At 41.6% G+C, this 72,089-nt stretch overlaps 3 protein-coding genes across 8 annotated transcripts in view; 1 reads left to right on the top strand and 2 right to left on the bottom strand.

Moving 5' to 3' along the window:
* cc2d1b (coiled-coil and C2 domain containing 1B) overlaps positions 1-14,531 on the top strand; it is a 35,502-nt gene extending 20,971 nt beyond the window's left edge. The window contains exons 20-26 of the mRNA XM_085804317.1: positions 224-282; positions 1,102-1,153; positions 1,291-1,390; positions 11,048-11,138; positions 11,976-12,098; positions 12,737-12,780; positions 14,249-14,531. Of these exons, the coding sequence (XP_085660443.1) occupies positions 224-282; positions 1,102-1,153; positions 1,291-1,390; positions 11,048-11,138; positions 11,976-12,098; positions 12,737-12,748 (437 nt within the window). The 3' untranslated portion in view covers positions 12,749-12,780; positions 14,249-14,531. The remainder of the gene's footprint in view (positions 1-223; positions 283-1,101; positions 1,154-1,290; positions 1,391-11,047; positions 11,139-11,975; positions 12,099-12,736; positions 12,781-14,248) is intronic.
* Positions 14,532-23,050: 8,519 nt separating this feature from the next.
* zfyve9a (zinc finger, FYVE domain containing 9a) lies at positions 23,051-67,709 on the bottom strand. Of its 6 annotated transcripts, none has more exons than XM_085805767.1 (20): positions 67,461-67,709; positions 56,952-57,057; positions 54,016-54,123; positions 51,422-52,272; positions 50,771-51,373; positions 48,169-48,268; positions 47,128-47,307; positions 46,221-46,387; positions 44,182-44,293; positions 41,651-41,773; positions 40,584-40,739; positions 38,795-39,019; positions 34,512-34,594; positions 34,175-34,279; positions 32,374-32,524; positions 31,605-31,685; positions 30,246-30,408; positions 26,769-26,874; positions 25,582-25,758; positions 23,051-23,479 (listed from the first exon to the last, which is right to left on the bottom strand). In XM_085805767.1, the coding sequence occupies exons 3-20, from the start codon at positions 54,083-54,085 to the stop codon at positions 23,318-23,320; spliced, it is 3,615 nt and encodes a 1,204-aa protein (XP_085661893.1). In that variant the 5' UTR covers positions 54,086-54,123; positions 56,952-57,057; positions 67,461-67,709; the 3' UTR covers positions 23,051-23,317. The 6 variants fall into 6 exon arrangements, with proteins under 6 accessions (XP_085661893.1, XP_085661892.1, XP_085661889.1 ...); XM_085805766.1 differs by having other exon boundaries at positions 23,236-23,479; positions 50,771-51,388; XM_085805763.1 differs by having other exon boundaries at positions 23,237-23,479; positions 44,161-44,293; positions 50,771-51,388.
* Positions 67,710-70,692: 2,983 nt separating this feature from the next.
* The window catches only part of LOC146970244 (transcription factor BTF3 homolog 4-like), a 5,896-nt gene continuing 4,499 nt past the window's right edge, over positions 70,693-72,089 (bottom strand). Inside the window, exons 5-6 of the mRNA XM_085805761.1 lie at positions 72,036-72,089; positions 70,693-71,191 (exon numbers count right to left, since the gene is read on the bottom strand). The exon at positions 72,036-72,089 is cut by the window's right edge and continues 6 nt beyond it. Of these exons, the coding sequence (XP_085661887.1) occupies positions 71,145-71,191; positions 72,036-72,089 (101 nt within the window). The 3' untranslated portion in view covers positions 70,693-71,144. The remainder of the gene's footprint in view (positions 71,192-72,035) is intronic.

Here is a 72,089-nt window from a genome sequence, read left to right as displayed (position 1 = left end):
TTCTTTAAGGGGGCCCAGAATTCCTAGCAACGGCCCTGTATATAACTAATTTATTTTTAGCTTTAAAAGTAGATATTTTCAGCTTTAGCTTCCAGTAGCACTCTTAAAAAAAAGACGTAATTAAAGTCTTGTTTATTTTTAGCTGAAAACTTTGACGTTCGGGTGAAGAAGCACACACAGTCGGTCGTATGTTTTGTGATAAATGTTTTTCTTCTTCCCTCAGGAATCCAAGCAAACGATCTGGATGCTTATGTCAAGTTTGACTTCCCCTACCCCAGTAACGTACGACCCTGCTGTGTTTTTTTTGTTTTTTTTTTAACTTAGTTTTTATTTAAGTTTCATACAAAATCATGTACAGAATCATAATCATCATATCTGCTGTTTCATACACAAGGTAACAGTTATGGTACAACAAAGGAGACGGAGACTACAGTGACAAAGAAAAATATAAAATAAAATAGAATAGAATAAAACAAGATGGAATAAAAGAAATAAAATTATATCAGTTTACCCATAGCAGGGCTCCACCTTTTAGTGAATATATGTTTTTGGAGCCTCAGGGAATATGTTATTTGTTCCATTTGATATATTTCCTTTATTTTTTCAGTCCACATATTGTGTGTTGGAGGGTCAGGCTTCAACCACCTTACTGTAATACATTTAATTGCTGTTGCTAGTAGTATCTGTAAGAGATATTTGTTGGCTCTTCCTTCCATAGCTCTTGGTAATAGACCTAGTAGGGCCACCATTGGGTCCATTGTAATATTTCCACCAAATATTTTATGAAGTGTTTCAAACACTTCCTTCCAGAATGCTTCCAGTTTTGGGCATAGCCAGAGTATGTGGGTCTGATTACCAATGTGTGGCCCACAGTTTCTCCAGCATTTATTTGAGTGTGTTGTGCTAAATTTAGCTGTAATTTCAGGTGTCTGAAAGAATCTCATGACTAACTTCCATTTAAATTCTCTAACCCTGCTGTTTTAAAAAAAAAAAAGAGAAAAATTCCACATATTTTCTGCTTCTACTGTACCACAGGCTGCTGACGTGATGCACACCCATGATGTTTCTGTGTTTTGTTTTGTTTTGTCTTGTCTCCACCAGGAGCAGCCGCAGAAACACAAAACATCTGTCATCAAGAACACTAACTCCCCAGGTGTGTGGAAGGAAACTGTGTGTGGTTTTTGGATTTATTCTGCCCAAAATACTTAGTATGTGTGTGCTGAGTAAACGTTCGCTCTTCATCTCTTCATCTCTTCATCTCTTCGTCTGTCGTCTCTCCGTCTGCACCAGAATACAACCAGAGCTTCACGCTGTCGATCAACCGTAACCACCGCGGCTTCAGGAGGGTGGTGGCGTCGAAAGGCCTCAAGCTGGAGCTGCTGCACAAAGGGTGAGAGTCGAAAAACATCCCAGCTCAGGTTCACACAGTGTAAATATGAGGTGTGGTTGTTTTTATTTGTGTGTAAAGTCAAGTTTGTGTTTGTGTGTGTGCGTGGGTTTTCTCCTGGTTTTCTCCATCCACACTATTAATAGTTGATCTGATCATATTGGCAATAAGAAAAACCAAACCTACCATCAATATACCTGCAATCCTGTTGGTGGCTCATGTCTATATATGGGTCAGTGACAGATAAAACATTGTGGATAGATAGATAAATTAAATAAATGAAAATAAATAAATAAATAATTTATTTAAAAGCACTGGATTTGTTAAAATGTACATTTTCTATTCACATTGGTTTTATGTAATTTCAAATGACATTTGAACTTTTTTTTTTTAACAATGGTAAGACTGAGGCTCCTGAAAATGTCAAATGGTGAAACCATAAAATAATAATGAATATTAAATATCTCATCCACCTACAGTTGATTTAAGTGTACTTATAAAAAAGTCAACTTTCTTCTTAAAACATTAAATTGAAATACTGTAAGTGAATTACATTTATTCCACATTTGAGTCCAGATTTATTTCCCCTGTGATCGAAACGTTGTGCGAAATAAGAATTATTTTGTGGCAACTAGTAAGTGTGCGGGCATAGTACCTTTTCCTTTTTCTGGCATTTTTAGTACGGCCCTGCACCTTGGAACAACGTTACTGTATGTGCATATAAAACCTTCTTTTTTCTCAATAAGAAAAACACTCACACACACCAGTGTAATCAACAATCTGCTGCGTCTTTTAAGGAGGTTTAAACACACATGAGCACAGAAAGGAACCGGTTGTTACACAAAGTGAAGAGTAGAAAAAGTAAAACAAAACTTTTTTCGGAAACATTAACTGAATGTTTGTCTCATTTCCTTTCCAAACTGTGAATCTCTCACACTCTGTAACTTCACTTCTTGCCGAAATGCCGACTGTGCTGTTACTACGGCCCCAACGATTAATTGGCTGATTTAATCCAGTATCAGCGTGTGTGTGTGTGTGTGTGTGTTTTAAGCCACACACACACAAAAAAAAAGTGTTCACATCGATAGGAACCGATGTGAACACTTTTTTTTTGTGTGTGTGGCTTAAAACTGCAGGCGAACTGGTCTGGGTTTAATTTAGAAACAATGTCGTTGCATTGTTTGATCTACTAGAGGAAAAAATAATGTTTGTGTTCTTGTTGTTCTGTTTGTGCAAGTTTGCATTTTATTCATCACATGATTTTTGCCCTTTTCGTTGTTATTTTTATTTCTATTTCTTTTATTTACATTTTCCAAGAGTTTACCGCAGTGCTGCATTTCAAATTATAAGAGTGGTTTGTAGTTGTAGCCTCCAATACAGCTTTGTCACAAGGTTGTAAGACGAGTGTGTTGATCTAAACATGAGGAATATCAGCTGATTAATTGGTTATCAGGTTGTTTTTTCAGTATCAGTGTCGTCTGTCACTGTTGTTGGCTTCTTCTCAGCAGGATGTGAAGTGTTTATACGAGAAAAAAACAGAAGCAAAGTAGATCGACCCTGAAACACGTCAGACTCGGTGTTACCGTAAATCACGCAGTATGTGTGCAGGAGAAAACACCGACCCAGATAAACCTGGTGTCCTCATGTAGGAAGGAGTTCCTGCATCAAGCTGCTTTAGACGAACAAATCTGACCAAATGATTTTATTTCTGCAGATAAAATATGAAGAGCTGTCAGGTTTCTGTTTGAAAACGTCCAGTTTTTTTGCACTTTTGCACTTTTATGGGCCGTTCAGTACATACTGTGGTGGCAAAAAATGTTGTTCCTTCACCAAAGTATTTAAAAAAGGATAACTGGACACGTCAGCTGTCTTTCTTGAGTTTTAATAAAAAGCATTCATGAATGGAGTCACACACACAACCGAACAGGAGTACAGTCAGTGAGTGAGTGAGCTGAAGAGGCTCACCCGGGCGCTATCTTTATAGTTTATAGTATCTTTATAGAACAGCAGACAAAATATATGGCACTGGTAGCTGTGCCTGGCTTCACCGCCAGGACACAACTCTCCTTGTAAATTAACACAGAGCACCGGTCTGACCTTTAACCTGCTCTGTGTGGATTCAGTGAATCGTCTCATACAGGTATCAGAAAAGGATTAGCTGAGTACCACTTTCCACAAGGTGAAAGGAAGTTCACTTAGTTAACATGGGTATACAACCCTTGTACAGCATACAATGGGTTACACCAAAATTTCCCATTACATTCCACCCTTTTTAGCATTTTTATGCTAAACCATAATAATAGGAAATTTTGTAATTATCTACCCCATGTTCTCTGTTTCCCTGCCCCGCACCAGCCAAACACTAGCGCACCCAGTCTCCAACTTGGGAGTTTAAAGACCCCGGGCAGAGAAACACAGTTCACAGGAACAGAGGAGCCAAAATCCCCCCCCTCACTTGACAAGAGGAGGGTAAAAGACTCATCCGTCTAGCTGCACTCAACCTAAGAAAGGGGAAAAAAACCTCCGATATAATGAGGAAAAAATCCCATATTCTACTACATAACTAAACTACTTCAAATAATATGTGGAAAGATAAATCAACGTAACAAACAGTATGATTAGAAAAAATACAAAGTTATCAAAAGATATAAAACTGAAGTGTTTTGGAAACCACCCCTGTAGTATTAACGTAGTCATATCAAAACAGGAAAAAGCAAAAACAGTATCATGAAAAATCTAAATCACCACTTCAAAGGAATCATATCCATTGACAAAATCTCACTGTAAAAGATAAGCAAAAACATCAAAAATCACACATCTAGCAATGCATGAGAATCAAAACATGGTGTTCTATGATTAATCTAACTTAAACATTTAAGAAATCAGCTTTATTGCTTAACATCACTCAATGCAGAAGAAAGATATAAATGAATAAACTGCAAATATAAAAAAACTTAAAGGAGCTCATCCTGATCCCCATACGGGGGAACCCACTCCTCTTCAATCTCTTCCATCTGCACAAACCGTTCAGTAGCAGACGAGATCATTGACGTCACCAATGATCTGACTAGTGGCACAACACAACACAGGACAACACTCAGACCTACAAGGACAGCGAGGACCGGGGCAAACAGATGCAACAGTGTAGTTTGCCACCCGGTAGATGGAGCCCAAGACCACCAACCATTACCTGCGTTCTCTTCTGTGTCTCGGCTCTTCTGCAAATGCAACAAGTCATTTAGGTGTGCAACAACATGGGTCATATTATCAGATATGTCAGGAATATAAGTACAGCAATCAGTACCCACAACATGACAGACCCCCCCCCTGGTTTGCTAACACCATGTCCATGGCCACCCTGTTCTGCAGAGCCACATTGCTGAGGCCCTGCACGGCCGGTGTGAGTGTCCCAAAACCTGTGACTACTGTGCCAGTGAGATCTTCCAAGTCCAGAGCAATGTCATCGATCTTAAATGTGTTGTTCGTTGCACCATAGCCAGGCAGGAGAGCACCAAAGATGAAAGCAATCATCACCCCTAAAGTTTCAGAAACATTTAGAGGATAGGATTGCAGTGGCAATGAATTACCCATTTCATGTGGCAAGGCAGCGCAGACGTAGCAACTCTCGTTGGTCAGCTTCCTCGCTGCAGCTGTCATCACTGCCTTGTATCCAACGTTGTCCTCCTACTGATGTTGTGTTAGCTGTGGTAACAGCAGATCTCCTCACCAGCCGGTGAGGTGTGTGGTGTAGGTCTAGATTCGTGATCTGGGTGAGGTGAATCTGTCATGCTGTTGTTGCTCGTCCCGCGGTTGTAGATCACTTTCAGTAACAGCACCGACAGCCCCGCTGTGATGGAGATGACCAGCAGGAAGCTGATCGCCACCCTTAGGCCGCACCCGAGCTGCTTACAGGGATGTCATGGACGTTCACCAGAATGTAGTCGCCTGACCTGAGGTCACACAGCTTTGTCTCTGCTGGCTCCTGCAGGGCAACCTTCACCTATTGGTAAAATGTACTTACAAAAAACAAACAACCAACAAGGAAAAGGAAACAACAACTAGAATGCACCATACCATATCATTCATCCTCACACTGGCCAGTGATTTCATACATACTTCAATCATTCAATCATTCCCCCTTTTGACACGTGGTTCAACCCATGTGTCAACTTCACACACTGTGGAGAAAACATAAACAAGGGAAACAGCAGAGACTGCTGTTCCCTGGTTTCCCACACGGCCCTCTCTTCCCAGAGAGGCTCATATCAACAAGTTGGCTATCTCAGTGGTAGCCACAACTGTGGGGATGGAACGGGGGGTGTTAGAGAAAAACAACGGACATATAATCCGTGAGACAAAAGTAGCCTTGAAGCTGCGAGTGCAGCTGCATCTGTCCTGGGAACACCTAGAGAGAAAATGTCAATGTTGTCAATGTGAACTTTCGCACAGAAATTTGTTATGTCGGTACCAGCAGTTCAACCAAAAAATAATAAAAAACACCAATTAATGCTGATCATTTAGGTTTGTCCAATGTTCTGAAAATTAACAATCTACAAAAAATACTGAGTGGAGTATCCTTTAACTCTGGCCTGTGGGAGCAAACAGACATTATGATGGCCACATAGTCATGTGGCTTTCCATCTTCAACTGTTGGCAGGAGAGAAACAGGGTTAAAACAGTACTTGTCAGAAATCATAATCCCACCCTTCTCGTCAACAGTTATGGTCCAAGTCATGAGCAGTCAGGTAGTCCAAGTGTCGGAGGTTTTTCTACTACTATTTTAAAGTCACTGAAAAACTTTCGTCAGCCTCCACAGTCGTCAGTGTCACATCTAACACAGGTTACAGGGTTTGAGCTTTTAGGCCTTTCCCATGAGCAATTGCTGCTAATGGTGCCTAAATTACTGCACAATGAACAACCCATTTTCTGCTTGCTTGCCATGGCCAAAGAAAATCATAATACCTGTTTCTTTAAAAGGTTTGGAGATTCTCCAAATTGAAATTTTCTTCTTGAATGAGAGGGATTTTTCCTCTGCTGAGATCATGTGACCCAAAATGTGACCTCTGTGGCATCAAACTGCAGTTTGGACAGGCTGGCCTAGTGCCCCTGTACAGCCAGGTGGGTGAAAAGAGCCAGAGCAGCTTTAATGCATCTCTCTCTGGTCTCACATGCAATCCAAATACCATCAACATTCTGCAACCAAAACGCTCCCCTCTGGCCGCCCCAGAGTCTCCAGTCTGTCCCTCTGAGCAAAGTTATGAATCGTTGAAGATTCACACTGACCCTCACGCAAAACGAGCGAACGCATACAGCGTCCCACCAAAACAACAAGGCAAAACCAAAATTGACTGTCAAACTACATGAAAGCGTCTGAAAGATCAACAACTGAAAAACCATTTACTATTTGTTGGAATTCAAAACAAAATAGTGTACGGATTCTGTACCATCGGCGCCCTGGCCTGCACAGCAACATTTACAGCCTGCAGGCCCTGCGCAAATCTCCACTCCACAGGCTCGCCCTCAGGTCGAATCTTATGCACCAGAAAAAATAGGGGTTCTCACTGGAGAACCAGCACATGGCACAATCACACCAGCTTTCAACAAAGCATCATACACAGGCCTACTGCCTTCAACTGCTTCATGTCTGAGAGGATACTGGTTACAACAGGGACAAAAACAGTGTGATTTAATTGTTATAACAACAGGCTCATAATTGTTTTTAATCAGAAACGTCATGCTTACTTTTAGCCCAGAGATGACTGAGAATATCTTTTAATTCCGAGATCTCTTCAACAGATTTAAACAGTTTCTTGTCTATGTGAAAATTGGGATGTCAAAAAAAAAATATGATCTCATCCTCAACTTCAACATCATTATTCAACAATGTGCAATTTGCCCTCAGGACTTCTTTAAAGTGCACCTGAGGATCAGCTGTAGCCGTCTAGTTTAAGGAAGCATTTAGCTTCTGTACCCAATTATCCAGGTTTGTACATGCAGGATTCACCAATGAGATGTGTGGTTCAGATTGTTGAGGCAATACATTTAACATGATCTCAAAATAACCTATTTGATGAAATAATGCTAGGCGGGGATTGTTTGAATTCAGTGTTACGGCGTGCAGCATGTGTCTGTGTATCAGTGTGTGTGTTAGTGTAGGTGCTCTCACGTGTTTCCAACGCGCTCCCAGCGGCCCAGTGTCTCCACCAGACCCGTCCCGGCCTCCACTTCCACCATATAGTAGTGAGTCCCAGTTCACCTCCCCCCTGGGCTTACGGCAATTCCGCACCCAGTGTCCTATCTTCCCACACCGAAAACAACGGTTCCCGTTTCCTTCGCCACGGCCTCTGTTTTGCCATCTGCGTCTGCCGTGGTCGCGGTTACGTTCTTTCTCTTTCTTCTGTTGCTGGGCTTGAACTGCTTGAATCGCAGCCAGCGATGCCATGATTTTACTTGCTTTTTTATCTGCTGCCCTTTTCTCAGCCCTCAACTTTTTCTCCTTGGTCATTTTAAAGTCCACTGTCCATGGCCTGTACACCAGTACTTGCCCATCTCCTGCGGCCACTTCAATCATGGGGGCTGTCATGTGTCGGGCCGAGTCTGTGTTGTTTTTGAAACCCAGGCCCGACCTCGTTGTGGAGCTGAGGTGGGGTTGGGGATGTGGTGGCACCTCACGCGATCTAGGTGCGGGTCTGGGGCGGTCCTGCCCCTGGCCGTGCCATGCTACCATGTCGCTATAGGGAGATCTTGGTCGCTGGTCGAGCCCCGTTGGAGGTGCTGGTGTGGAGTATGAGACAGCAGCTGCGCTGTGCTCATACTGTGGTGTGAAGCATGCAGCTCCAGCGCCCTGCTGCAGCAGCTCCTGGTTAGGGTGGGGCTCAGGGTACGGTGGGGGACTCAGACTCAGGTTTCTGAGTGCCTCTTGCAGAGAGGCATATACGTTGGCCAGTTCTGGTGATGATGCCAACGATGCAGATGCAGGCAGGGGCGATGTTTGGAGTTGTGGCAGCTGAGGTTGAGGGCTAGGGGCAGGCTGATCCTCGGGTGGAGGTGGAGGTGGAGGTGGGGGCTGCTGTGGCTGCTGGGGTTGCTGGGGCTGTCGAGATGCAGGTGGAGCAGAGTCCAGGTCCGGATCCAGCTTCAGACACTGGGGCACGGTCCTGTTGGAGCCCTGCCTACGCTCTGCTTCATGCATCCACATGTCAAAAGCTTTCCAGTCTATCTCAATTTCCTTTTCTTTTTTATTTCTACTATTTAGTTGCTCTTCCGCCATTATCTGTAATCTCATGTGTAGGAACTCCAGCTGTTTAACGCTGAGGCTTCCTGTTCTTGGAAATTTTAATTCTCTGACCCACAGATCTAATTGGGCTACGGCTTCCTTCCCATAGTTAGTCATCATGTACTTTACATTTGGGGCCTCATAATCTGGTCCCTCGGATGGATTACCTCCAGAGGGTTTACTATTCTCTGCTCCCATGATTATTCTCCCAGACGTTTTGCAATTTTTTATTTAATAGAAGTCAAATTTTGATTTTACTTTTTACTCACTATTACTCCTTTAATAGTAATAAGAAAAAGTGTCACTATTAATTATGATTTTGTTTTAAACAGACAAATTTAGGTTTACTTTTCTTTAATTACTAATTAATTTACCATGAAAATAGTAGGCTACTACTAAATTTGGATTTTTATTTTATTTTCATTTAACAGATTCCAACTTTAATTTACTCTTATTTTTTCCAGACAGTCAAAATTGTTAAGCCAAAATTACCCAAACAAACAAATAACCTTCTACGCCTAGTGGCCCCCAGCCACCAGAATAAGGACCTGAACCTTATTTAACTTTTTCTTCCTCTTAGAGTTTCCAGGCCTTCTAAGTGCCTTTCAGATTCGTGATCTGATTATTTTTAGATCCCACTCCCAGACACTTGGGAAGACAAGTGTCCGACACGTCTGTCGACTCTACTATCTAGTAGTAGGTAGGAGGATTTGTGCACCCTTTATGTCTATTTTCTTTTCTTATCTTTTCTCAAAACTCACCAGAAAGAAACAGCGAAGTGTCTTCTGTAGCCACCGAGTTCGTTAGACCCCAACAGTGAGAGGACTCCGTTTTCCCAGACGTCAGGCCCTCTTCTCTGCCTTCCTTTGGGGAGTTTGAGGTTTCCCAAGGGCTTGGCCCCTGGAGCGCGCGTTCTAACACCCTCGGTCCAGAGGTCCCGGAATCCGCTCACGGATGAGGTCCCTTCGTGGTCGCCAGATTGTGGTGGCAAAAAATGTTGTTCCTTCACCAAAGTATTTAAAAAAAGGATAACTGGACACGTCAGCTGTCTTTCTTGAGTTTTAATAAAAAGCATTCATGAATGGAGTCACACACACAACCGAACAGGAGTACAGTCAGTGAGTGAGTGAGCTGCAGAGGCTCACCCGGGCGCTATCTTTATAGTTCCCAAAACACATTGAACAGCAGACAAAATATATGGCACTGGTAGCTGTGCCTGGCTTCACCGCCAGGACACAACTCTCCTTGTAAATTAACACAGAGCACCGGTCTGACCTTTAACCTGCTCTGTGTGGATTCAGTGAATCGTCTCATACAGGTATCAGAAAAGGATTAGCTGAGTACCACTTTCCACAAGGTGAAAGGAAGTTCACTTAGTTAAAGGGATAGTTCAACATTTTGGCAAATTGGCCCATTGCCATAATCGCTATAGTCATAGCAGTAGGTTCATTACCTTTAATTGTAGGTGTAAGCTATTTTCAGTACGGCGGAGCGCAGCAGCAGGCTGCTCAGAGCTACGCTATGGAGGCTAACGGAATTTCTTGGTTTCCCTCATTAAACTCATCAAATTCAACATCCCAAAACTCCACAGCGCTTTTGTAGACAAGTTGTGACCTGCACAACCACCACGCTATGAGATAATGACGGAACGATACGAAACGGAGCTGTTTTAGAGGTAAATTCATACAAAACCGATGATGCGCGTTGCGTTCAGGGACAGTTTTTCAGCAAGCAGTCTCCGTATTTACCCTGTATTTACCTCGAAAACGGCTCCGTTTCGTATCGTTCCGTCATTATCTCATAGCGTGGTGGTTGTGCAGGTCACAACTTGTCTACAAAAGCGCTGTGGAGTTTTGGGATGTTGAATTTGATGAGTTTAATGAGGGAAACCAAGAAATTCCGTTAGCCTCCATAGCGTAGCTCTGAGCAGCCAGCTGCTGCGCTCCGCCGTACTGAAAATAGCTTACACCTACAATTAAAGGTAACGAACCTACTGCTATGACTATAGCGATTATGGCAATGGGCCAATTTGCCAAAATGTTGAACTATCCCTTTAACATGGGTATACAACCCTTGTACAGCATACAATGGGTTACACCAAAATTTCCCATTACAATACATATTTTAATTTCTGTGTATATAAAATATATTTTGGCAGCTTTATCTGTGTTTTATTCTTCAGTATCATTTAACGATGTTATTTATTGATGTTTTCTTTATCTTTTTTTGCCTCAACTTATTCCTTTAAAACTCTTTTAAAGCTTTTTAACTCTTTTAACTCAGTCTGACTCCTATTGTACCTAGCTTGTCTGTGTGCAATACAGTTCTTGAATCTTGAATTTTTGTGTCTCAAACAAACTGCTGTGTGTGTGTCTTCTCCGCAGAGGTTTCCTGCGGAGCGACAAGCCGATTGGGACGGCGCTCGTGAAGCTGGACAAACTGGAGACGCAGAGTGAAATCAGGGAAATCGCAGAGGTGAGCGGCACCCGGGTCGGAAAAAGGAAAAATAAAATGAATGAATGAATGAATGAATGAATTTATTTCGTTATATCAAGCTTATATAACTGAAAGGGTGTAGGTTGAAGCCAAAGCTTATATACCCCTACCCCTTTTACCTTAAAAAATTAAAATAAAATAAAATAAATATATATATATACGCATTAATACAATAGGATCAGATCACAGACATTTGAAATTAATCAGTACACTTAAATTTCTGATCACAACAAAATAAAGAATTGTACACAGCGCATAACCCAAAATAGTACAAAGTCATTGAACTTAATTTTCCATACTGTAACGAGAAATTATGTTGTTCTTATAAAGTTTTTTAAAGCTGACTAGAGTACAGCATAATTTAATATTTTCAGGACAATTATTCCAGATGTTAACCCCTCTAACAGAAAGACAGTGATTTTTTTTTTTACAGTAGTTCGAGTCTTTGGTTTCTCAAATAATAGTGGTCTTCTCAGGTTATAACTGGAATCCTTCATTTTAAACAGATTCTGGATATCTTGAGGAGTAAAGAAGTTTATTTTTTGCTTTGTACATGGTTTGTATTGTAATGTAATCAACTAAGTCCCTGAATTTCAAAATGTTCAGGCGACTAAATAGTGAGTTGGTTGGCTCACGGAAAGGTTTATTACTGATGATTCTTATAGCCTTTTTTTTGGCAATAAAAAAATAGAATTTGTATTTGTTCTGTATGTGTTTCCCCAAAAAACAACCCGAAAAGAACAACCTGAAGAGAAAGAAAGAAAGAGAGAGAGAGTAATGTTGACCTGTGATCTGACCTGTGTCGTCCTGCTGCAGGTGATGGACGGCCGTAAACACACGGGCGGTCGCATCGAGCTGAAGATTCGGCTGCGCGAGCCTCTGAGCGGCCAGGACACTCAGAAGAGCACGGAGCGCTGGCTGGTGATCGACCACTCGCAGGTTGGTAGGACACGTTTCATCTGAGGAGACGAAGCTGAAGCAGGGTTCTTACGGATACTTAAAAAGTCTTAAAAGGCATTGAATTCATTAATCTAAAAACAAGGCCTTAATTGGCATTAAAATGTCTTAAATCAATTTTTCAAAAGTCTTAAAAATGTTAACACATGGTAAGTGGTATTTTATAGTTGTAATTAGTCTCAAATCTCAAAATAATTGGTAACATTTCGACATAGAGAAGTTAGTGGCGGCCGTCAACGCTAAATTTCTCACCGCCACCAGCTCCCGAGTCAGTGTTTTGTTTTTTTTCCGGACTTTTTGTGCATTTATTTTGAAAGGACAGCTGGAAAGAGACACAATCCAATGTTCATGTAGCAGTCACTTTACCTGGGATCACATAGGAAAGTGGGTAAAATTGTCCCTAACCCTATGTAATTGATGTGGTGTTTTTTTTTTGTTTTTTTTTTCCTGCATTTGTGTTTATTATGAAGTCGGTCTTAAATTTCATTTCAAGTGGCTTTAAAAAAGTCTTAAAAAGTCTTAAATTTAACTTGGCTTAAGCTGTAGGAACCCTGTGAAGAAGGAAACATCCAACTCCTGATTGATGGTTTCTGTTTTGTTGTTTGTTCGTCTGCTCCAAGACTCTTCTGTAGGACGAGCTGAACCATCGACTGACGAGATACAGGTGATTCATGTTTCTGCTTGTTACACACACACAGAGAATATTATTTCAGTTTTTCCCAGTTTTTGCCACGACTGCATAATTATCAAATCCCAGTATGGACAAGTGTAGTGTCCAAATCACAGGAGCTGCAGGTTTTTTAAATTTATTTATTCATTTGATGAAGGTGAAATGTGTTGCAGCATTGTTTTGCATTGTCAGCACCATAAGTGTTGTGGAGCTACAGAGACGCCAATAACTCATACTCTCAAGACGTAAAGGTTTGTTTGGTAAAAGACAAACAAAAGTCACATCATCAATTTTATATTTTTTTTACAGAAGAGTATTAGGGGCCACTCGTGAAATAAAAATGAGAGTAGGAATACTTTTTTTTCATTATCCACTTTGAGAATAAAGTCGAAATACTATGTCGAGAGTGAAGTCAAAATTTCCTCTCAGGTCCATCCAGTGTGACTGACAGTCCCACGCTTCCTTGGAGTTTATTCTCAACATTGTATTTCCACAAAATTAATCCTTCTCTCATTTTCTTTTTCATGAGTGACTTAAATACTCTTCTGTAATTTTTTAAAGGGAAAATTACATGAATAGAAAAAAGACAATTCAAACTGAAATAACAAAGCTTTTTCAGCTGAGCATAGAGAGAAGCTGTTGTCCAGCTTTAACACCTCATGCTGAGCTAAAACTAACTGGCTGCAGCTTCATATTTCTCCTACAGACTAAGAGTGTTTTAGATTTTCATCATCCAACTCTCAGTGGGAAAACAAAATGTGCATATTTCCCACATTGTTAAACTTTAAAGGGATAGTTTAACATTTTGTCAAATTCTCCTATCACCATAACCCCTATAGTCATACTGTAGCAGTAAGTTCATTACCTTTAATTATCGGTGCATCTTGTTTTGAGATCAGCGGGGCAGAGACATGAGCTGCTCAGTGAACACAATGGAGGTGAATCGTACAGGTCCTCTGTCCCTCATCAAACTCATCAAATACACAATCCAACAACTCCAAAACGCTCTTGTGGACATGTGGTGACCTGCACATTCACCACGCTATGAGATAATCATGTAAAATTACGAGAGACAGAGTTGTTTTTTAGGTAAATGAAAAAAGAAAAAGTAGTTCTGAGTATTTGCTTCATCTGTTGTAATGTTATCTCATAGCGTGGTGAATGTGCAGGTCACAACTTGTCCACCAGAGCGTTGTGGAGTTGTTGTATTGTGTATTTGATGAGTTTGATGAGGGACATCGGGGACCTGTATGATTCACCTCCATTGTGTTCACTGAGCAGCTCTAAAAACAACTTGCACCGACAATTAAAGGTAACAACCCTACTGCTATGACTATAGGGATTATGGCAATGGGCCAATTTGCCAAAATGTTGAACTATCCCTTTAAATGTGTTTATGAAAATATGTAAATATGTATTCAGTGAGTTTCCAGCTGCTAATTGCTGACTCTTTGTCTTGCAGGTAAAAGGCACTAGATGAAAACACTCGGAGGAGAGAGAGATCGATCTATCTGGAGAGGAAGCTCTACGTTCAGATCGGGGCTCTGACGTGACGACCCACCCACTCACTCGGGGTCTTTGACTGTTTTTTTTAAAAGAACTTTTTGCACATTTTTGCGAGACACAACAGGAGCGGCCTTTTGACACGTCGACGGTCCACCAGGAGGAGACACACACACACACACAGAGCAGGTCAGAGCGTCTTCCTGGGCGGACGCGGAGCGGTTGTGTCCTGTGATACTGTTGAAGGGGCTCAGTGTCGAGCTAACCCGATCCTGCTGCCCCACCCCCACACCCCCACCCTCCCTTCCCCACCTGACTTTAGTTAATATAATATAAATATAAATATACAGTATATAGTATATATCAAAGAATGTGTACATATTGCTCATGTTATACAGCTCTGGTATCTAGAACTGCACCTATGCACTAATACCAAAGTAATCACTGTTGCTGTAAAAGTCCTGCATATTTGAAGTCGCCTTTAGCTGCCAAACCTGCGACCACGACGACCAACACAACGACGATGGCGATGGCACGGGAGGAGGAGGAGACGTCAGGGTTTTTTATTCTGTTCTTCTCCAGAACAATTCATCATCATCATCATCATCATCATCATCATCATCTGCTTCTCAGTGTGAAACATCAGGCAGATACAGTTACGTATGGCAAGATGGCGGATTTAACATTTAAAAGCTACGTTTGACTATATTTACTTGCCAGCCCATAGGGCCCCATTGTGAACCCGGAAATGTTGAGTACCCCAAAGTTTTATGTTAGAAATAGATAGTATAATCCATTTCTGACATTTTCAAAATTCAAAATGGCTGTCTAAACCGGAAGTGACCAGATTCTAAGCGCCAGTGGGCCGATTTTGATGGATTTCAAAATCTGGTCACTTCCGGTTTAGACAGCCATTTTGAATTTTGAAAATGTCAGAAATGGATTCAGCATCATCAATAACCCCTAAAACCACTCCAATATTGCCCAGATCAGCCAAGTCAATTTTGTTGAAATATTGCCCATATAGGCAATTATGCTGATGTATGCTAATTATGTCTGTTATGCTAATTGGCCAATATATATAAGTTAGCATCCGGCAGTTTCTGAATACTGGGGACCCATACTATCTATTTCTAACATAAAACTTTGGGGTACTCAACATTTCCGGGTACTCATTGTTGGCAAGTAGACTATATCTGGAATTAACATTGTAGATATCGACAACGTCTTTCTACATTTTGAATAGTTGGATTTTTTCATTCAAGATGTCTGTAATTCAGTTTTGCCTCGTCAAAAAGAACATTTCAGATATCCACAATTACTGTACGTTCTTCCTATAGGACAAATGACGTCACTTTTGCCATTCATGTGTATGGGGGTTTGTCATTGCAGATATCTACAGTACAATTCAGTTGCAGATATCCGGCGCTATGTGAATTACGGATATCTGAAACTGAATTACGGCTATTCCTAATTCCAGTTTGAGATATCTACAATTTGATTCGGACTAGTCATAATTCCAGTTCAAGATATCTTTAATTCACCTCAATTAAAGATATCTACATGCAAAACTGAATTACAGACATCTGCAACTAGGGATGTCACGATTATAGATTTTCTTTGTACGATTATTGTCAGAGAAATAATCACGGTATTACGATTATCACGATTATTACGCATTAGCCTAATTAATTTCACAACATATGAATGTGTAAAATCAAACACAGTCAAAATATAATTACATTACAAATCTTTACACTTCATATTTTAAGTATCTACTACTCATATGTAACCAATTATTAATCCTCCAGGGGAAGTGTTTTAAATATTCAAATCATTAATTGTCATCCATACCAAATGTTTAAGTTTATTTTAATTGTTTGTTTTTTTATCACAAATGAGACGCTAACATTTAAATTTCTACCATGTTACGTATAAACGGTAAATTGACCAGTATTTCTTCACATCTGCCTCTGTGTTTCCAAAATAATCTTTTTTGGAAAGTGACGGTATTTAAGAATCTTTACGATTAATTAATTGTGGCGTTTAATACCGCGATTAATTGTGAAAACAAGTAATTGTGACATCCGTATCTGCAACACATATCCAGTCCAGTGGGTTTTAAATGTTAAAATGACTTGACATAGGCAGACGCAGCGCAGCGCCCTCACACACACACACACACGTTACAGGAGTAAGCCAAGAAAAAAATGACGATGCTACACAAGGTACGATGATTATTATTATAGAGTTATTTTTTAAAGACCACACTCCCCCCTTCCTCCTTTTTTTTTGCTTTTGTTTTGTTTTTTGGCACCTTTCACTTTCACTAAATCCTTAAATCCTTCACTTATTTATCTTGAGGCTTTAGGTGAGTTCAGCCTCGACTTGTTTACACTGAGCAGCACAAAAAACTGAGCGGGAGAGGAAGCTGAAAGTTCATTTGATCCAAGAACAGATTAATTATTTCACTCATGTTTAATGGTTTTTAAGGAAAAGTTATTATTTTCGGGGGAATTCACTTTATTTGATGAGCAGTTAAAACTTTAACGTAGCTGAGCTGAGTCTGAGTGAATTTTCTGACATGTTAAACTTTCTTTTAAATGTGTGGAGCTATTTTTTTTTATTTTATTAAATAATAAACTATGCATCAGCTCTGAATCTTGGGAGGAAGCCCTCTTGTGTTTTAAAGGGTCAGTTCACTCTAATTTTACAAAAACACATTTAAAAAGTGGTTTATATCACGTTACACATTGGTTCGGAGGAAGAAAAAAGAGGTGAAAACTAAGACGAAGCTCCACAGTCTTCCACTTATTTAATTCATCATTTAAGATTTTAATCGAAAGGACCAAAGACACTGAACTGAACTCGACACTAATTGCACTTGAACAGTTTTGTTCCTCCTTGCTGAAAATAGTAAACTTATATTGTATTAATGGAATCACATGTCCAGAGCACTCGCTTCAACACAGCGCTGGATGAATATTTAAACAAAAGGAGCTGTTGTCTGAGAAGAACAAAAAAACAAAGTGCAAGATTTGATTTAAAAATGTTAGCAGCCACTGGAAAACAAAATGTTTTAGTGTCTTGAGCAGTAACAGGGGCGATTTAGTGGCTACAGGAGGCAGGAGAGGCCAAAAAGGGCAGTGTGAACTTTGGATTTAAATTAGCCCCCAAAACATGCCAAAATAATAAAATAATTGAAACTTTAAAACGAGAAAGACAAAATGCACTTGTTTTTTTTAAATAGTAATTAGAGTGAACTGACCCTTTAAAGTTTTAGCGGCAGCATTCGAAACAGATGCTGCACAAAGAAGCCATATATAAAACTAAAAACTAAAAAACTGAGCCAACGTCATTGATCCCATCTCCAACTGTTTTACCTCAACGCCGACTGCAACGTGTTTCAGTTGCCAAACGTTTCTGTGGTCACAACATTTGTTTCTCTTTTACTTCTTTGTTGACAGTTTTTATTCTGTGCTTTTCTTTTTTTTTTGAAAACCAACATCACGTTTACTTAGAAACATTGTCCTCCTAACTAATTAAAGGGATAGTAGCATTTTTTTTTAAAAGTGGTGTTGTATGATCTACAAATAGCCCCTAAGTATTAAAGTACTTAGGGGCTATTTGTAGATCATACAACCCCACTTTAAAAAAAAAATGCTACTATCCCTTTAAAAACACATTGTCACCACCACCAATCATTTCTATTTGTGTTGTAATGTCTGAATCCACCTACGTGTTTACAAAGATCGATGATGTCACGACGTAAAGATACAAAAAAATAATCTCTGAAACTTATTTTGTTTTAATTGTTGACTGAATTTCTCTTTTTTTGCTTCAAAATGTCCCATTAAAAAAAAAAAGAAAGAATATTTTCTAATATTTGCTGCTTTCTTTGGATGATAAAATGTTTTTGTTGCCAGAAATTAAAAAAAAAAACACTCATTTCAGTTTTCTATAAGTTTTTATTTTACATATACTACAGTTGTTGTTTTTTCATAAAGACCACTTTTCTTGACATTTGTAGTGTAAAGAAGAAAGAAAGAAAAAAAAAAGGATATACATAGAGGGTTTTTGGCTTTTCAAACATTTTTCACCAATGTTTGTTTAAAAAAAAAAAGAAAAGGAGAAAGAAAGAAAAAGAAACATTAATAACAAAAACCCAGTTCATGACAACCGAGACGTGGATGATTTTCTACGTTTCATCCACAAACTGTTAAAATGCAAAGTTGATTTTCTCTCTTCACTGTTTTCAGGCTCGTTTCTGTTTGCATGCAGTGTTATAGGTTTGTAACATCGCACAACTGAAGACAAAGAAAGAAAAACCCAAAACAAAACAAACAAAAAAAAAGAAAAGAAATGCTACTTTCAGTCAGACAAATTGCACCGTTTCTGTTTTTTCTTTTTCTTTTTTCTTTTTTGGATCAGGACATATTGCACACGTCAGATAGATAAAATGCCAAAAAAAACAAAACAACAATGAACGGAAAAAAGAGGGAGTCTGAAAAATAATCTCCGCTTCATTTATGCTAATTTTATATTTATATATAAAAAGAGAAGAGAGAGAGAGAACTGCTGAAGGTCACACAGTGAAGACACAGTGATCCAGCGACGCCTGGTACGATCACAGTTAATTAACCCGGTGACCTTTGACCTTTGTTTTTGTTTTTTTTAACTTTCAGCTCCACTTTAGCAGGACTTTGCTACAGTAAAGCTCCTAAAAAAATAAATTAACTGATAAAACAAAACCTACAGGTCTAAATCTAAATATAGTTTCAACGGGAAGCGTCGTCTCAAGTCGGCTCTTCTGCAGATTTTTCATGTGATTGTCTGATTGTGTGTGTGTGTGTGTTTTGTTTTTCTTTCTCCAATAAAAAAAAATGCTTCAACAAAACCTGTTAGTTAGTTAGTGTACAGTAGCCCCGTGTGGTTTCACATCATCCGCATGATTCATTCAAAGATACAGAACGAAGCGTCTCCACTCGACAACGGTGGAGTTTTTGGTGATTCATCCGGTCAGAAAACAGAAACAAATCAAAACAAAACCAAAAAAAACAAACACATTTTGCAGATTTTTAAGAGAAATGGGGAGGAATACATTCTTTTAATTAAGATTATTAATTATTTTTTAAATTATCTCCAGGTCCAAGTAGCTGAGCGAGAGCAGAGCAGAGAGAGGAGGGGGGAGGAAGAGGGGGGGCTGCAGGTCGACCTCTGACCTCCTGATCTGTTTCATAATAGATGCACTTAGGGTTGCAAAATTCCGGGAATTTTCAAAGTTGGAAACTTTCCATGGGAATTAACGGGAATATATGAGAATAAACGGGAATAAATCCGAAATTTACAAAATTGATTGGTGAGGGTGAGTAATATTTTACTCAACATTCATGTTTTTGTGGTTCAGTAAAAGAATTGATTGTTCATACAAGAATTTGATAAAGCTAAAACTTGATAAAGTTCTACTCACAAATAAATCTGTTGAAATGTCATGTTTTTTAATTGTATTATCTTGCATGGATGTCTGCTTATGACAAAACTAAATATTTACATTTATGTTTGGATATGATACAGTTTGCTTAAATTAATTACCCCCAATTTCCAGTTAATTCCCATAAATTCCCAATAATTCCCATACATTTCCATGATTCGCATAAATTCCCATAATTCCCATGGAAAGTTTCCAATTTGGAATATTTCCAAAATTCCCCAGCTTAACTTCCCATGGAAAGTTTCTGGAAATTTTCCCAGAAATTTACTGGAAATTTTCCACCCCTTTGCAACCCTAGATGCACTGAACAGTTGAGGCCTTTTTTCCATGATCTACAGGGTTTCTTACGCAGCTCTGCAGGGTCTGGAGCAGCGTGTTGGTGGTGATGGTTGATTCAGGGGTGGGTTTTTTTGTTTTCTTGATGATCAGTTGTAGAAAATGTGACATGATGAAATACATTCAGCTTCAAGTCGACCTCGCAGGAAACCCCGAATCTCTACACAAACACTCGACTTTATTATCGATTTGGAAAACGAAACAAAAAAAACAAAAAAATAACTTCCAGGACCCAGCGGCAGCAAAACAAAACCCCCCGACGCTCGTGCTCCTCTCCTCTAATGGCTTAGAATCCAGTGCACTGCTTCTGCAGTTTATATCTCATATATATTTATATTTATATATATATATATATATTTATTTATTTATATATATCTTTACATCTTCAACAGTTTTTCTCTTTGTATGATTAATAAAAAGACACCAAAATAACTTGAGGTTTTTCCAACCACTGCTGGACGAAACACTGCACGCTGATGATGATGTTGATGATTTTTTTTTTTTTAAGTTGATTGATTGATTGATGAGATTAAAAAGTTTTTCCCTCTTTTTTTTTTTTGTGTTTGTTTTTCTTTTTCTTTCTCACGCTCTATGTACAGATTGTTTGAGTTTATTTATCGATAAAGCATTGGAACCTTTTGATCGGCCGTGGAGCTCAAAGGAAAGGGAAGGGAAGAGGGGGAGTTGGGGCGTCTTTCTGAATGAACCGCGTGTCATTTCATTTCATTTCATTTCACGGCGGCGGCGGTTAATACTGAGTGTGAGTGGACGAGTGGCGGCTACAGATGCTCTTTAGTGTCACGGCTACAAAAAAATATGTACAAGTCAATGAAGTTTTAAAGCATCTGGTGACTGATGATGAGTAAAGCTCAAGAGGTGAAGAAGCCGAGATGTGTTTCTGTTTCTGTTTTTTTTTGTCCTTTTTCCCTTGATGGATGAATGAATGGATGAATGAACGGCGGCTGCAGGCACTGAGCACCACGGTGCAAAAACAAAACAAAGTAAAAATCATCACCACAGACAGAAAAACCTTCTTCTCGCTCCTCGTTTCAGGTGATTTGTCGTTTTTTTTTTTCTTTTTTCTTCCCCTCGTCGACGTGTCTTCAGGCTTTTCATTCAGAGTGTGTCTGTGCTACAGTGACCAGGAGCTACACCACAAATGTCCAAGTGTCCCCCCGACAACCTGCGGTTTCCATAGCAACCGATTCATTCATCCTCTTTATTTGATCACACAGATTAACGTGTTTTCCCTGCTGCCCCGTTCGTTCACTTTTAAGTTCTGAGTTGCATTCACGCAAAAAAAAAAAATCCTGGTTTTTCTTTTCATTTAGAGCCGATGACGATGAAAAAGAAAATTAATTATATAAAAAAATAACATTTTGACGAAGGATTCATCGTTTCAGGAGTCAGTTTCAGGCTGATGCGTCTTTGTCTTGACCTCTGACCTTTTGCTTTGCTGCTTCATGAGCTCTGGTAAAAAAACTGTGATGGGTTTTCAGTTAAAGCAGAAGTAAGCGATATTTTTGTGTTAATATAAGTCTTAAATAGTTATATCTTCCCACAGCAATCACTTACATAGAGTGTTTGGTCTGAAACACGGGTCTGTCAGTCACTCTGCTCTGCTCTGAGCCGAGGAGAAAACTTTCCTTGTATCCTACAAGTTTGCTAACTCCATCGGCTGACAAGACGTTATGGTGCGTTCAAGGCAACCCGTAACTCGTGTTTTTCCGACCCGTGAACTCGTACCAGATCGAACTGGTACGACTTCACAGGTCGGAAAAACACGAGTGGGTTGCCTGGAACGCTACAAAGTCGTAAGTTGTGACTTGAAGCTGTAATTTACGGTTTCAAAAGCCTGCCTGGAACGCAGCATTAGCCAAAACGACCGGATCGCTTACTTCTGCTTTAATGAAGAAAATAATAAATCTGATTATTATTCGACCAGTTGCAGCGTTTTAGACGAGGAGGCAGAGCTCCGGTTTCTACTACGACCCAGAGCTGAAAAAAAAAAAAGGATCTCACAGTTCTTCGCGGTCTGCGCTGCGGTCGGACTCGACTCTCTCGTCTGTGGCCGATGACTGAACATCCACAGGTTGATTAGTTTTCAGTGAATATTGAGCTGTTTGTTTGTTCGTCTGTGTGAAGCTGAGACGCGTCAGGCCGCTGCGCTCCTGCTGGTCGGTGTGAACGGCGTGTGGGGAGGTGGACGGAGCACCTGACTCTGTGTTTGTGTGGGGGGGAGATGGGAGGTTAAAGGGATAGTTCAACATTTTGGCAAATTGTCCCATTCCCATAATCCCTATAGTCATAGCAGTAGGTTTGTTACCTTTAATTGTCGGTGAAAGCTGTTTTTAGAACGGCGGAGCAGAGCCGTGAGCTGCTCAGAGCTACGCTACAGAGGCTAATGGGATTTCTTGGGTTCCCCTCATCAAACTCATCAAATACACAATCCAACAACTCCACAACGCTCTGGTGGACAAGTTGTGACCTGCACATTCACCACGCTATGAGATAATAACACAACGCTACAAGACAGAGTTGTTTTAGAGGGAAATTCATGCAAAACCGCTGATGCGCGTTCCTGTCGGGGGCAGTTTTTCATCAAGCAGTCTCTGTATTTCCCTCTAAAACAACTCTGTCTGGTAACGTTCTGTTATTATCTCATAGCGTGGTGAATGTGCAGGTCACAACTTGTCCACCAGAGCGTTGTGGAGTTGTTGGATTGTGTATTTGATGAGTTTGATGAGGGAAACCAAGAAATCCCATGAGCCTCCGTAGCGTAGCTCTGAGCAGCTCGCGGCTCTGCTCCGCCGTTCTAAAAACAGCTTGCACCGACAAATAAAGGTAACAAACCTACTGCTATAATGACTATAGGGATTATGGCAATGGGCCAATTTGCCAAAATGTTGAACTATCCCTTTAAAAAGATGCTGCTAAAGACGACAGGCGACTCCGCTCTGAGCGACCTCTGGGTGGTTGGGTGCATAGGTTCGACTGGAGGAAGCTGCTACTCCGCCTGGCGCCGACTGCACAGTTTTCTGGCTCGTGTTGAAGTGCAAACGGCCGAAGAGACGAGACGATGTCCGAAGGTTCAGAAGGAAACAAAACAAAACAAAACAAAACAAAAACAAGACGTCGGGGGGAGGTGAAGCTCCAGGTCGGTCGGTCGGTCGGTGGGGGGGGACGTGTCGTCGGCGTCTCCTAGGAGATGATCTCCAGGATGTAGAAGACCAGCTCCATGACGACGGGGCCCTCGCTCAGCTGACAGGCGCCGCTGTGGATGATGGGGATCAGAGCGCTGTCCAGGTCGCTCAGGTACTGAGGCAGCAGCGGCTGGCCGTTGCTGCCTGCCAGGTAGCCCACCTGCCACGACAAGAGAGAGACAGACGGACAGATGTCAGACAGATGTTTACAGGCTCAGACAGCAGCACATCTGGGCTGAAAGATATTTATCGTTTCACTGCAGAGAGAATTTCATCTGTTTTTTTTCTAAACTTTCCCCCTGGAACAGAGAGAGGAGGTGAACACGTCTCCACTGTGACTGTGTTCAGAGGCCGTGACAACACAATACAACTGTAGATTTGTGTTAACAGAAGTTTAAAAAAAAAAAAAAGTTTGACCTCATTAATATGCAAATTGATGTAGCAAGATGCACCGATAAGTCACTTTTTCCAGCTAAAATAAACTTTCCTGAACTCCAGCTGTTTGTTGTTGTTGATGATAGGGCTGGACGATTATTGCAAAAATCATAATCACGATTATTTTGGTCAATATTGAAATCACGATTATTTACACGATTATGCAGGGGGGGGGCCATGCTACATTATTACCTTAAATAAACAGTGCCAATGTGTGTTTAAGGTTTTTAAGTTTATAATTTTAAATATTTATTCAAAATTAATTTAAAACTTTTTTTTTAAAGTTTTATGATCCAGCAGCAGAAACTATACAGGGTGTTTAGCTTAACTTTTCTAACAGATTTGGAGTAATTGTCATGGTTTAACTTATTAAGAGGGAGGATGGAGGCTCTCTGCTTCCGTGCGTCGCTTATTGCGTCTCTGGGATGAAATCCAACCTGGGAAGATCAGAGCCTCCGCCCCGCTGCGCTGTCCCAGCTCTCGTCACAAACGCACCCCATAACTATTTTTTTTCTTTTTTTTTTGACGCGCCCCATAAATGATCTCTTGTTTATGACAGATTAAACTACACAAATACACGTCGTAACATCGTATAACGTTATCCGCCGCTCTACAGACTGCTTTGTAAACATATGCACATGTAGCCTACGGGCCGGGGAAGAGGAGGAGGAGGAGGAGGAGGAGGAAGAGGAGGAGGAGGGTTGTTGTTGTGCGGCCGCTTTGAGGAGACGAGCGAGTGTTTTAAATTATTATTTCCCGTTCATTCGTCCTGAGCGGTGGCCGCTGCTCTCTCTTCACTGGCGCTGATTTTTAAACGCCGCCGTCAACACATGAGTGGACTCGTCCACTGCATTAACTGAGAGAGGAGAGCAGTGCAGGCGCGGGGGCGGAAGTGCGCATGTGTGTTTTTCAGAATAAAACACCACTAGACAAAAAAATAATCGTTTTTCTTCGATTACAGTGTTTTTATGATCGTGAGAAGCCAAAAACGTAATCACGATCAAAATTCGATTAATCGTCCAGCCCTAGTTGATGATGTGAAACTGATCATTTGGGGTTTTGAACTACTGATTAGAAAAAAACAACTATTTGAAAGAGAAAGGCAAGGCAATTTTATTTGTATAGTCCGATTTTACAAACAGTTTGTCTCAAAGGGCTTTACATGACATCATAACAACATCCTCTGCCCTTAATAATTTACCTAAAGAGTTTTAGGTAAATTATTACCGAAAATCAATTAATCAAAGAGGTTAATAGATTTTTTTTTTTTAAAAAGAAAAGATTATTTGCTGTCTTAAAGGTCCAGTGTGTAATAATTGTCAAGGTTTATTGGCAAAATCTGAATATACTACCCTTGAATATATTTGTATCAGTATATTATCACTATAAAATAAAATTTGTTTGCTTTTCGTAGCCTTATAATTACCGTATTCTTTTATATCTACATATAGCAAGGGTCTTGCTTTAGAGAGTGTCGCTATCTCGCGCCGCCATGTTTGTACGGCAGCCCGAAGGGAAAATCCAGCGCACAAGTTTTTTTTGTCCTTGGAGGCCACCGTAGCCGCTGATGGGAGGGATGAGTGCTGCGATCTAGAATCTGAACGCTAGATGTCACGGTTTTCCCCCCATTTTTACACACTGGACCTTTAACTGATTGCTCCCGTGTTGTTATCAGTTCATTCAGAATGGACGACACGAAACAGGAAACCAATAAATGTTAAATCAGAAAAAAAGATCGAATACATTTTTTTTAAAAACTATATACGTAAATGAAGCCCCGCCCCCTGTGAGGTCATACAGTACGTCCACACGTCTGCGTCGTCGTACCTGGTCCGAGTCCAGCGTGACCCTCAGCCCCAGCTTGGCCATGCCGTCCTCCTTCAGCAGCTTCAGGTGTGGACACAGCGCCATGCAGAACGCCCGCGCCACGTTCTCCGTCAGCCGGCTGTGGTCGGCCGGGTCGCTCAGACTGTTGGGCTGGTCCTCGCTCTGCAGGAAGAAGACCTGGGGAAAACACACACACACACACAAACAGACTCCTTTATATATTTCCCTTAGTTTGCTAATATTCTTAGCCAGGTTTCATTATTCAATTCACATCCTAGGTCTTTCTGCCAGATATATTTCAAATTTTGACAGATGTTTTCCTGTAACCCATTAAAGATTTTGTAAAATACAGCTGCCTTGCGTGTTATATCAGGTAATTTAAGAAATTCCATCACTGGATTCTTGTCTTGAATGAATTGACCCTTAGTTATACTGTCTCTGATTTGTAAGAACTTCCAAAAAATATTTTTACTTTCCAAATTGTATTTTTTCTTAAGTTCTGAAAAAGAAATAAACACTCTATCAGAGTATAGGTCATTTACATTACATATTCCTTTCATAAGCCATTGCTTCAGGATCATATAAGTTTTTACCTCTTCCTACTCCCTTTCGAGCATGTTCAGACTGTTGATGAATGTGATTTATCGTTTTTTTTCCTATTACCTACTATTTGTTTTTTTCTGTGTTTGTTGTTGTTTGCTTTGTCTTCTGTCAGTTTCTTTTATACAACTTTACATGTTTGAAATAAAGGATTTAAGGCAGGGTTGAAGATCCTACTCTGGACTGGAGCTTTTTTTTTTTTTTTTTTTGTACAAAATTGTTTGAAATCCTGTTCATGCTCCGAGTGCAACCAATTAATAAAATGCTTTTTCACAACAATGAAAAAAGTCAGTCACCTGTGGGACGGACAATCCTGAAAAAACAGCATCCAATCAATAGGAACGCAATGTTTTGTTTTGTTTGTTTTTTTTTACATTAAAGCTAAACTGGACCATTTACACAGAACAGAACCATATCATCACGTTTGTTTACAGTGACTCAACACTCAAAGCTTCATACTGAACCGACTGACTTGAAGCTGTTATTCTTAGTTTTTTCCCCTTATAAGGTAGGAAACGCATCCCGTCAGATGATATCTTGATGTTTCTCTAACTGGTTCCCAGTAACGGGACCAGTCGGAGTCGTACCTCTGTCCAGCGGATGACTTTGCCGTTGGCTTTGAACTCGGAGCCGTGGAAGATCTTGACGCTGGTGATGGACTCCATCGACTTCCCATCGATCGGACTGATCACACTGGAGGAACAAAACACACAACAACGTCAGTGTTGGATTAAACTACATTTACAGAGTTTGGGGGAGAGAATTGGATAGGGAAATTTCAGATGAGATATGGGAGAATTGTATCAAGAATATTCATGGTAGCTCAATCAATGCAAGACATAATTTGATACAATTCAAGATAGTACATAGACTACACTATTCTCCCTCCAGATTGCAGAAAATATTTCCAGATGTGTCATCCCAATGTATTAAGTGTCAAAGTGAAGAAGGGACACTATCCCACTTATTTTTGTCATGTCATAAGCTACAATCACTTTGGGGCGGCTTGTTTGAGTTCTTCACTAAGGCCTTTAAACATCCATGTAACCCAGACCCATTCACCGTGTTATTTGGGGTGGCCAATCCAGATAATGTGAAAAGTAGAAGTAGAAGCTAAGGCTATTTCCCTTTTTAACATTGTTAGCCAGAAAGCTCATTTTACAGTCTTGGAAATCTGAAAGTGCGAGAACTGGGAAATGTATTATTACACTTGGAGAAAATCAGGTACATTATATCTGCCAAAGAGGAAATATTTTTAAAAGTCTGGCAACCTTTTCTCGATTTAATGTCTAATAACTGAATTACTGCTATTCTGCTGTTGTGCCATTTATTTTATTTTATTTTATACATACTATATGTCCTGTTTGTCTCATGTAAGAAGAAACTCTGTCAAAAAATCTGTACTGTTCTGTTTAGCACCACCATCTCTTGTTAATTTGTATCTATTTTTCTGTTAAAAAAAGCAATAAAAATAAATACACAAAAAAAAAAACTACATTTACAGAGTTGCAGCAGAAATGTAGAGCAGAGCACAAGGAGGAGGAGGAGGTGTGATACGGCCAATCGATGTGCCCTTCAGCAAGGCAGCGACCTGCCAGCTGCTGTGGCCGACATCACAGCCTCTGGCTCCGCTTTGTGTTGAGCCAACTGCTTTGATTTCTTTTTCTTTCTTTTTTTTTGTTTTGTTTTGTTTTGTTTCAGTCTTTGTCAGTGAGAAGACACACGCTTCAACATCACTGTTAGTTTCCTCTGTGTCTGAGCCAGATGTGGAATCAGAGTCGTTTCAGGTCGAATCCCTGTTCATCAAACTGACTGATTTCTTCATCAGTTACGATTAATAAAAACCTATTTTGTGCCGTCTCAGTGACCAAGTGAATGTTTTTGTGCTAAATCTGAATCTGACGAAGAACCTCAAAAAAAAAAAAAAACACAACGTCTGCAGTTCTGAGCGGCGCCGACACAGAGATTTAGAAACATTAAGGAAGTGCTGAGTCGGCAGAAGATGAAGACAAACAATACATCAGGAAACTACTTAACAGCCAAAAAACATTAAGGCTGTCTTTAGTTTACACTACAACGTTCAAGTGGCCCAGTTCTGATTGTTTCCTCTCAAGTGGCACAGATCTGTAGCATGAACGTGTAAATGGAAAAACATGCATATCAGATATTGTCAGATCGGATTCAGGCCCCCGTTATATGTGGAAATAAATCAGATACAAATCAGATATCCGCCGATGCGTCTGCAGTCTAAACAGACAGATCGGATATTGCCTTAATCCGACTATAACTAGACAACTGAGTGCATGTAAACGCGTTAGTCCGACTAATATCGGAGTTCTCCAACAAGCTAATTAAGTTGTTTATATTCAGATTTTTACTCGGTGACAGAAAAGTCAACAGGACAGGGGCTCTCTTAAGCTGTGCACGTAAACATACTGATTGACAGAATTTGTCTGATTTTAGCAATATTTCTTGGGTGAATAAATGCTACACGTGTCACCTCTTATTAACCTCATATTAATCAAATGAAAGGGTCAGATCAAGACAACACCGAGACTCTTACCCTATCATTAGTATGTATGGTATCGTTATCAAGGAATAGATTGAAACTGTCAAACTGTTGTCTGTATATCGAGGGTCCAATGGCTATCATCTCAGTTTAGTAGCAGAAAGTCGGTCGATATGGGTCACTTCAACAGAACATGTAAACAGACGGACGAAAAAATCGGATATACTGTACGTCGGCAGCAAATCTGAATTGGGCATCGAGGCTGTAGTGTAAAGACGTTCCTAAGACCACAAGTGAACCTCGTCTCTCTGTTAAGAGCAGGAACTCGATGCAGGATGGAAAATAAAAAACGACAGCCAGAGTGACGTGGCGATAAATGATGCAGCAGTTCACACACCGACGTTACCGTGACACGACGACAGCAGACCTACGAGGTCACTGACTCGGTGAAGTCAGGGTTAAACCAGCTGCTGCTCTGCTGATGAAGCGATACACTATCTGGTGGAAGAGCTCAATTATATTTAATGGTGAAGAAGAGTCGCATTTAAACTTTGGAGATTTTATCAGGCTGCTGTAAAATTGATTGCGCTGCTCGGTATCTCAGCGAGGGACACGTCCAACGACATCATTCCACCCCGTTGCTGCTGCTGCTGCTGCTGCCGAGTTTCCTCCTGAGAGATCCCACCGGCGCACACGATGAGGTTTTATAAGCCGAGTGGAGAACGCAGCCATCAGCTCAATTGTCCGTGACATCACTGCGTCTCTCCCCCTTCTCTTCCTCCCTCCCTCCCTCTTCACTAGGGATGGGTACCGAAATTCGGTACTTTTTTGGTACCGACCGAATTCCCACCAAAGTATTGATTCACATAAAGTCAATCGGTACCACATTTCGGTACCTGAACGCACCTTCTACCTCTCTCTCTCTCTCTCTGAAATGAGACGCGGAGAAGCGGTAGCGCGCCAGCCCGTCGTTTTAAATCACTACCTGAAAAACAGCCGTCCGTCATTTAACGTGAAGAACGGACTGTTGTGACAATCCGTACCGAAGCGGTCCGGTCCCGAGTCCCGCTTCTCATCACAGCGGCGCCACTCAAGTCCTCGTCACGTAATGAGAGCACATCTATGATCTAAACGAGGATGAAGTCTCCCAATCTTCTCCTTTTTTTATTTGATAAAGTTTCACACAGAGCTTTCTGATGGCTGTAGGAGTCTCTCCATGTTTCTCCTTTTCTCACAGTAAAAACAGACATTTTTTCAGACAAGACTATAGTCTCATAAACTTTTTTTTTTCATTGAATGACTATTCTATTATATGAAAATCATTGCCCATCCCTAAAACATAAAATACTCTTAAAGACTGAGGAGTTGTGATGTTGTTAAGAGATAAATATTAAAATTTCAGACGTTTTTATTAATTTTAATTTTTTTAATTTTTTTAATTACCACACACACAAAAAGTACCGAAAACAGGTACCGATTGGTACCGGTATTGGTTCCCAGGTACCGAGTATCGATACCGTATCAAATACAAAAGGTACCCATCCCTACTGCTCACCCCTTGTTGTAGTTGTGGTCGTCCTCCGTCCACTGGATGTGGACGAGCTCCTGGTTCTCCTCCTGGTCGGCTTTACCGCACGTGATGGTGAAGTCCTTCATGTCCCTCAGGGCTTGCCGTAGGGAGTCCATGGTCTCAGCTGTGATCTGGATCATCACACCGTCTGAGGGGGGGGGCGGGGGGGGTCAATGATGAGCAGTGGTCAAACAAATGGTTTGATAAGTAATGACTCGACCTTACAAGTGTCAGGTGCAAGGTGGGAAATACAGGATACAGGAAGTTGAAGCTTAAACTAAAACAAGGGACAAAAATTATAAAACAAAACCCTTTCACCATTTATCGAGCAGAAATTGATTTGATTTTAAATGTCTTCATAGATTTTCTGCTTTTAAATATCGTCAAGTTATTATGGTGTAATTTAACAACTTTAAACTGTTCTAGACATTTTTTAATCAAATAACTTTAAAGGAATACTTCACCCAAAATCAATAATTCACCAATTTTCTACTCACCGTCATGCCAAGGAAGGGTTTGGAGAACTTTCAGAGTCATCAAAACGCTTTAGGAGTTCCAGGGGGGGTCCGGCTGGCAACGGATTTTCATATAATGGCGGCGGATAGAGCTCACTTTTGAATCGTCCAAAACACACACTATGAAACATCCAGATACCTCCATACTGCTCGTCTGTACTGACCCAAGAGTCCTGAAGCCGCCAAAAAAAGAAAAAGTTGTTTGGAAAAAATGTATTTGATCTCCGTTTTTATCCTTGTTGTAGCAGTAGCTCCCAGTGGCTGCATGAGATTTGCTGCGAGATGTTCTTCCGTGTTTAGGATAAAAACAGAGATCAAATAAATTTTTTCTGAACAACTTTTTCAAGTGGCGGCTTCAGGACACTTGGGTCAGTACAGACGAGCAGTATGGAGGTATCTGGATGTTTCATGGTGTGTGTTTTGGACGATTCAAAAGTGAACTCTATCTGCTGCCATTATATGAAAATCCGTTGCCAGCCGGACCCCCCCTGGAACTCCTAAAGCGATTTGATGACTCAGAAAGTTCTCCAAACCCTTCCTTGGCATGACGGTGAGTAGATAATTGGTGAATTATTGATTTTGGGTGAAATATCCCTTCAACTAATAATTTCCTACTAATCATTTAAACAAATATTATTTCATTGCTGCATCTGTGAGTGGGTTTTTAATAATAATAGTAAACACCTGGCAGGTCAAAGCAGTTCAGCCTTTAGAAGCTAAAATCACCCTGAAGTCTCTGTGGTGGTTTTTGTTGTTGTTTAATAACTAATATTTCAGTATTTTTTTTTACAGCCAACGTGTACGGTAGTTTTGTTGTCACAGCTCTCACCTTCCACGATGCTGGTCTTGGCCAAGAAGCCCGACGAGGCTTTCAACGCTCCACTGAACACAAAGAAGCAGGCTCCAGTAACTGGGAAAACACACAGACAAACAGAGAAATACAAAAATAAAAATCACAGCAGTCAGTGGAGGAAGGAAGTCTTTATCGTGATGAGCCACCATGTGTGTGTGTGTGTGTGTGTGTGTGTGTGTGTGTTAGGCTTGGGCGGTATCCAAATTTTGATACCGTCAAACTTCCTCCACATCTTACCACGGTATACGGTATTACCGTGACTAATTCAAAATGATGACGTAAGTGTCATTACCAAACATTGGCTTGTGTCTTCACCAATCAGAAACTGAATACTAGGGCTAAACATTAGCAGACCAAAATCTCATTGGTCGATTGGTCGCAGGAAAAAAACAAAAAACATTTGGAGCCCTGTCTTGTCAAAATTAAGTCAAAATCAATATGACCGAACTGTATATGAAGGGGGGGGGGGGGTAAAAGTAGGCTAAAACATATTAAACTAACTGAAAATTCAACCGCACATAAGTGCTACTGGACATATAATCAATTTTAGACATTAAATTACTTTTATTTATTTAATATTTAATCCTTATCTCCTATATAAGTGCATTGCATTTTTTCATGACGGTATTGAAACTGATACCGTTGCTATTTTTAAACACCGGCATTATATTACTACTATATTATTACCGTAATACCGCCCAAGCCTAGTGTGTGTGTGTGTGTGTGTGTGTGTGTGTGTGTGCACCTTTGCGTGGCTGGTGGTGGATGCTGATGGCCTGCGTCTGATAGTTCCCGTCGTCGTTCTGGACGCACACCAGGTGGGAGTCGGCGCGGTCGTTGAAACACGCCCCCATGGCCAGCACGTGTTCGTTGGACTTGTTCATGGCCTTCATCAGCTGCGAGGAGAACACACACACACAGACACACACACACACACACACACACACACACACACATTACATCCATGTCTGATTAAGCTTATGTGCTGGAGAAGAAGAATTGGGTTTAAGACGGCTGCCTGCTTAAGCCTAATTGCGTTGGGTGAAGTCCTCCAGTTGAACGCTGAGATGACAGATTGCGGCGAAGGAGACACTGACGCGGGCGGGTATCAATAGTTGAAAGATTCCACATATTAATTCTTCCTAAATCCCCGGCCTCTGCATCTCTTTGAAGCCTTCCCTTCCCTTCCCTTTTTTTTTTTTATCAAATCAGAAATAAAACTGAAAATCTGGAGGGCTTTAACCACTTGCTGCGCTAAAGGCTCGCCCGCAAGCTGTTGAGAAACGTTCCCCCCACTTCACATTACCGCGTTCCCATCTGTTACTGCGATCGGCAGCCAAACGCTACAACCACCAGCGCTGCTCTCTCTCTCTCTCTCTCCATCTCCATCTCCATCTCTCTCTCTTTCCACCAATGGCTCATTTTCTCAGCCAAATGGTGCTCTCGTGTGCGTCGCCTCTTCTGGTTGGACATTCATTCACACCCTCGAGGCAGCGGCGTTATAACAAGTCGACAGCCCACGCCTAAATGTTCAGCTGCAGGGACCCCGGAGAGTTTGTCACATATCACCTACACACAGAGCACATGTGTGTGTGTATGTGTGTGTGTGTGTGTGTGTGTTGATGTTCAAGGAGCTTAAAAAGAAGAAGAAAAAACTCCTCCACTGATGTCATTAGTCTGTTGGAGGGTTTTACTGTGTTAACGTCTTCAAAAATGATTTATAATCCAAGAAAACACGCTCAGATGTTCAACACATGAGACTCTGCTCTCTCTCTCTCTCTCTCTCTCTCTCTGAGCCGAGAATCCGTTTTCATGCTTCAGTCCGAAGTTTCAGGATGATCCGACACCAAACTAATTAGATGCAGTTCAAATAAACTCTGCTGTGCGTTCGTACTTTTAGACTGGTGGCTTTAGTTTGTGGTGTGAAACAACAACAGCAGGACACTGACAAGTCACCAAAACCGTCTGAAGCTTCTTATTAACGGCCCGTTTTTGCAGAAATAAAAACAAAAAACAAAACAAAAACAAAAACTTCTCTAAGTCTCAATGAACTGAGCTCAGTTTTTCACCACTTTTTCACCAGCTCCCACTCCCAGTAGTGGCTCTGTTGATGTTTGTGCACGTACGCGAGATTTGCTGCGATGTGCATTCGTCGCTGTAAACCATTGGATGTTTGATGTAAAAAGTTAAACACAGAAGAACATCTCGCAGCAAATCTCACGCATCTCGCACAGCCACTGGGAGCTACTACTACAACAAGGCTAAAAACAGAGATCACATTAATTTTTTCTGAACAACTTTTTCATGTCTTGGCTTCAGGACACTTGGGTCAGTACAGACGAGCAGTATGGAGGTATCTGGATGTTTCATAGTGTGTGTTTTGGACGATTCAAGAGTGAACTCTATCCGGACCCCCCCTGGAACTCCTAAAGCGTTTTGAATCCTGACTCTCCGAACCCTTCCTTGGCATGACGGTGAGTAGAAAATTGGTGAATTATTGATTTTGGGTGAAGTATCCCTTTAACAGAGAGATGCCGGGCGCTCACCTCGTTGTAGCGGTTGCTGGGGACCTTGATGCTCGTCTTCCTCACCTCCATGTCGACAACCAGGCCTTTCACCACCGGCAGCGTGTACTGGTAGTTACGGAAGTCCTACGGCGGGAGAGGATGAACAAACAAGAAGAAAACAAAACCGTAAAAATCATCAACAGTGACGTACAACAAACTGGTAAAATGAATAGATTCCTACAGAATAGGTTACAATATAAATAAAAAACTCAAGGTGCTTTGATGATTCACATCCTTATCTGACAGACTCATCTTACTACAGAGTGTCATCTTCTGTTTCATAACAACTGAGCTCAGGAGAGAAGGAGGCACTCACTGCCAGCAGGTTCATGATGGTGTGACCCGTCTCTCCGAAGAGTGGTTTTCTGAAGCGGACGCTGAACAGCGGACAGGGATAAACTGCAAAACAAAAAGGTGGATTTATTGATAAAAGAGGCACCGGTGACGAACTTCAGCCGAACAAAGCCAAGTTTTAATTCTGTAACTGTAACTCTTCTTTATCCTCATTTGATTTATGAACTTATTGTTTCAGTCTCTTTAGTTTTGGGTCTTTTTTTTTGTTTTTGTTCCGTGTCCAGGATTTGTGACATTTATGAACTGCACAACAACTTGCTGCTTACAGAGTTTCCCCCATCTTCATCATTCACAAATGCAAATTAACTGAACAAGAGAGACCACACACACACACACACACACACAGACAGACATCAAATACAGTGAAGTGCGCCTGCAGTTAGGAGGAACACTCCTTCCTAATCCACAAGTGAAAAATAAGGCTGCTTTTTTCTCCAGCAACCAAAGCTCCTTAGATGACTATTTTTAGCCTTATCTCTGCAAACAGCTGGATAGAAGATCTCGCCACAAACTCTCATTAGCAATAAAAACCAAAATCTCGGCCTCAAACTGCAGTTCGGCCGGCGGGGGGATCGGTCCGTCCGTCCATCCATCCGTCCGCGCGCTGCCTCCCTCCCCTCCCGGGCCTCCCGACCTCCTCTCCGCCGGCCACTGTGTGTAACCGCAGGGCCAGCCCCTGGCATAAACACTCTATGCGGTTGTTTAGGGCCACAGCCGTTAGGTGGGGGGCCACATGATCAGAAAGGTACCGGGGTTCATTCAAGTCATTTAAACATCCTGAGGTCTGCACGTGCACGCTATGAGCTTTATATGTAATGTGAAGTCAATATTCAGCTTCTTTTATCTCACATTTGAGACATTTGGTGAAAATAGAACGGCAGAATGACAACATTTGTGCTCAAAAAACAATCTTACAAAATTTCATTTTAGACTTGTTTTCTACACTTGTCTATTACTGTATTCATATCCTATTTCAAGCACCAAAACAGTTCATTCTCATGACTGAAGGTGTGTTTTCACATGGGATTTGAAATTTTTTAAAAAGCAGACCTCAAATTTCCAGCATTTGGCCTAAATTATTTCTTTATACAGTGTTCTAGGACAAATTGGCCTCAGTGTGCTTACAGCGGAGGTTCTAATATTTAGACATAAAACACTTGAGTATTGTTACATCTGCAAGTATCTTAAAAAGATAAATTTAAGAAAATATGTAAAAGTCGAGAAAATGGCCTCAAACCTCAGAGGGCATAAACATGTCTGTATTCAGTTTTAACCAGTGATTTGGTGTTTGCGCTTAGAGTGCAGGGCCACAAACAAAAATCTTGTTTAGGGGGCCACCAAGATCCTAGGGCCGGCCCTGTGTAACCGTTCAGAGGTGAGGCCACAGAGGAGCGTGCTGTTTGTGTGCGGTGGATTAATTTCATGGTAATGCTAACGTTATTTTTGTGTTGAAGAGCTTCGGCTGTATGTGGCTTTTGTTAATGTATTCTATCCCGGCTCACTGGAGGGAGGCAGGCGAGAGGCTTAGCGGAGCCAGGCGGCGGCGGCGCTCCGTGCTGCTGCTGGCAGCTCTGGCTGTGAGAGACGGGGGGGGATTTGGTGGAGAGGAACCTCACTGCCGATACCAAGGAGAAAAGAAAAAAAAAACCTTCACAAGACGTCGGTGTATAAACACAGGCTGGCGTGAGCTCTCCACATAAATCTCTTCTCACTCTCTCTTTGCTCCGCCCTTTCACCAGATTGAACTAAACGTGTCGTCTTTGTGTCAGACTTCCTCGATGTTTTCGCTGAGCAGGTTGTTTAATGACCTTGAAGCCATGAAGGTAATTCATGCAATCAGCTGGCACAGCGAGCATCTCTTTACTGTTGTTCTCTTCCGCACTAAGCCGCTCATGATGAGGGTTTTAAAAGTGAGGATGAAAATGTGACACTGGGACAAAAACCTTATGTATATATAAATGTATGTATGTATTAAATGTCAGTGCAGGTAAAGGTCAGGTTACATCACTCCTCTCCTGCTCCGTCTTCCTCCAGCTGAATCCCATAAATATGTATTTCCTGCGCAGACAAACACGTCGTCCAAAGGTTTTGTTTGTGTCATTCATTCAGCTTCTCTTTTAATCATGTTTACTGCAACATTACACTGCACGACAAACTGCAGCGCTGCTCTCAAGACTGATTACACTTACACAGGATCATTTGGATCAATATTTATGCATTACGCACATCAGAAACACGACACCGCAATGTCCTTTTCTGGAGACGTGTGTGTGTATGTGTGTGTGTGTGTGTGTGAGAGGTCAATGTGATTGTACCTTAAACAGAGAAGCAGCTGCTCTACTACATCTCTTGTGTCACATCTCTTCCTCTCTTAGAAATGTTTCCATGGCAACAAGTATCAATAACTTCCTCACTCCCTCTCCATCAAGTCTTTTCAAAAAAAGTGTTTCACATAAGGAGTTTGGGTAAGCCTTTAATTTACAGGCTGTTAATTGGTCATAATGTCAAGAAGAAGCCTAGAATAACGGTACGTTTCATAGTAATGTCATGTTGTTTATAAAGGCAAAAGTTTACACATGTTTTTCATGCTTTGAATTTTTTGGGAAGGGACAGAATTTTTCCCTTACAAGTCCTGACAACTGACCGTTATTTCTGGACTAATTCTGCGCAATCAATCGTTATTTCTTGGCAATATTTCTCGACATTACTATGAAATTGACCGTTATTTCTAGGCTACTTCTAGACATTATGATGCAATTAATTGTTATTTCTTGGCTATTTCTTGAAAAAACACATTAAAAAGGGACAACGAAGAGTTTTGGAAAGTGAACACTACATTTCCCATGAGCCTCCACGTGCACGGTGAAATTCTTGGACCGGCGCAAGAATGTTTTCATAATCAAGAACGAAAGTCGGAGGTTCGAAGTCGATCAGATACCGTCGTAAATCCGACCATAAACGATGCCAACTAGCGATCCGGCGGTGTTATTCCTATGATCCGCCGGGCAGCGTCTGGGAAACCGAAACTAGGAAATGCTGGGCGAGCCGACCACTAAATAATAATAATAACAAAATAACTGTAAAGACAAAACGATATATTTATCGAAAATGGACCCATTAACAAGTGTGGGTAACGTAGATTCAACATTAATGTGAGACTATTTCATAACCAGAAGCAAACTAGATCTACTAAATATTTAGTAGTTTTGGCTCTGATTGAACCAAATGAAACACTACCTGCAATCTGTGGGGCAACATTCAGAAAAATAAGGAATAACAATCAGCGTCTATCTGCTGATGAAGATCGTGTGACGTGACTGAAAGCTCCAGCTGGTGTGTGTGTGTGTGTGTGTGTGAACTAGGGGTTGCACAGACTAGTCGACTAATCGACTAGTCGACTTTACTGCTCCACAATGACGTTTTCAGCTTGACGTCGACTAGTCGCTGATCATGTGACAGTACAAGAGTAGCGGCTTGAAACAACAGCTGAGTGCGCTGAATGAAAAAAATACGAGCGCCGTCAAGCTGGATAGAACGAGATCGTACCAGACAGGAAGTCGGGCACAGAAAAGGCGAGAGAATCCGGTCAATTTTCAAAATAAAATAAATGATGATTAAATTTGCTTGTCCGTCTATAGATATTTGTCAGTTGCGTCTGCACACAAGACACCTCCATACATACAGTGCTAGAGACAGACCTGTGTGTGTGGAAAACCGAGTAGCCTACAGACGGGTCGATGTTTGACCGGCGCGGCAATTTAAAAAAAAAAAAAAAAACTCCGCTCATATCGACAGCTTTACGTCACGCACAACAACAACAACCAACAACAGCAACAACCAACCAGAAAAAAAGCTGTGAGTGAAACTGTGACTGAGCAGGACTGTGATGGTGACGAGGCCTGTGTGTCGTTTTCCTCCCTAATTGTTTAACGGACAGTAGCTACAGTATTATCTTTTGCACTTGTATAGGAGTGCATGTTACAGAAAAACAAACTGATTTACAGCTTGTTGTTTATAAAGCTGCTGTTCTGTGGACTAATTTCTGTGCATGAGCGTCTGTCAGTGAATACAGATTGTTGCAAAGCTTTTCCCTCCTCCTGTGATTTATGATGGGAAAAATATGAATGACGTCATCAGCGACTAGTCGACGTCGACTCGACTTTCATAACATTAGAGTCGACTTTTAAAAATCTGAAGTCGTGCACCCCTAGTGTGAACTGTTTATAGAGAAAACCCCCGACTCACATCGGTACTCCGCTCCCAGCCGCAGCATGAGGCGGATGGGGAAGACCTTGGCCCAGGGCGTCTCCCATTTCTGGATCAGGATGCCGAAGAGGTAAGGCGGGTTCGGTAGCAGCAGGTCCTGCAGCGACTGAAAGGAGGGGCTGATGTAGAGGAAGCCGCCGTGCTCCTTACTGCCCAGGAAGCTCTGCGTGAAGAAGGAGTGACTCAGGTGGCTCAGCACGTTGCCTTGAGGGGACGAGGAAGAAGAGGAGAGAGAGGTTAGAAGAGGGGGAGGAGGAGGAGGAGGAGGAGGAGACACAGTAGGGCAGCAGGAAAGAATAAGAGTTCTAAAAAATGCCAAGAAATGAACACAAACAAAAGCAAAAGGAGGAGAAACAAAGAAAGAGAGAGAGAGAAGGAAGGTTTTCATTCTCTGAAACAGGAGAAACATTTGAAAGTCAAAGAGTCTGTGTGTATTTCACTGGATTACCGAGGGGATATGGAGCCTGTATCGACTTATACAACAGGGATGAAAACTTGCCTGCTCGCTCGCTCGCTCGCCCTACAACCTCAAATTACCAACAAAAGGGTTCATGTTACTTATCATCCACGGGGAGGGACCGGCTGGCTTTATGTGGCAACGTAACACAATAAGCGTAATGACAAAGACAAAAGCTCGGTGGCTCGAGACTTTGCTAAAGCCAGCACTTCTTCTTCCCCGAGCCCTGACTGACTGACGGCGGCTTAATCAGGAGCGACGCGCGCAGTATGGCTCCTTTCCACCAGCGCTGAAACACGCTCCAGTGTGAATATGAAAAAGGAAACGGCCCGAGGGGAGCGAGCCGTCAAAGTCACCCGATATTAGCCTTATTTGCTCTGCAGCATATGGAGTTAAAAAGCGCAAAGCAAGCGGTGGCGAGGTGTCACGCCTGGAGGGAGGAAGCGCTGACAGCAGGACACTCATACTTGGACCATTTTTCATTTTTTTAAGCCAGACACAATTCAGCGGCGGCGGCGGCGGCAGCAGACAGTAACCTGGTTTCTAAATAGAGGACGATACGGTGCACATGTCATCCCTAATGGAAAATAAAAGTAGAGCTGGAACATCTTCCCTTGCATTACACGAGGGTTAAGTCGTTTTTAAAGTGGACGGCGCCTGGCGGACACACAGGTGGACTCACCTGTGGACCCGGAGACACAAATAGTAATCGGCCGCCCCGCGAGGACGGCGACCAGCGATGGAGTTGGACTAGTTTCACACGGTCGCTGATTGTTATCAGGGTTCTTACGGATCCTTAAAAAGTCTTAAAAGGCATTGAATTCATTAATCTAAAAACAAGGCCTTAATTGGCATTAAAATGTCTTAAATCAATTTTTCAAACGTCTTAAAAATATTAACACATGCTAAGTGGTATTTTATGGTTGTAATTAGTCTCAAATCTCAAAATAATTGGTAACATTCTGACATAGAGAAGTTAGTGGCGGCCGTCAACGCTAAGTTTCTCACAGCTCCCGAGTCAGTGGTTTTTTTTTTCCGGACTTTTTATGCATTTATTTTGAAAGGACAGCTGGAAAGAGACACAATCCAATGTTCATGTAGCAGTCACTTTACCTTGGATCACATAGGAAAGTGGGTAAAATTGTCCCTAACCCTATGTAATTGATGTGGGTTTTTTTTTTCTTTTTTCTGCATTTGTGTTTACAGTATTATGAAATCAGTCTTAAATTTCATTTCAAGTGGCTTTAAAAAAGTCTTAAAAAGTCTTAAATTTAACTTGGCTTAAGCTGTAGGAACCCTGGTTATTCTTACCGCTGAGCGCCTCCTGGTAGAGCTGCACGAAGTGGGTGAAGACGTCTTTGGGGATGGTCTTCTCGTCAGGGAGACACTGGAGCAGGACGACCACCTCCGCCTGGCCGACGGCGTGCATGCCTTTAGTCGTCACGTACCAGCACTTCCGGTTCACGTCTGTGGGCAGAGACAGAGAGAGAGCAGAGATCTACAGTCGCTCTCTTGGTGATGATGATGATGATGATACATGTGTTGTCGTACGATGCTGCTGAGACTTCTGCTTCAATGTCGTCTCTACATCAAAAGCTCTGATCGTAATAAATCTTGAACTTTTATCTGTTTTCTTTCACTTTATCTAAAAACTAAAATATCACCACAGACCGCGTCACATCTAAATGACGTTCCCAACTTGACACAAGTTTGAACTGAATCCTTGGACATTGAAGTGGCAAAGAGAGATTTCATGTGTTAAGTGTCTTGTGTCTACTTAACCACTCACAACTCATCTTTTCTCAAAGAACAAAAAAAAAAAAAAGTTCTATTAAAGTGTAAATCACTAAATTCTTCTCAAAGGAAATCGCTCTTGGTGATTTTTCCCCTCACAGAGCTGCTATATTGTACATCTGCAGCAATAAGTGGACCAGCTGTCTCTAATTTCAATTATCCCATAATATCTACAGCTCTGCTTCAGATAAAGGATGTGAGCAAACAGGATTTAATGTGAACCCCAACTTGCCGCTCTGTGCCTCTACACTGTTGGAGACTGTAGGCTGCAGAATTGTGTAACAATAAAAAGATAAATTAAACAGAAAAATAACTTGGTGAGAAACAATGAAAGAACTTCCTCCTCATCCAAACTGCTCGTTAATGAATAAACTTAAAGCTTCAACTGCAAAATAAGTTTTAAAATACATCAGTGATGCAACTTTTTTAGGTAGGGAAAGGAGTATAAATGTGAGGTTGGCTACAGAAAAGCTAAAAATCAAGCACGATAAAAAAGTATTTCACTTAGGCCGCCATGAGCTTATAAATGTAAAAGTTGGTCTGCACACTCATTCCCATACAAAGGCAGCAGCTGGGGAACTCACAGTTGACCAGCTTGACCATGGCGAGCAGGTTAGCGTTGAGCACGAAGACCAGGGGGTCGGGGCCTCCTTCCTCCAGCTGCTGCATGAGCACGATCTCCGACGGCCGCTCCTCCACTGCGTAGTCTGCAGGCGGGTGAGGGTGGGGTAGAAGAAGAAGAAGAAGGAGAAGGAGACAAGGGTGAAGGAAGGAAGGAAGGAAGGAAGGAAGGAAGGAAGGAAGGAAGGAAGGAAGGAAGGAAGGAAGGAAGGAAGGTCAAGTTAGATAAACAGAGCAGAGGATGAGAAAGGGTGGAGATGTGAGAGTGAGAACGAGGGCGAGGGGGAGGTGAAGATGGAGAAGTAATTATAAGTGAGGTAAGGAGGGGGAAATGACCATCAGACCAAGTTAAAGGACGATTCCAGGGAAATTCAACCTGAGGCTCTAGTTTCCTAGTATTTTAGGTTTTAAAAGAACGAATCTGAAGATTTTCTTTTTTGTTCTATCTGTCCCCGCATCGCCACAGCAGCGTTTAATGGGAGTGGACAGATCTTAGGCTGTTTACATCTCACAAAACTGCAATTGTTTTTCACAGATAACGTCAGATGGCTTCAAATATACACTGAGGGGTTTGTTTACTTCAAGGAAGCAGACATGTTTGTAAACGGAGCTGTAATACGAAGTCTCGCAAAGTCTCACGCAAGAGTGAAGTTAGCGTGCTCACGTCTGAAGCTCCCGTTTGTTTAATCAATAAAGGAATATCAACTCGGAGGCATGATGTTTTCGTAGCAGTGAGAGTAAATCTGGATATTATTTATTCTACCTGTAAACATACTGAGCGCATCAACTTGACTCTCGTGCAAGACTTTGTATCACAGCTACATTTACAAACATGTCGGCTTTCTTGAAGTCAACAAACCCCTCGGTGTATGATTGAAGCCATCTGACATTGTCTGTGAAAAACAATTACAGTTTAGTGGGATGTAAACAGCCTAATAATAACGCATCCTGACATACAGCGAGCGAGCGAACGAACGAACCGGTGACGAAATCTCGCAAGAAAGTGTCCTGATATGCAGCGTGACGATTTTGTGGCGAGTTTATTCTATTGGTTCAGAATCCAAATCAATCAAATTATCGAGGGAAACTTCTGGGGCTATTTTTAGATTCCTGACATTTCCTGGTTGTGGCCGTTTTTGACATCTTGGAGTATTTTTTAAAAATTTCATTTCAATGCAATTCTCTCATATTCTCCTCTCTCTCCTAACTAGCTTGTTAACAGGAAGCAGCGTGTACTTTTCAACCAATAAGAAGTGTTTAGGGGCGGGACACGGCCGCAAAATGTCGTCCAGATAGAGACAGAGCGAGCGATAATTTCAGGGTTGAGCGACATCGCTGGACAGAGCGATGTCACCCGCAGCGTGTCAGGACAGGCTGATTGAAAAGTAACACGTTCTAATCACTTTTTCTCGCTCGATCGCGTCGCTGTATGTCAGGATGGGGTGTAAGATCCGTCCCCTCCCATTACAGTATATGTTGCTCTGGCGATGCGCGGACAGACAGAACAACTGCAAAACAGGAGACATTAAAGGGATAGTAGCATTTTTTTTAAAGTGGGGTTGTATGATCTACAAATAGCCCCTAAGTACTTTAATTGCAGTAGAAGACTCTCTGCACTCCTCCCGTTAGCAACGCCAGCCCATAATAGCCCTGCCCAGAGATTTACAACATACAGTGTTGTGAACAGACCCAAAGAAACGGCCTATTTTCACGGCCTAAAAGAGGTTTTACCTGAAAGAAAAAACACAGTTCCATTGTTCGCTGTAATATAATTTTTTCCAGCCCTTCAAAGTGCAGGAAAAACAGTTTTTATTTGGACCTAACCAACTGCTGATCGGCGGGCGCTAACCCTGGGCGGAGGGATACGTGAGTTGGTTAGGTCCAAATAAAAACTGTGTTTTTCCTGCACTTTGAGGGGCTGGAAAAAATTATATTATAGCGAACAATGGAACTGTGTATTTTTTTTTCACATAAAACCTCTTTTAGGCCACGGAAATAGGCCGTTTCTTTGGGTCCATTCACAACAATGTATGTTGTAAATCTCTGGGCAGGGCTATGGGCTGGCGTTGCTAACGGGAGGAGTGCAGAGAGTCTGCTACTGCAATTAAAGTACTTAGGGGCTATTTGTAGATCATACAACCCCACTTTAAAAAATGCTACTATCCCATTAAAAACAAAATCTTCAGATTCATTCTTTAGACCCAAAATATTAGGAAACTAGAGCCTCAGGTTGAATTTGTCTGGAATCGTCTTTTAACAACGACTAGAGCCCCCCCCCCCCCAACCAAAATGATTCAAAGCATCATCACAGCGTTCCCATGAACAAACAAACAAACCCCGGCCCCTCCCTCCCTCCCGTGTCGGCAATGAGTGACCGTAACATGAGCCGTGATATAGAAGCACATGAGAACAACAGGCAGCGGCGGACGGAGCGATGAGGAGGCAGCAGGATGGTGAGGATGAGGGCAAGCACCTGTGATGTGGCCTCCCGTACCTCCTTTGACTCCGGTGGAGATGAGGATGGGAGGAAGCCCGTCCTCCGGGATCAGGCTGAGGGAGCTGCCCACGGGGCTGCCCACCACCGGGGCCACGGGGGTATGGGCTGCCTGAGGAGGGTGGAGAGGAGAGGTGGGGGGACAGGGGGGGCGGGGAGGGAGGAGGTGCAGGGTTACATGTACTGTAGGTTATAACACACAGTGAGATGTAACAGTAACAGTACAGAGACAGAATCCAAAAGCATGTTCGTGTGGCCGTGACTGAGACAATAAAGACACAGTGAAGCCAAATCTGTCCCCAGTTGTGATCACAGGTAACATCTGCTGAGCCTGTTTGGTTGTTTTTGAATACTTCTGTTTTTACCTTTATTTACTAGTTACTACATACCCATTTGGTATCTCACATGATCTGAAAATGATTTTTTTTTCATTAATTATTATAATATTACAGTAGGCCCAGAAGTACACTGAGTAGAGTAGTGTCAGCTGATTCAAACCACTTTTTTCTGTTTTGTAAAATGACAAAAAATTTGATATTTTGATTTTATTTCATTTATTCTATTTGTTTTATTTTCAATACTGATGATTATGGTTTTATGCTAGTACAGTTCTGACTGATTTATCAGCTTTTATAGCCGATTTTAGGTTGAAATTCTGAACATAACCTGGTCGGGACCAGATTATGTGCTAAGCATAAATTACCGGGTTAAAAGAGAGTCACCTTTGTAGTACAGGAGAGCCTGGCTTTAGACTCAACATAGCTCATTAACCCATTCTACTCACTTCATAGTTTACCCATCTGGCTTCTTAATTTACCTATGTAAGTAAACACTGCTGCCATTTAGAATCGCCTTTCCTTGAAGCTACAATATATTTGCATATTAACAAAAGAGACAAAATGACCGTGTGATTCAAACCCACAGAGAGTTATCATCCAACTCCTGCAGGGAAATCTGAGCTATAAAGCGTCTGAAAGCCGTTGTTTTGACAAACACAGTGGAGCAGCTAAAGGAGTTAGCGCCGGCTCTGTCTGGAAGTGAAACTCTGTAAGCACTGGATACAAACTGATGGCTGCTTTGCTTTGATCCTAACTGTCTTGTAAGCTGCTTTCAGATTCCGTGCAACACCTTGTAATGCAAGCTTTCATTATAAATTTGTTGCCTGCAAGACAAAAGGCGATGTCTCTTTCCTCAGTTTTGATAAAGCTCCTCGTACAACATCACACAACTGCTCTCACAGTCTGAGCTGAACTCTGCCTGACCAGTAAATCGATTCGGACGCGTACAATTGATTCAGTGGCCCTTTAACATTACTAATGGCCCGAACTGAGAGTTTTGTCGCCTTTGCCCTCATATTATTCATTATAAGATGCTGCACCATGACAACAACAGCTGGAAAAGCACATTAAGAGACACAGCGTATCAAAGGCTCATCTTCTGACATTGATAAACTAGAGTAGTAGTCGTCTTTTCCGTGCGCAAAAACTCTCTGGCAGTGAACTCAAATCACGCCCTGTGTTGATGTCAGCGTGGTCAGTGCGACTGCCACAATCTGAAACTCGAGTTGTGCCTGCATAGCATCAGTGAGCCATCTCAGTCAAAGCCATTTAAAAGCTTCAACAATCACTCTGTTCAACAGGCCATGAATCATCCTGACAGTTGGCATTCAACTCCGATGAGCGAGGGGCCGCAAACACAGAAACAACCAAACACAGCTCGCTCGTCCTGTTACATGCTGTGAGGGGGAAAAAAACAGCGTTCTGGTCACTTATGTCGGCTTATACAGCGGATAAAGTATAGTATGTTCCAGTCTGAGCGTTTCAGCCTGCTGGGATTTTTAATTCTGATTATGCACACGAGGAATGTTCCTTTTTGAATTCTGTTTACTGCCCGTTTATTTCAGTCCCCGAGCCAACGAGTAAATCACCAAGAATCCCACAGAAAGAGTTCTTTGTGGATTCCTCTCGGGCTAATATGACCATACACGCTAACCTAATAGCATTAGCTGTGGGTGAAATGTTTTTCGTGCCCCAGCCTACCTCCGAGGACTCAGAGGCTGAGGATTTGTTGGAACTGGAGGAGGAGATGGCCAGCGACTGGGAGGGGGCTGCGCTGGAAGTCGGAGGTTTGGGGGACTCTGCCGTGTCTCCGTTAGGTAGAACCCCGTCAGCGAACCACACCCTCCTCTGCTCCCGTGAGAGGGAACCTAAACAAAGTTTGACACATTGAAATACCAAAAGCTTAAAAAACAAAAACTGCAAATTATTCCCATAAATAACAAAAAAAAAGCAAATCAGGGCTCCCACTCTTTTCTTGAAACCATTTTCCAGGACATTTTCAGCTGTTGCAGTATGACAGACATTTTATTACACCATACACTAATACATCCCTCGTCCCATTCATGCTTTGGAGAATTGTTTTTTTCAACAGTTGTACCTTATCTTGTACATTTAACCAGTTTGTTTCTATGTTTATTCCTCTCTCACTCCCAGAAGTCTGATTTAAAGGTGTGCAGTCTGTGGTGGCTCTAACTTATCTATGAAATAATCTCTTACACACTTAGAAATCATAACAAATTCATCAGAGAGCAACGCAAACATGTTGTTTTTGTTTTTAAACCACGCCCACAACAGCTCTCTGCTGCTCCTCTGTCTGTCACTCAGCAGAGAAATGTTCTTTGGAAAAGAAATCCTTAGTGTGGTTTGAAAACGTCAGACAGAGCTCTGGTAGCTGATGTTAAGATGTGATGTGAACTCAAGCTTTTCCAGGACTCTTGACATTTTTTCTCATTTTCCATGTGTTTTCCATGACTGGAAAATTGGTCAACCATTTTCCAGGTTTTCCAGGACGCGTGGGAACCCTGCAAATGCTGCTTAAAGTAAGTGTGGACGGGATGCTACAGTAATAAAGTGCTAAGAGGATGTTTATGCTCGGTAAAGGTCGTACCCTCGTTGCCAGGCTGCTTCAGGACTCCCACAGGCACCATGACGGTGGGAGGGGGGGAGCTGAGCACCCCCGAGGCCTGAGCCTGCTGGAGAGGGGGGATGGTGGAGCAGTACTCCGCTGGATTGTTGGGGTTCGGACTCTGGTTGCTGCCAGTGGAGGCTGGTGGCTCCCATGATTGAACTGGACGACAGAAAGTATCAGTGGTAAAAGTTAGACACATATAGAAAGATGTGTGCGTGTGTGTGTGTAAAGTCTAAAAATTCCTATACGCAACTCATAAAAGTAAATAACCACATGCTGGATATCTCTTATCCAGTAAGTAGCCTAATCTAATGAATGAAATACAGTTGTAGTTGCAATTATTGCTTACACCTGACCTGTGCTTTTCTTACAGTATGACATGTGAACTGTCTGCCACTGAAATTATGTATTTATGCAGTAGCTATAAGTGCTTTATTACCATATAAGCAATAGGAAAATCATCCTGCTGCTCCACTCCAACATATTTCTGTCACAACAGTTGTATGTTTTGGTGGTGAAGAACCCTAATACTTATGATAAGCTTTAAGCTACCGAGATAGATACAATAATAGCGGTGGATTTACAGTAGATTACCCTTTTGTTACTTTATATCTTGGTAAAATACAGGAAACAGTTCTACAGAAGGATAAATACTTATTTAAGATACTTTTGGCAAATAGTAGGAAAGCTATAACACGAAAATGGTTGCAACACTAGATCCTCCAACATTGGACCAGTGGCACGGGATCATTAAAGAAATTTACTGTATGTAGCAACTTGCCATGATGTAATATATTGATTTTAATATATTGATTTTAAAACCCATGATGATCTCCTCTTCTTTGTTTGTAATTTTCATGTAAATAAATAAGAAAAAAAATTAACACTGAACATCTGAAATCGACCGAAATGGAGCAGCGTCATTTGACACATTTAAGTCACATATAACATGTAACACATATGAATGTGACCTGTTGTAAGACGGAAAGAAGTGACTTCCTACTTTGCATTGATACTCACCACTTGTCAGAGCAGAATGACACGTGACGCAGACTCGAGCCTCCTTCTTGTCCATGTACGTGAGCCTGCACTTCAGGCTGCAGCACGTTGCACAGAACACCTTCAAAAATAACAAGCAGACGAAACACGCACAGAAACATGTCATTTGTTGTGTCGCATTTGGACAAAAGAGTTGAGCATTATTAGTGGACGACGATGCTGTAGTAGAGGATTCAAACAGAGAATAAGTGAAAAAGACGTTCTGATTAAATGTGAAGCAAATGTACCATTTTATGGATATCGATTTCCTGTACTTAGCTGGTGCCTTAATGAGCTGCGGCTGAGTACGGGGCTCTTCACTTTCAATGGATTAGCACCTCATTATACATCATTATCCAGTAACATGAATCTAGTAAATGATTAGACTAAGGGGTGGTGGATCCTTTTAATTTCAGAGCCTCACAGCAACATAAGCTGGTTTTTGTGGATCTACCACTCTGCTCCGAGGATCCCGCTGTGTCTATTGTTTTTGCGGCCCCACTGCTGGTGTCAGTATTACTGCAGTGCCAGCTCCTCCCAGCTCGAGTGGCAGAGCGTGTGCGCTTGTTTACCACCGCGGGGGAAATTAAGTAGCAGTCCGGCGATTTCACAGTGCAGTGTCAGCGACCGCATCTTCGCTTTAAGGCATAGTGTGACTGTGCGTGGCGGACGTCCCGCTGCCTGTGTGTGTGGGCGGTCGTGATGCTAGAAAGCTACAGTACCTGCAGAACAAACCGAGTTAATCTGCAAAGAAAAGACCCTAAAAAGAGGAACTCATCTATCAAAAGGACTGCACTTAATATAAACCCTAACTCCAGAGAGCCAAACACAGCTTCTACAAGTCACTGGTGAAATATTCTGTCTGTAAAATTTGCAGTTGTTATTGTTTTTGCTCTCATAAGTTTTACCTTTTCACTTCAGTGCAAATTTGTTCTTGTTTTGTTGTTGGCATTTCCACTGCACCACTCGCCCATAACACTGATGATTCTATATAAGTGTCCATACAGTGAAAGGTTATTTACTCCCAAGAGACACAGTATGGAGGCGTCAGCTGAATGCTCGATTTACTAATACATTGTGGAGAAATGTAAAGAGGGTACGACTGCATCATCCAACACACCCACAAGCTGCAGTAGGTTACTACTGTGTTGATTAGACGGCTCTTTGATGCTGAAATGTTGTAATGCAGGTTTTTCCATTTGCCCATTTTTAGCTCAACTTGTCCTGACTTGTCACTTCGATTTGTTTTGCCTCTTTATGTTATAACCACTGTGCGCTGGAGTGTCTTATGCATGTTTTTTTATTTAGGATGATGATTTATACTGTACCTATTGCAAATATTGTATTATATTTGTTGACTTGTCTTGTCTTATTCATGTCGCGATTGTAAAAGGTATGTTTTATATTTTATGTCACTCATCCTAACTGTTGCTGTTGGGGCTGTAGTACCGAGTTTCTTTTATTCTGAAGAGCCGTTTCCAAAAACTACACAGATCTTTAATATGTTTAAATGTTAATATTATAAATGTAGCTACTGGAAATATATCAGTGACAGCACATTGTCTGCTTTTGATGACTTATCTCCGTTATTGCTGGTTAGCTATACATGTGCATCTCAATAAATCAGAATATCATGGAAAAGTCCACTTCAGTAAGTCAAAACAAGTTATGGTGTGCATATACTGTAGATGGACATACTTTTCAGAAGGCCAACATTTCCATATCAAAAATTCCTTCTTTTTTTTTTTTTTTTTTTAAATCTGTCTTTTGTAATATTCAATTTTTTTAATTAAATGTAAGCCATATCATTACAATTAAAAGAAATTAAATAAATAAAGACATGAAATGTTTCATTCTGTGTGTACTGGATCTATACAATTATAGTATTATTTTCACTTTTTGAATTGAATTACTGACATAAATAAACTTAAAGCAGAAGTAAGCGATATATTTGTGTTAATATAAGTCTTAAATAGTTATATCTTCTGACAGCAATCACTTACATAGAGTGTTTGGACCGAAACACGGGTCTGTCAGTCCTTCTGCTCTGCTCTGAGCCGAGGAGAAAACTTTTCTCGTATCCTACAAGTTTTATCCAATGAGGAGAGAGAACAGCATGCAGGGCTGTGTGTGCAGCCAAGGGATGCGCCTGAATGTGGTGACGTAGGGACGAAGACTGTTATGGTGCGTTCAAGGCAACCCGTAACTCGTGTTTTTCCGGCCTGTGAAGTCGTACCAGTTCGATCTGGTACGAGTTCACGGGTCGGAAGTTACGAGTGGCCGTTATAGTGACTTTCACAGGTAAAACAGGTCAGAAAAACACGAGTGGGTTGCCTGGAACGCTACAAAGTCGTAAGTCGTGACTTGAAGCTGTAATTTACGGTTTCAAAAGCCTGCCTGGAACGCAGCATTAGCCAAAACGACCGGATCGCTTACTTCTGCTTTAACTTTTCCATGATATTCTAATTTATTGAGATGCTCCTGTAATTAGAGAAAAAAAAATCAATCAAACCCAGACATGTGAGGTAAATTGTTCCCATTTGTTTGTGTGTTACTGTGTTTTACGCTCCGGCGCTGCTCTCACCTTGCCGCAGGCCCTGCAGTGGTGCCTCCTCTTGGTGAAGGTGAACTTGACGTCACATTTCATGCAGACGGGGGCCTGGGAGTCGGGCACCCACACCGGGGCGACCTCCCCCAGGGAGCTGGCGGGCTTCTTGCACAGCGTTCCCAGCTGCCCCGCCTGGAGGTCGTTGTCTGGGCTCTCCGAAGGCATCAGGGAGGGAGAGTGGACGACGCCGTCCCCGTTCATCCCCAGCGCGGCCTGGTCCGTCCCGCTCTGCGTCGCGTCGGACGTCGTCGTGCCTCTCCAACACTGGTTCTCGAGGTTCTTGTTCTTGCTGGCGGCGGCGGCGGACGGGCCGAGCTGGTTCTGGGTCTGGCCCGGCAGCGGCTGGGGGATCTGGAGCTTGAGGCTGACCGGCTGCTTGGGTCGAGCCCCTCCGTAGGGGACGCTGACCGGCTGCAGGCGGTTGTTGAGTTTTGGTTGGACGCCGCCGCCAGACCCCGTCGCCGCTCCCGCTCCTCCCTCGCCGCTCTCCTGCTTGCTCTCCTCCATTTCTTTCTCCTCGGTCACAGAGTCCTCTTTGGACGGGACGGGGGAAGGAGACAAACCCTCCACCACCTCCCCCTCCTCCACCTCCCCCTCCTCCTCCTCCTCCTCCTCCTCCTCCTCCACCACCTGTCTCTCTTCTGTGTCTTTCAGCTTGGAGTCACTGCTCCTCTCCGGCTCCAAACCGTTGGGAAGGTTCGTTATTCTGAGGAGCTGCTGCTCCGTGTGTCCGTCTGGACCACATCTCCTCTCCGTCTCCGCTGCAGGAGGAGATAAACCGTTCTCCTCGGCCTCACAACCTGCGTGAACATCTGTTCCCCCATTCAGGACACTTTCTCCCTGCTCCTTGTCAGAGTTTGCAGTTTGTCTCTCTTGACCATAGTCCTGTAAAACAGCCGTACTCGCCTGCTCTTTATAGACACCTTCTGCAATTTGTGGATGAATCTTCTCAGACGGAGCTTCTTCCTGTCCTAATCCGAGCTCAAAGGTGAAGTGAGTGTGACTTCCTCCACCTCCTGCTGAGGCGGCGCTCTCCTCCTGATGAGCCGTAGTACCGGCCTGCTCAGAAACATCAGGCCGCGTGTCTGCAGGAGAGCTTACATCCCTGCTCAGCCCATCGTGTCGCGGGCTCGCCGGGCAACCGTTCTCCACAGCACCACATGCCGTCACGGGGGGCGGCGGCGAGAGGTCGTCCGTTCCCACCAGTTTGCCGATGTTGGGCTGGGGCAGCGGCGGGCTGTGGACGTCTGCCGGCCTCTCCTCCGCCCAGGACGACAGCTCAGGACCGGGGGGTCTTTTGGGGTCGGCCCCCGGGGAGGCGCTGGACGTGGAGTCGGGGAGGTTCTTGAAGCTGAGCGGACTCTCCCGGGGGCTGAGGTCTGCGTGGGCCAGGGCGGGGTTCAGAGAGAGCAGGTGGGTCGGCGGGGCCAGGATCTGGGTCCACTTGGCGTCGGAGAGAATAGGAGTGTCCGTCTCATCTGGAAGACAGAGAAGAGTTAGAGCTGCAACCGACTAACAGATGCAGATCAATCAGATCATACATTTAGGGTATTAAAAAACAATAGGAAAGAGTGATCACAACTTGATTTCATTGGTTTCTTCATTTTCTTCTTTTGTTTCTTTTTATTGTTATTTCTATATTTTGATCATTTATCTCTTTGTGTAATTTCCCTATGATCATTTAGCTTTTATTATTATCACTTATATATCTCTGATTGTTTATTTGTATGCCCAGTTTCCTTTTTTGTATGACATTATATCTTACATCTTATAAACTCTTTCAGTTTTCGCCTCTTCTAGGACTGTAAATTATCAAATTGTTTCTTTAACTTGTGTATTTTTAAGTGTGCAAAATAAATCTTAATCTAAATCTAAAATCTAAAAAGCCAGAATGAGATTATTCTTACAAACTGACTGAAACTTCAATAGTAATTTTTCCTGCACTTACAACTTACAAACAAAACTTTTCACCCTCAGTTCGTTGATCATCTTCCAGGTTTCTTATCACATTTGAGACAGAAACAGAAAAAACAAGAGGAAACGGCCACAAGCAAACATGATCATGATCCTCAACATGCATGAAGACGGGAGCGGCGTCAAATGAACTGCGCTGCGGAGCGTGAAGATACACACTCCCAGGTGACCCAAAGAGGCTAAAAATGGCTGAACATATCAGGGGACAAATTGAGAAATGAGGTTGGCATGGAGCGGGAAATTAGTGCATGGATGGACTGGGAAATTCTGAGAAAGTGGGCCAAACGGCTCGGTCGCCCCTGGGAGCCATCAGTCAGGCTGACACATGAATGCTGTGTAATGTGGGCGGGAATTCTTATACTATTTATCCAAAACAACTTTCATACACACACACAGCGGTGGCAGCTACTGTATAGCGCTCCCCTCCCTGGAATTCATGCTAAGCTGTTTTAGTATGTGTGCTGTACTCAGTTCAAACACACACACACACACGCAGACAGACAGACACACACACACCCACACAGACTTAATCTGCCAAGCTGGATCTCTGGCAGAGGACACACAGATAATCACTCAGCCAAAATACAAACTGAGCTCACAGTACTATCAAAATACATTCTGTGTTTGTGTGTGTGTGTGTGTGTGTTTTCGGAGGACCGACATTTTTCTGGGGTCATACACAATAAAACCAGAAAAAAACAAAAAAACAAACAGCCTTTCTTCTCTAATAATCTGATCGCTCATACTGCAGAGCTGCAGTCTGCAGACACTCAGCTCATTAATGCAGTGTTTACTTTATAATTACCATTAATAAACACAGAGAACACAAAGTTTTAAAAAAAAAGAGGCCCGATCAAATACATTTTCTTTACTCATTGTGAGTATTAAGTGCGAAAAACGACAACCCTCTTTCCGTGCACCAATTACACAGTTTCACCTGAACCCGAGGGAAATGGAAAATCAAATTAGTCCTATTCCCTCTCTGCGCACCCTCAATTACCACCTGTAAGTGTTGCTCAAATTCACTGGGCGGTGGTTGACTGTTGCTGATCCGACGCCTCGACTGCGTTACTCATGTGTTACATAATGTCATCTTTAACCGCAGCTGCTCTCCTGAAACTTCGCAATCCCACGGTTACACCTCGTCTCGTCCATCTTTCTTCTCCTTCTTCTTCTTCTTAAACCGCGCCGGTGACTCACTGTTTGTCCCCGTGCCTCGTCTCCGCAGTCATTCATTAAAACCTCACCTTCGTTCTGCTCGAACTCGTCCAGCACCTTGTCCAGGTTGAAGGCCTCGGCCTGGAAATAATTCTCCATGGGTCAGGAAGCTCCACCCTGCCGACAGCCGTGTGAACCTGGAGGCAGGAAGAGCGAGCGCCGTGTCCTCAATACCAAACCTTTTTCATAATTTCCATACAGTATGCAGATGTCTCTAACGGCCTGAATCATATCTCCTTTTTCATATCTCTGTCCTCTACTGGATATAATATGATTTGTTTAAGCAGAAATATCCCCTCCGACTCTCTTTCGCTCTCACTTCTCATTTCCCCTTTTAAGCAGTCCTCTCTTTTATGATCACTCTGGGGTCACAGGGATAATAAAAGGGAAGTGAGGTGTGGTCAACAAGTCTATTTGATAAGAGAGATTCCTTCCTGACTGAATAAAACAGAGATGTTTCAGTACTAGGGATCATGTCACCATTACTTGTTTTCACAATTAACCGCGGCATCAAACGCCACAATTAATTAATTATTCGTAAAGATTTCTAAATACCAACACTTTCCAAAAAAGATTGTCCATGAACCACATGGACAGATGAACGAAAACAAAGTTACACAACAACTGCGTGGCATTTGCAATAAAAAACTAAATGATTAAAATAAACTTAAAGGGAATAGTTCAACAACACAGAGTTGTTTTTGAGGTAAATTCATGCAAAACCGCTGATGTGCGTTCCTGTCGAAAGCAGTTTTGCCTCGAAAACAACTCTGTCTGGTAACGTTGTGTTATTATCTCATAGCGTGGTGAATGTGCAGCTCACAACTTGTCCACCAGAGCGTTTTGGAGTTGTTGGATTGTGTATTTGATGAGTTTGATGAGGGAAACCAAGAAATCCCATCTAATCAGCCTCCGTAGCGTAGCTCTGAGCAGCTCGCAGCTCTGCTCCGCCGTTCTAAAAATAGCTTGCACCGACAATTAAAGGTAACGAACCTACTGCTATGACTATCCACCACTTTATTTTCCCATGATCCATTGCGTCACACCACAACGGAAGTCGGTTTTAGTAGCATTCTAGCGAGCGGCTAACTGGTAGCGTTAGCCATCGGTGTAGGCACCAAGTGTGGGGGCTCCGGGCTGCCAAAACCGTTTTGACTAAATCTGATGTTTGTTAAGTCTATAAAACGAATTATTGAACAAACATTACTATTTCTGTGTGCATGTTTTTGTAATTAGTCATGGTTATCGTAGTTGTTAGCTTTGCTGCTGCTGACAGCTAACAGCAGCAGCTAAGCTAACACCAGGACGTCAGCTGTTAAAACCCTCCCGTTGTCGGACACGACATGAAACTACTCCAGTTAGCTCAGTCATGTTGTAACTAGGATATCCGCTGGAAAAATATTATTTTCATGGGCCGTTTATTGAGTTATTTAAGACACTGCTAACGGCTAACAGCTAACGGTTAGCCCAGCTAATCTTTCCGGTGGAATCGAGTGTCATGGCGACACCCAGCGTCATTCTCCGGAAAGTGGTGGATAGGGATTATTGCAATGGGCCAATTCGCCAAAATGTTGAACTATCCCTTTAAACATTTAGTATAGATGACAATTAATGATTTCAACATTTCAAACATTTCCCCCGCGGGATTAATAATTGGTCCTATATCAACAGATATTTCAAATATTTAGTGTATATAATTAGTAAATGTAATTATCTTTGACTATATTTGATTTTACACATTCATAGTGTTGTGAAATTAATTCATGCATAATAATTGTGATACTGTGATTATTTCTCTGACAATAATTGTACCAAGAAAATCTATAATCGAGACATCCCTATTCGGTACAATATTGTCCTTCACAATACAGATTCTGTACTGTGTGTGTATACTACTAACCCTGTATGTATAAAGGCTATTCTGGCTTCTAGTCCTAACACCAGTCCCACCACCACCCCTGGAAATTAAAGCCGTGTATTACTGCACACGTTGCCTTTTTTTTCCTGGCGGGATTTTCCAGTGCAACATGTCGTCAAAACGCTGACACTTTGCTAATGACCCACGTTAGACTATTTACCAGAAATCAATACTTCTCCACTGTTAAACAGGAGTCATCACTTCCTGTGCAAGCTTCTGATTTAGAGCAGCTTTTGATTCCCAGGAAAGCTGCTCTGAAGTGTGCAACTACGATGTTTATTCATTAATAACATGGTATGTTGTGATCATTGGTGCAGAGATTTGCATATTCGAGGCGTTAATTAAGTGATAACAGGTATTGGAGCAGCTCTAGAAATAACTGATCCGGCACAATCCTGCAAAGAGATGGCCATGACAGAAACTTTTCTACATCTCCTCTAAGGGAATATATTTTCTTCATTCTCCCTAATTAAAACAAAAAATACACTATCGATTCATTTCTAGACTAAGCAATTAGCCTTTAATTGACTTGCTTTAATTGTCTTACACCCACAGATTTCAGAAGAACGGCATATTTTCAAATCATAGATAGATAGATAGATAGATAGATAGATAGATAGATAGATAGATAGATAGATAGATAGATAGATAGATAGATAGATAGATAGATAGATAGATAGATAGATAGATAGATAGATAGATAGATAGATAGATAGATAGATAGATAGATAGATAGATAGATAGATAGATAGATAGATAGCCTTCATTTAAAATTAAAGACAAGTAAATGTCAACCCTGACATCCAGCCAGCACCTGTTGTCAGTGGATCTCACCACTAAAACGTCCTGCTATAACCCTCTTAGGCCGGGTAGTTTGAATGATATAATTACGCTAAAGCCTGATGCAAATATTTCCATGAAGGTTATGCAAGTGTTTTTCATTCAGTATAGTGTGCTGGAGTCTTCTCTACACACTCCTGACTCAGCTACAAAAAGCCTGTAGAAACATTTAGCCATGAAATAATGCTCCTCTCCGTCAGTCCTCACCTGCACACAGGTCCTCCTCAGCAGTCCCAGGCGGTGGTTTTTCTCTCAGCAGGTTTCCCTCTCGGCTATCACTTCACCCAGTCTGGCAAGCGCCCAGCGCCCACACCTGAGGCAGAGAGAGAGGGGAAACACCGTTCATTAAAGAGCTGCTTTTTCAACCCTGCGCCGCTTGTTACACTGCGAGGTGACACTTTGAGTACCATAACAGTGAAATTCCCCACATGCTTTACAGTAAAAAAGTAAAGCCAGGCAGCTGAGAGCTTTTTTTTCCAAGCTGAATATTTCACTTTTTGTGGGTGAAAAGTGTCGGTTCCACTCCCACTTCTGGCAAAGCTTGAGACTGGTATTTCCTCCTATAAAAGAATAATGCCTTTAAAATAAAAACCCTCATCATTTATACATTTTTCAAAAAAAGTTGAGCTCAATAGTACTAGTAGTAGTCTGATAGTTAGTCAAGCAAAGAGAACTTTCAACCGAAGGTCCAACTTTTTAAATATTATCTGGTCCGCTGTGATTTTAAAGTGAATATCTTTGGCTTTTGGGCTGTTTGTCCGACAAGATAAGACATTTGTAGATGAAACATTCACTAAATAAAGAAAATCGCACATTTACTGGTTCCAGTTTCACAAACATGAGATTGTAATGCTTTTTGTCACTTCATGATGGTAGAATTAGTACTATGCAATGGAAATTTTTACACTTCATAGACAAAACATATGAGTAATGTTAAAGCGTCAGTAGTAACACTAACTAAGCATTAGCTACTGTATGGCCCAGTGTCAACACTATGACACACACACAGCTGTGTTGAAATGAAATCACATGCATTGCACACAGTTCAAAGTTAGTGATGAATCAGTGGAGGGCAGTTCATGAACAACACCACCCTGCTGCGACTGATAAGACAGACAGACAGCAGCCGAGCCGAGCCGTCGAGCGTCTATCTAACCATGTACTCAGCTGAGAGTGTGTACAACTACCGCACATTATCATACATAGTGAGCCATTAGCCACCCGAGCTCGACAAGGCAATCAGAGTCATGAATGGTGAAACGGCTGAAGCCTGAATCACCGCCACAGTAAACCTGCCTCGTCGTCCGTCCTTGCAGATGAGGAGACCTTGGAGAGAGGATGTGATGTGGTGGGGCATGAGGGTGTGTGTGTGTGACGTGATGGGACAAGGGGGGGGTATGCGTGCCGGTGCCTGCCTGCCTTGCGCATGTGTGTGTAAGGCTGCAAATGAGTAACAGCCAGGCTGAACTTCAGGGTCACTCACATAAGGACAAGAGCGACCGGGGGATTACACCAGAGACCAGATATTCCGCAGAGCAGAGGCTTCGGAGAAAAGGAGCAGAGTCAACACATTTTCCGCTTAGTTTAAGATGCAAGCATGGGCACGATGTCAGCACAAAAAAAAAAAAAAAAAAAAAACTGTGAAGGCACAGCACAGGGCACAGGACAGGAGGCTACATGTGTAGCGTGTAGCGTGTGGCGGGGGGGTCGAACCATTTCATTTCAGTCACAGCAGGAAGGAACGACGACGGCGGAGAGAGAAGAAGCTGCTGCTGCAACCAGAGCTAAACACGTCGTCTAGTCGGCAGAAACTTCACAGGCTTCTGCAAATTAAGAAAATCCACAAAACTATTAATCCACTAGTGAACGAAACAAATAAACAAACAAGCGCTTTAATTAATTAGAGCGCGCTGCAACCCCTTTAGGCGAGCACAGTCCAGATGGAGTATGATGATGATGACGATGATGGTGATTCAGTCTAGGAACAAAACACACCAGTCGTGTGACGTCACCGTGCTCAGTCGATACAGGAGCGAGCTTCATTCTACTCGCTACTATATATAAACATAAACCATGACAGTCAAACCGGTTAATGAAACCTCAACTTGCCTGTCAGGAAAGTCCAACACATGGATCAGTTCCCACAACACAATATTACAAAAAAAAAAAAATGTTTTCACATTTCATTTTTTAGTCCCTCAACTTTACCATTCAGATATTTTTTTTAATATGGTTTATAAATGCAAATAATTCAAGGAAACCAGATTTGAGGGAAAAGTATGTCGTAGGGTAAACTAACAGACAAAACAAGGGGACAGAAAACAATACAGGAAAAGACATGTGGACCTTCATGGGTGGTGCTATAACCTCTAGGCTACCAGGGCACCCAGGAAATCATCCAGATTTTGATTTCAATCAGAAACTATCTGATCAAAACCTTCTTTACTTCTTCATAAACATTAAAGAATATAATCAATCATAGCAAGTGACGAGGCTGTATATATTTTCCAGCTCTCATAATCAGAAAAAACAAAAATATCACTTAAACATAGGAAGGACGCTCTTCAAAAAGGCACCAAGCTTATAAATAACTATTAGTTTATCAGCTTGTAAAATTAGTTTAATGGGCAATTTCCATAATACTTCATTTATATCTATTTTGGTTGTATTAACTGTAATGTTAGTACAAAAACAAAAAAACAGGCTTCAAATCAAAACCGAAATTAAATTTTTATGCAGCTCCAAGGTCAAGACTTGAGTTGAGCCACTGAAACCCCACTGGAAGCGTTTCACCAGGACAGAGCGTGAAAATGAAAACAGACGGTTTCAAGTCTGACAGGGAAAAAAACATGAGCCTCCCAGTGCAGGATGAGACCCAGTTTGCGTAGAACAAATAACCATCATCACATCACCTGAACCGACCGATGAACCAGAGCAACATCTACGTACGCTGAACCCTGGAGTTTAACCCTTTACAGCTTCTGCACCTTTTACTACAGCAGAGAGAGAGAGGTTTCCCCCCCCCCATACTGAATGAGAGCATAAATCATCCAGCACCATAGGAGTCTGCAAAGCTCCAGTGGACGGTGCACTGATGATCTCTCTCACACACACACACACACACATAAATACATGTGAACAAACACACACAGAGACAGACAGACACGCCTCCATGACGACAGGAGCCCCGTCCCTGATTAAGATTTAATTACTCTGCAGAGGCGCTGAATAATGCATCTTTAGTCAAAGTGCGTGAAGGGGTTGTATTTTTAGACATGTAAACTTGGGAAGATGCTTTAAAGGAGACATATGTGCATGAGAGAGAAAGTGAAAGTGTCAGTCAGAGCAAAAAAACAAAACAAAACAAAAAACAGTCCCTTTAGCTACAAAACGTACAAACACGCCTGATGCAACTGCTCCCAACAATGTGAGCTTTAACTCATCAACTCATGACTAATCTAACCCTACCAGGAGGGCAAGCAACCAACCACATGCAGTAACACTAGAAAATCAAGAAGACCGCAAAGTCCTCCCAAAACCAAGATGCAGCTCTCTCTTAAAGCTGCGTCCAACACAACAGAACACACACTTATCCTATTATTCATATTAATCAATCAACTATTAGGTGTTAAAACTCTTTGTTTATAGAAAAACACCAAAAAGATGACACAGTTAGGTGCAGAAATCATGAGTCCATCTTTGTGCCATATTCATTTTATGCTATAACTAAACAGACACATTAAAGAAGCTGTGACCAGAAACTGATATTGTTAGTTGATAAGTCAGTTGAGCAGTTCATCAAGTATCTTTTAAGTCTTTTTCTATCAATTAACTGATCAATTATTTCACCTCTAATACAACTGTTTGCGGGAGTGAGATTAGATCAACGACACAGCGTAGGGCTGGTTTAAAAAAGAAAAAAAAAAAAGATTTTCTGATTTATATCGACCTTCATTTGAAAGATCTGATATCGATTCATAAAGTCCTTAGATCGATCTTTTAACGTAGCCATTGCACTGTTGTACCGTTTACTTCTGGAGTTGGCCATTTTAAATAAATGTGCATTAAAGCAGAAGTAAGTGGTCCGGCCGTTTTCGCTAATGCTGCGTTCCAGGCAGGCTTTTGAAATCGTAAATTACAGCTTCAAGTCACAACTTACGACTTTGTAGCGTTTCAGGCAACCCACTCGTGTTTTTCCAACCTGTTTTACCGGTGAAAGTCACTATAACGGCCACTCGTAACTTCCGACCGGTGAACTCGTACCAGATCGAACTGGTACCACTTCACGGTCGGAAAAATACGAGTTTCCTTGAACGCACCATAACAGTCCTCGTCCCTACGTCACCACATTCACGGCGTTCCTTGGCTGCACACACAGCCCTGCATGCCGTTCTCTCTCCTCATTGGATAAAAACTGTAGGACACGATAAATGTTTTCTCCTCGGCTCAGAGCAGAGCAGAGTGACTGACAGACCCGTGTTTCAGTCCAAACACTCTATGTAAGTGATTGCTGTCGGAAGATATAACTATTTAAGACTTATATTAACACAAATATATCACTTACTTCTGCTTTAATGTAACTTGTGCTTTTTCAGTCAATTTAATATGCATAAACATGGATATTTTTAATAAGACGCCAGGTTAGAGAGTTCCATCTTCTTATTCGTTTTGTGAAAATCTCTTTCATAACCAAGCAAATTGGTTATCAAAACTGAAATATCTCCAAAAATGAATCAATATTGAATCGAATCGGGACCACACAGTACAGACAGATGGATGATAGATATACAGTATAAAACACAGAATATGAAACATTATGCTGGAGGACACATGACTAAAGAGTCTATTTTAAAAATCGAGTTCATTGAAGTTGAACCCACGGTCAGTGACGGTCCTGCTCCGGCCTGCAGTCAGTGTAAAGCCAGACATGCTAATAATGAAATGGCCTAACAGACAGACTAACTAACACAATAGACTATGCCTGACTGGACGTCCTGGCATCATGGCAGCAGCATAATTAAATAAGACAAGCACATAAACAAGCGTGGAGGACTCGGACGGACGCGCTGGGTCGCTGAGGCAGTTCGTTATAAGGCCTCGCTGTCAGAACAAGACAGTTTCCTGTTGTTGTTTCCTGTGAGCGAGCCGCACTCACTTCCTCGCCAATCAGCTGGAAATTCCTCAGAGTCATTTGTGTAGTTTGACATTCACATTTCGGGGTTATGTAATGCTGCATATACATTTTGTACTTCTGCATGTGTTTAGTTGAGCGAGGCTCCTCTCTTCCTATTCTTTCTTTTTCCCAGCTTCTTGTTTCCTTTTGAGTTATTCTCATCATTTCCTGGGACCATTTCCTGCGTGAAATTGGTGCTGATCTTCCCGGTTTTTGGCAGTAGATCTTATAGTTCATCTACATTTTCATATGTCACAGCAAGAAAATGACAGATGTAAATATGCTAAGTAAAAGGGGCCTTACTGCATTTAAGTGCACTGGAGCTGCAACAATCAGTCAGCATTGCAATCGATTGGTTCAATGTCAGAAAATGAATCGGCGCTCGTTCTAATTGTTAAATAATCATTATTCAGCAAGAATACCGAACATTTGCCAGGTGTAGCTTCTCAGATGTGAGAAGAACAAAATGATCAATCAATGAACTGATCAGGGGAACAATCAGGAGATCAATCATTAATGAAAATAACCATTTAACTGCAGGCTTTAAATGCAACATTTCCAGGATTGTTGTAGTGTTCGTTCTGTCTCGCTGACAAGGCCCCGTAGAGACCGCTCATGTCTTTGTCTGTCATAACAACAACATAAAAGCATACCAAACCATTTTATAGTAAAAGCATTTTTTTTTTTAGTGCATCTAAATTTTGAAAACGACATTGGATTTCCTCTACAAATTATAAATGTCTTGCCTAAATGTTCCTAAGTGCTCAGACTGGACTCAGCTCCTGAAGTATTAAAGAGGGCTCACGAGTGAACGAAGCGTCACCAGCTGATGTCTGCATTACACATATGGAGACAGCGACAACACGCTCACCGAACGACTCAAGATGTTGTGGAAATATGTGACGATGTAAACCACAACAAACAAGCTGACATAAAGTAGAGTAGAGCTGCGTTGGGGGCTGCCTGCAAATGATTCATTTTCCTCATCGTTTAACCTGCAGATTTTATTTTTCGATTGATCAATTCATCATTTGGTCCATGAAATGTCAGAAACGAGTGAAAAATGCCACCAAAACAATGTCCAAAGTGACATCTTGCGACATGTTGCGACTCAAATTATAAAACTTATCCCCTTTTCAATGATGTTAGTAGTACCTAAACTTTAAGCATGGCTTTGATCCTCCCTCAAAATCTGAAGAGAAATGTTCAACAGAAACAAAAAATCTGTTTTACAACTGAAATGATTGAAAAAGAATGGGCAACTATTTCAATAATCACCATTCAAATCATTTCTACACAGGTTTTCAAATGTGAGGGTTAGAAACAACAAATGTAAAGACACTGTTAAAGTGCAATTAGTAGTGGACCTGATAATCAAATATATACTAAGCTGTATATATTTGATGTTCAGTTGTAGTTAAGTTTAAAACATGTGGTCACACACTGATGCCGGGGTCAGAAATTAACTTTCAAAACATAATTTCCTCAGTTTTACATGTCTAATAGCCTTTAACATACTCAGCTTAAACCCATCAGATAACATTTCAGCTTCAGCTGGTAATTAGTTTCATGGTTACATACATCTTATGATAAGCTTATTTATTGCGCGCTTTAATATACTGAAGCGTTAATGTTAGAGTGAGTGATGAGGAGGATGAGGAGTCAGTTCAGGAGGATTAATCATGACAAGCTGTGCATTAAATCATGATGAATGGGGTGATGAAGGCCTGACGCATGGCGTTCGGAGGCCTGCTATTGGCTGGTGTGTAGAGGGAGGATATTTGACTTCACCAGACTCATTATTTTACACACACATTCATTCGTGTCGTTCGCAGTCTGCACTTGAGAATGATTTCTACGCTTACATGAAAGTTTTAGTGTCGTTATTGAAAAGTGCCGTGGTTCTTCTTCTAAGAATTGTTTCATTAAAGTTTTATACACGCTGACTTCAGCCAGTGGGATAGGAAATGAGAAAATGAGCATTAAGAGTTATTTTTCTTCCTGTATTGTAACACACATGTCTATAAAATTGTGAGAAAAGCCATTTACATTTTCTCCAAACCCACTGTGATGTACTGTATTTTCAATTTATTCTCATCTGTGACAAAGAAAATCAGAAAATCATCAAATATGAGAGGCTGAAACGAGAGGGCGTTTAGTATTTCTGCTTGAAAAACGAGTAATCGATTATCAAAACTGTTATTTTCCAGACAGTTTATCAGCAACATTCATATCAAGCAGAGGCGATTTGCTGGTAAACTGAAATTTCTTTTTGTAGCGGCTGTGGTTCGAAACTTAAAGCAGAAGTAAGCGGAATATTTGTGTTAATATAAGTCTTAAATAGTTATATCTTCCAACAGCAATCACTTCTATAGAGTGTTTGGACCGAATCACGGGTCTGTCAGTCACTCTGCTCTGCTGTAAGCCGAGGAGAAAACGTCTTGTATACTTCCTTGTATCCTACAAGTTTTATCCAATGAGGAGAGAGAACGGCATAAAGGGGCAGTCCTCTCTGTGTGTGCAGCCAAGGGATGCGCGTGAATGTGGTGACGTAGGGACGAGGACCAATAGATCCATGACGAGGGCGGGGGCTGCTAACTCCATAGCCAAAACGACCGGATCGCTTACTTCTGCTTTAACTTATATAATCAGTATATTACCCGATATGACAGTTGATTCAATAATTGCGTTTCAAACTAAAGGACAAATATCCTGTGGTTGATGTAAACTAGTCATATGTAACGGTAATGACGGTAACTGGTCTCTGTCATAAGTGCCATTGAATTAAAAACCTTGAGCTTCTAGATGGTTGATTGAACAAAACACTAATGACATCGGAAACTGAGAAAATGTTAACGCTGTTCTTTCTTATTATTTTTCCAACAACTGTTTAACAAACCACAGAAGTTGAACATGCAACCTTGGGCGCTTAACAGATTATAATAACGGGGTATTTTTCACAAGTTCATGGTATTTTATAAATGACTGAGGATTTTGCAGTTTAGTGGAAACGTCATTGTGAAAGTGGTAATGGCTGTGAAACTTGCAAAGAGTTCTTCAAGAAATCAAGGCTGCGCGACAAATCTCTGGATTGTTCCTTTTTTCTTTCGTTTTTCTCTCCCTGGTGCTAAACTTCCCATGGCCGCGAGCTCACATCCTGACAAACAGTGCTTTTTAGATCCATATGCAGCGCGGCCATGCTCCAGACGCCGTCTGCACAGGGGGAGCACAGGAAACCTCCAAATGATCACTTCCTCTCTTTAAGAATGGACTGACATCACTTTCTAACAACGCCATCGCATGACTGAGTGACACAGCTTTATGTAACGCTTAACGCCCTGACTGGGAGTGCACTGGGACTTCTCCTCCCTGCTCCGCTGAGTTTTGTTTCTCACAGCAATTTCCGAGATCTGCGAGAGATTAAAGGAATGAAAGAAACACATATGAAAGAAAAACATGCCACAGGTTTGTATCCTCCGATTAAAAAGAAAAAAAAAAAAAAGGTCACGCACTTCGTCAGGATTTCTGAAAAGATAATTTCTTTGACAGGGTGGAGGTTGGAGAGGTAAATCCATTGAGGTTTGAAGAAGGAAAGGTAGAGACGAGAGTAGCTGTCCTTCTCCTACAAAGAGCTGCTCTGCTTCACAGGAAGTGTCAAAAGCTATTATGAGCTTCCTTTCTCCTTTATGTTTTGATCTACATTTAACCACCACGAGACAGAAAAAGAGACAGACCGCCAGGCTGCCATCAGGGGAGAGACTTGTAATACTTTCTGAAAGCATACAGTAACCTACATCTGGGGAGGCTGTGCACACATGAGAGCTCGTCTTCGCTTGGAAGCCTGTTGGATCAGTCTGCTCAATCAACCCCCTGGGTTTCAGCACCACTTGAAGATGAGAGTGAGAGAGTGGGGTGTGTTGTTATCTTCTCTTGGTGTAGGTAAATCTGGATTTCATGGATCATGGTTAGTCAGCCAGTCCAGACTGGAGAGACGCCAAAAAGGACCAGACAAGATGATGATGATGATGGGTGCAATAAAGCATAAAACTTTGGCGTAATGTGACTGTTATACTGATATAGTGGAAAATGCACTTGAAATGAAAAAATCTGAATAATTCAAGGTGACATTTTCCAATGTCTTATTTCTCTGATCTTGAGTCCACAAAGGATATTTAGATTACAATGATAAATGACCATGATAAGCTGCAGGTCCTGCCATCTGAGAACCTGTGAATGTGCAGAATGTAGTGTGTGAAGTGATTAGTAAATGACTGTTTTCTCTGGCATCCAACTACTTGATTAAACAACTATTAAATCACTCCAGCTGCACTTAGATATTATCTGCTCTGGCCATCCTTCCTGCAACAAATTCATTCCTAATTTGTCGCTGGGGATGATGATGAGGATGACGACTATCCAACTTGGCACTGGGATGGGCCCCCACTTCTTTATAAATCCACCTCCCTCCAGAGGTTTCTTGACTCGGGCCTGCAGAACCCAAATGATGAGGCAAATGCAACAAAAAAACAAACAAAAAAACACCTGCTACCAATAATGAGCTTCACCAAAAACCCAACTCTGAAGAGCAATATACAGATAGATGACCATTAGCTTGGATTATGCAACCATAAGTGGCACTGTCTGTGGCTGCTGCTGCCTACAGGCCAAACACAGCCCTCAGATGGGTAAATATTGTTCACAGGTAGACTGGATAAGTGGGGAAAACTACTCTGCTATTAAATGCATTGGGTTAAATAAAACGGAATAGCTGCACACACAAAAAAAACACAAACACAAGAAACAAAACCTGCACAGTTGAGATTTTTTGTTTGCAGCAGAACTTAAACATAGTTGTATTAGCAATATGGGTGCTGCTAGCTGTATCTAACATCCACATACTGTAGCACATCAGCGAAAAGGCCGAAGGGAAGTTTTTTTTTAAACATTTATCACCGAATCGACTGAAGAAAACGGCGAAAAATTAAGAAATTACACAGCAGCAGGCTGTATCGGGGGGTTAATGGAGGAGCTAGTTAGTGTTAGCTCCCCACACACGGGTTCAGCCAGCGCCGGGCAGTCGTGCAGCCGAGTGACGGCAGCGACTTGCTGCTCTGACGGACACTCACACCGTCACCGACTCGGTGCTGGTGGTGGGCTTCGTGGCCAACGGGCAGTTTTTTTTAACGGTTAAGAGGGATTTTGAAAAGCGTTCCATTTGAAAAGCATTCCATTTCCTCCGTTCCATTTCTCTCAGTCATTTGAAAAGTAACGTTAACGTCTGCTAACGTTTTTTTTTTTAGTGGCTGCTTAGTTACAGCCGTTGGGGGAGCGTTGTTAACGTGTTGTGTAATTGACGTAAAAAATATATATATATATATTTATATTAGTGTTACGGTTACACACCACAAGCTAGCGAAGAGACTACACTGTGAAAATACCACAACACAACACAACACGGCAGCCGTCCACAATGACTCCAGCTGCCGTTTTTTATAGACGCAACAGAGCTGTGAAATAATAATAAACAAAATTCAGTCACTCACCGGAGGAATCCTCATCTTTACGTGCGGTCCCGCGGAGCCCCTCCGTTAGTAACCGTCATACCTAATCGCCTTTGGGAGCTATTTTTGAGTTATCCCCGCGTTAGACCCTCCACTGCCCGTCTGCCCGCCCGACTCTTACAGCACAAGTCGGAAAGTACAGCCCCGTAGTCTGCCGTGGTTGTGCGACAGCGCTCAAGTATCACCTCCCCTAAGGTTTAATACTGGGAAAAATAAGGAGTAACGTCAAGGTAGCCATGATGGTGTATCTGGGACTTCCGGTTGTCGATTTCAAAATAAAATGTAAGTTATGGCGAGCTCGGGAGTCGGGGTGTGTATGTAACTGTGAATTAGCCTAGGTATTTCTTTTTATTTATTTATTTAAATGGTCAAATGTGAACACAGAGGAAGGAGAGCAACTTAAATCATCTTAACTAACAAATGTAATAAGAGGCAAATGTAATCAGATACAACCCCATGCATTTTATAGCTAGAAGCAAAACACATTCATGCAACTATAGACTTATGCAAATAACTAATGTGAGTCATATGGGCAATTCAAAAATAGTTATTTTGAGCCACTGAGTTTGAAATTTAACAAATAACATGTAAAATGTACAATAACATGCAGTTGGGGTTAGGGTCATAATAACAACTCATTTTTGCATTACAGTATAAAACAAAACATCATCAAACTAACTAGTTGCCATCAAAAGAGAAGAAGAGCATTTTTCTTATGATTGCACAACTAATATCAAGACAACATATTGAAGTTGTGTGAAAGTATTTTAAAATGATATTCTCGAAAACATTGAATTTATTTGCTGAATAATCAGCGTTATTGTAAATATAGTGGATGGTACAGTCTGATTCAACACTGTATTTACTCTATATGCATACAAAGGGTTGTTGAGTTTACACTGCATTTGTTTCCTTATTTGTTTTGGGCCGCCCGCTTGTTCACCCTGGACACCAAATTGATAAGATTATGCTACAATATAATATAATACGTCACACCTGAGCAATAAAGAGATACATTTGCACACATGTTGGCTTGTGTTTATGTAAGGACACCCAGGGCCGTTGTATAGGGGAGAAAGGTGATGATAACTCTAGGGGCCCAGCGCCCAGTGGGGCCCATAAAAAACCCCAGTAGTCTAATCTTTGTATGACTGATTTATTCTGCATAAGACCCTGACTAATACTCATAGTACACTGTAAAAACTCAACATCTTTCCAAGAATATTTGTCTTATTTCTTGTCCAAATGTCTCATTTCTAGCCAAAGCTAATGTCTTTCCATTTAAAATAAGACTCATCACCTAAAAATTTACTTGTTTTTAGATCATTTTCACTTGAAATAAGTAGAAAAATCTGCCAGTGAAAGCATGTTTTTGTGCTTCTAATAAGGAAGAAAAACTTAACATTATCAGATTTTTTCTGAGTGAAAATATGCTTGAAAGGAGTAAAAAGTGTCTAAAAACAAGCTACTTTTAATATGATAGGTCTTACTTTAAGTATAATGATATTTGTTTTGACTAGAAATTACATTTTGACCAGAAATAAGACAAATATTCTTGGTAAGATACTTGAGTTTTTGCAGTGTAATGCTGCATTAGCATCAAAACAAAGTAGGCTAAATAATACATGATAATACATACGTAGTCTAAGAAAAAAAAACTGGAAAAGTTAGGGGGAGGGGCCCACTTTAGTATTCTTTAAGGGGGCCCAGAATTCCTAGCAACGACCCTGAGGACACCACCAAGATAGTTGCACAACTGTTTTTTTTTTTTTTGGGGGGGGGCTTTTATTTTCAAGATGACACAACACAAGGTTTCCTGTTTGGATCGAGCTGTTGGTGTCTGACTTGACGCAGTTGAACCGGTTCAGCTCCATCCAGTCCCTGTGCACTGGGCTCCAGCCGCAGCAGCAGCAGCAGCAGCAGCATCAGGGACATTTTGGCTCAAGTCGGGGGGTAGTTGAGGCTGGTGTGTGTGGTGTGTCGTGCTCTGGGGCGGGTCCGCAGCCCCCCTGTCCCGCTCACGATACGACACCCCAGAGCCAAAATGGCACGTTCATCCCCAGTAACCTTGTCAGACCTCTCTCCTCCTCCTGTTACTACGGAGAGGAGGAGGAGAGGAGGAGAGGAGGAGGAGAGGAGCAGCAGCAGCATCGGCCCATTGATCAGGTGCATGATGCAGCAGAGCAGCGTCACAGATGATCAATGAAACGGGATGTGACAGTGTTGGCGGGGATGTAGTGATGTGTAAAAACCCACCAAACTCAGTTAACCCCACCTTATGTAGGCTACAGACTAGATAGAGCCAGTTATAATTTCAACAGTGCTTAATAATTGTAGTGTCATAGTTTTAAAAAATCTGTTTATCTGGTGCAGCAATGTGCAACTGTTCATTAAAGTTTACAGAACTAAGAGCTGATAAAAGGTCAAATAAAAAAGAAAATATAGGCTACATCGTCTTGTGAGGCTGTAACATCAGCATCTGGGATTTTTATTGTGTAAATGAAGGTAAAAAAAGAAAAGAAAAATAGAGTAAGTTACAAAATTCTTACTACCTCATACTTTTACTCACATTTAAAAGGGAAATATTGAGCTTCATAAAATCGATCCATATGACAGCTAGTCACTGTTTCCCTTGTTCATATTAAGCACAGTCCCATACTAAATTGTAAAAGTTAAAATTAACATTAATACTGGGTAAAATTTGCTCCATTTTGACAACATACGTCATCAAAATGTTGCTAAAACATGAGCGACACTAACAGGATCCCTTCTGCTGCACAGTTCAGGATGTTTCGTTGATATTTCTTTCATATTTTAAGTAAATGAGCAGAGCTTTCACTTGTGTTGCAGTAGTTATATACAGTATATTATTCTGTTGCTACGTTGTAACAGGTTGTTCATAGCTATTAATTGTTTTTTTTCCCCCTTTCCAATTCATAGAGGAAATTCAAGCAGCAGACGACTTGTCTTGAAATCATAATGCTGCCGCTTTGAACTGATAATCTATCACTAAAACCTCACAGTTTCACATCAGCTCTAATATCTATGAATTCAATGAAGTGTAAAGGAAGAGGCTTAACTGTTTATTCTATTTATAAAACAAGTATTGATAATTACTTGACATATGAAGGCGTCAACCACGACTTCAGAGCTGCTCATCAAAGTAGGAAAACGGTTTCCCCCCCCAAAAAAATCAAATAAAGAGAAACATTGATAGACCAAAAAAATGTTTTATTAAAGTCATAATCACCACTATATGTAAAATGAATTATTCATTCACTTAATTGTAATTTAATAAACAATCTCTTAAATACTAGCCATGTTTAACCATGTAGAAATCTTGTCCCTAAAGTCGTTTGAGTCCTTTGGGTGCTGAGAGTCGTACAGATCCCTCGTTTTCTCGGCGTGTCCACAACATCACCGCCTACTGAAATCAAAACCTACTTGTATCTGCATCATGTTTTTATTGTTGTTGTTGTCGTTGCTGTTGGCTGTTGTCGTTGTCGTCGTGCTGTAGTGGCAGGCTGAACCAAAGCGGTTCACGTCTCCGGAGATGATGATGCATTGCACCTTTAACAACCGTTTCCCCACAAGAGGAAATGCCCTTTTGTGAGTCCGCAAGAGGTAAAAAATACAACGGTTGACGGAGGAAAAAGGGAGGATTCATCAGTTTGCTTCGTTCTTTGAGGCTTCATCGAAGTTCTCCACGAGATCTGAGAGACAGAAAGACGACAAACTGCATCAGGATGTTGTAACAGGATAGATAGAGACCATTTGTGCAAGATGATGAGTTAATTATATATTTTTTTAACATTTTCCAGCTGAACTGTTCCAATAAAACATAATGCAAACTCCAAAGTCCTAATTTTCATAGTCTACTGCATTATTTAAGACAGTGGTTCTCAACTGGTGGGTCGGGACCCAAAAGTGGGTTGCGGACCCGTTCTGGATGGGTCGCGGACAGCTGGTCAAAAAAGTAAATAATATTTAATGCACATCTGATGTTGGACATGTATTTTATTTTGAAAAATAACTTATATTGAAAGGCACGCGTCACGTGAACACATGCAATTGTAATGCTCCTCCTCAGTTTCTTATTATTTGCTCTGAATGCAAAGATAATGAGGCCTGAATGCAGTGAATCTTGTTTTGTTTTGTGGGTCTTTATTTTGTGCAATTTGATATTTATTCACTTTTGTGAATATGCTTTGAATGCAGAGATGCATTAGAAGTCAAATATATTGTTTTGTTGGTCTCCGTTTTGTGCAGTTTGATATTATTTTATTCACTTCCGTACATGCAGTTGTCATGGTCCTCCTCAGTTTCATTCATGTGCTCTGAAATGCACTTTGCTCAATAAAGAGCTAAATGAGTTTTTAAAGGCTTAAAAAAAAAAAATCTTGGTTTGAATTCTATAAAAGTGGGTCGCGACTTAATGACCATGGGAAAATGTGGGTCCCAGAGTGAGACTAGTTGAGAACCCCTGATTTAAGAAACAAAGATGAGAACTACAAAGAGATGTTTCCTTTAAAATTAAATAATAATCTCCATCTGTACCTGGTACATCGTCGTCCTCCTCCTCTGCAGTCTCCTCCTTCACTGCTTTCATGT

Source organism: Trachurus japonicus, chromosome 17 (genome assembly GCF_045865225.1).
Source record: "Trachurus japonicus isolate A0001 chromosome 17, Traja_1.0".
Lineage (NCBI taxonomy): Eukaryota > Metazoa > Chordata > Actinopteri > Carangiformes > Carangidae > Trachurus > Trachurus japonicus.
The sequence above is the reverse complement of the archived record's forward strand: the minus strand, read 5'-3'. Positions and strand labels throughout refer to the sequence as shown.

Bases quoted from the DNA above. Each gene is read 5' to 3' on its own strand.
- zfyve9a (XM_085805762.1), bottom strand. From the start codon at position 54,085: ATGGAGAATTATTTCCAGGCCGAGGCCTTCAACCTGGACAAGGTGCTG. The intron at 46,388-47,127 runs GTACGACCTTTA...AACTTTGTTTAG, and splicing joins GAAGCAGCCTGGCAACGAGG to GTTCCCTCTCACGGGAGCAG. The intron at 26,875-30,245 runs GTGAGCAGTAGG...TTGTTCCTCCAG, and splicing joins GACCACAACTACAACAAGGG to TGTGATCAGTCCGATCGATG.